Below are 71,895 nucleotides of genomic sequence, written 5' to 3' on the forward strand. Positions count from 1 at the left end.
GGGGACAGGACCCATGGGCAGTCAGAGCTCCTGCTGCTGCCGCATGGGGACAGGACCCATGGGCAGTCAGAGCTCCTGCTGCTGCCCCGAGTTGAGGGTTAGGGCTAATTTTATAAGGCATGGGTACGTGACTTATTTTTACTGGAAAAAAAGAAAAGATGATGTAAAAAGTCATTAAATGATTTCAGTGCAGATGGGGTCTGGTTATTGTGCGGTCATATAACTTTAGATACGAATCTGGCCATATAGATCGGCATGCAGATGAGGATGCCCCGGGCTTCTCTCCCTGGGGCAGTCCTAATTCATACCATAAAAAAAGTCCACTGGGTCATATAGTTTGGCATGTAGGCCAGGTCACCTTGGGCTTCTCTAGCTGGGGCAGCCTTAATCCACATCAATTCTCTCCTTAGCTTTTAAGCCTTACTGAGTCAGAAGACATTGTGAGTGACATCCTATTATATATACCAGGCATGAAATGGTCAAAGAAAACCACTGTGTGTGTGCAGTGGTAGTCGTTGTGTGTGTGTGTGTGGGGGGGGTTCCAATGGGGGAGAATTCATTTTTAGCTCACGTCTCAGTCAGGAAGTTATTCACTCCAGCAAAGGCACTAAATATATTGGATCAGAAAACAAAGATGGGTAGCTGAATGCTAGAGAAATGCATAGAACTGGCTGGATCTGTAGCTCCTTGCAATTTAAGAGAAAGAAGCTGCTCCAGAATAATAATCAGGGTAGGCAGACAGAATTATACAGAGCTTTATATCCAATTATTCACTTGAGAAATATTTGAGTGCTTACCGTATGCCAGCTATTGTGCTAGACACTGGAGATATAATCCTCAACAAAACAGATCAAAATCACCACCCTCAAAGAGCTTGCATCCCAACATGGGGAAACCACAAATAAATGTCTGAAATAGGTAAATGATGTGGTTGTTAGAAGGTGATAAGTACTGTAGAAAAAAATAGACTGAAGGTTTGGCCTCTAAGATGGTCCCCAGTGATCCTACCTCCTGGAAACACACCTTGTGTTTCCTTCCATATTGAATAGGACTGGCCTATGGGACCAACAGGATACTGCAGAAGTGAAGGTGTGTGACTTCCAAGGCTAGATTATAAAAGACATGGCAGCTTCTGCCTGGCCCTGTCTTGGGGCACTTGTTCTGAGGGTGGCCAGTTGCCATGTCATGGAGAGGGAGAGGTCCATGTGGGGGAAAACTGGGGCTTCCTGACAACAATCATGTGAAGAAACCATCTTAGAAACAAATCCTTCAGCCCCAGTCAAGCCTTCAGATGACCGCAGTCTGGAGTGATGTGTGACTGCAACCTCATAGGAGACCCCAGGCCAGAACCACCCAGCACTCCCTAATTCCTGACCCACAGAAACTGCAAGAGATAAAATGTATATTGTTGTTTTAAGCTACTAAGTTTGGGGGCAATTTGTCACACAGCAAGAGTTAACTAATACAAAAGAGAACCAGGAGTGACAGCAAGGTGGGATAGGGGCTACAATTTTAAATAGGATGCTCAGGGTAGGTCTCACTTAGAAGGTGACACTTGAGCAGATTTAAAAGTGGTCTGGGAGATTGGCAGGCAGATATCTGGGGGAAGAGTATCTCAGGCAGAAGAAACAGCCAGTATGAAGGCCTGAGGAGAGAGAATCATGTCAGCACCATGGCAGAATGAGTGGTTCCCTGTCTCTTCCCTCTAAGTTACAACCAGTTGGATGTCCATTGGCCAACAGAGTATTCCCTATACAGCACAACAGGATGCATAATAGATCCAGGCATCTATACAGCTGAAGGTGGGTGGACTGGACCCCCAGGAGGTAGTGGAACTAGAGGAGCAAACTCCTCCCCTCTCCCCAGGAGCAGTGATGCAGTGCATCAGGTCCCCATACTGGCACACACGCCTGCAAGAAAACAGGCACAGCTTGCTCCAGCAGTCTGGTGGGGATGGAGAGGGTGGATTGGATTGCTCCCTGTCCATCTACCAGAAGATCCAGTATGTGTGTCCCTTCCCTCTGCTGGGATACTGGCCAGGTCCTTGGAACAGTGGGGATAGTACACAAAACTCAGATTTCCCTGGCTTGGGTGGGGCACTCTGACATGAGTTTTAAAAACACACCGGCTAGCACTAGATACCAGAGGCTCACAGTGAGCAACAAAAACCTCAACTTGCTTAGCCCCTGATCCCTCTAGTGGTGGCAGGCGGAACCTGTGACCAGAGGCTTCAGGAACCACAGCAGTACTGGTGATCCAGTTGCCCAGTGGTGGCATCCCCAGCACCAGCTCCACCAGCAACAGGGGCTGTGCACAATTACCCAGATTACTGAGCCCCCAGCAGTGACAACCACATCTGTGAATCTAAAACCCCTGGGTGTGGTACAACCAGTACCCCCAAACAACCCAGAAACAGCAGCACAGGTGGTGCATGGGGCAACAGCATGGAGCCTGTGGAGAGCCAGTGGAGGAAAACAAGACCCAGGTGACTCGGGAAGCAGTAGAAGTGCTGCAGCTTGGAGACCCCAGCGGTGACACTTGAGACTAAAGTGAAGGCAACAGCAACCCCAGAGGCACAAGCAGCCCAAGGAGGGCATTGATGATGCCCCTGGCAGAAGCAGTGAGGAAAGGAAAGTGTAGGCTCTCAAATACAATCAGAAGCAGCACAGAAACAGAGTAACAAAAGCTGTACCCAAGTGAGAAAGGTGGTAACTACCACAAATGCACCAGCAGAGGACCGATTCATCAAACACCATGAAGAACTACAGTAACACGGCACAAAAGGAGGAGAAGGACAGCTCTCCAGAAAGCAAACTTGAGGTCACAGAAGATTACAATTTGACTGACAGAGAATTCAAAATAGCTACTATAAAGAAACTCAGCGAGTTACAAGGAAACTCAGAAAGACAGTTCAGTGAGCTCAGGAATAAAATTAATGAACAGAAGAACTACTTCACCAAGGAAATTGAAACTCTAAAAAAAAAAAAACCAAACAGAAATTCTGGACATGAAGAACACAAAAGTGAGATGAAAAATAATGTACAAAGCATTAAAAATAGAGCAGACTATACGGAGGAGAGAACTGGTGAGTTCGAGGCTAGAAACCTAGAAATGAGTCAGGTGGAGGAGGAGATGGAACTAAGGTTTTAAAAAAATGAAGAAATCCTTGGAGACATACCTGACTCAATTAGGAAAAGTAACATGAGGATCATAGGTATCCCAGAAGGAGAAGAGAGGGAGAAAGTAGCAGAGAGCTTATTCAAAGAAATAATAGCTGAGGGCACCAGCTGGTTAAAGTTCTGCACACTCCACTTTGGTGGCCCAGGTTCATGGGTTTGGATCCCAGGTGCAGACCTACACCACTCATCAAGCCATGCTGTGGCAGTGACCCACATACAAAGTAGAGGAAGACTGGCACAGATGTTAGATCAGCGTGAATCTTCCTCAAGCAAAAAAAAAGAGGAAGATTAGCATGGATGTTAGCTCAGGACTAATCTTCCTCAGCAAAGAAAAAGAAAAAAGAAGAAAAGAAAAAAGAAAAGAAAAGAAATAATAGCTGAGAACTTCCCAAACCTGGGGAAAGAACTGGACATGCAAGTACATGAAGCTAACAGAACTCCTAATTACCTTAACGCAAAAAGGCCTGAGGAGAAAGAGTACTTGGAAGATTTTAGGAACAGTAAGGATGTGCGGCTGGAGTGAAGGAGGTGGACAGAAGTTGGAGATAAGGTTGGAGAGGTAATGGGGAGATGGGAACGGCCCATCATGAGCAATGAGAAATGACTTGGATTTACCTCTATAGAAGTCATGTTGACCTTGATAAAAGTAGTTTCAGTGAACTAATGGAGATGAACGACTGCTTGGAGCGGGTTTATGAGATAATGGGAGAAAGAAATTGGACGCAGCAACTCTTTCAAGGAGTTTTGCTGTGAAGGGGAAAAGAGAAATAGGATGTAGCTGCAGAAGAAAGTGGGGTCAAGAAAAGATTTATTTTTTAGATGGAAGAAATAACAGCATGTGGGCATGCTGGTAAGAATGATTTGGTGACAATAGATGATAGGGAGACAAAGATAGGGAGAATTGCTGGAGCGATATGCTTGAGTAGGTGAAAGGGGATGGGATTGAAGGCACCAGTGGAGGAGGCAGACTTAGAGAGGAGAGAGGGTTCATTTGCATTAAAGTCAGAAAGGCAGAGTATATGTAACAAATGCCGGTAGGAGGGTAGATGTAATGGTGGGAGGCTGTGGAGGTTTTCATCTGATTATTTCTCCTTGCTCATTGGAGGAAGTCAAAGATTTTCTTGGCAATACACTGATAAAAACTGCATGAAATGAACCAGTACATAATAAAGTCAGAGAATAAAGCCCCCAGTAGAAGAAATACACGTGTTAGTACAGCCTGTTGCTTAGAAAAAATGGCATGGCACACGGAAGAGAATCTACAGAACTGGAATAAGAGAATTATGAATTCAACAAGAACACAGGTAATTCTCTCAGCCAGACCTAAGGATCTTTACCAGCTCCTTACAAGTCTACTTTACATTCTTTATAGCTTGTGTATGCATTTGTTTGTGTTATCCATAAGGTAAAATGTATAAAGTTCTAATTCCAAAATGTGAGCTTACTAATTCCTAATTTTTCTGTCTTCATAAAGTCCCAAAGTAAAAAGCCTGTTTTTTAGGTATTGTTATAGACAGACATCTGGATTGACTGGACCTTATTTGACTTTCACAGGTGTCCAAAATGGTCAGAACAGGCAAAGACAGAGAACCCCCTGAGTTTTACCAGGAAGGTATATGATACTCCACATCACCATACAATGTTATACTCACAACCATCCCTCTGCCTACCCCAAACAGCATCCTTGAATTGACCTGGTACTCTTGTCTGTCCCTTTCCTCCAGGTAAAATGTTTCAATTTGTGGTATTAAAAGGTATGCCTCTTACTGGCTGCAATTATTAAAATGAGGACCAATCATTAGCTCCAACCAGTCCTGGTCCCTCTCCCTTAAGGCTTACGCAGCCCAAATTCAAACAGAACCCATGGCCCACTGTCCTAAATGCTCTGACTTGCTTTGATACGCTTGAGCTCTAAACAGGCAGGCTGACTTAACTCTTCCATCCTGGACCTTCCTATACCCTTTTTGTTCCAGAAACTGAAGGGAGGATAATTCTTTTTTATTGAGACCTATCTAGGATAAGTTAAATAACCTGCTGCTTTTTCCCTGAAATATAATGAGTTATTTTCAAGTCTCCTTAGGTGGCACTGGGGGTGATCGGTGGAAAAAGGTGGGGGGGAAGTGTTTGACTCATGTTTAAGAATTGTTCTACAATAAAGAGATTTAAAAAAAATTAGATTCCTTATGTATGTGATTTTCATTCAAGTACAAACCTTCTCTTTATGTAAGTGAAAAAAATCTTTATTGCGCTAACAACTGTGCATTATCAAAGCCCTCACAATAAATTGCAGAATTGAGAAAATAGGGCTATTTAAATATTTGAGTTATTTACTGAAGTTGAGTGAGGAGAAAAAAAGACTGTTCCAGCTTCCTCCTACTCCCTACCCCCTACTCACTTTTCTCTCTCTGTCTCTCTGTTTCTCAATCGCACTTTGACAGGGGAAATAGCTCTGCAGAATGATATGAGATGACCCTGGGAACACCGTCCTGCCATGTCTTTAACTGGATGCCAGATGGACCTTCAGAAGGAGTGTAGGGTTTGTCCTCTATCTTACTCTTCTCCCCCTTTTCATATCATTCCAACTGGAATCATTCAATCCATACGCATTAAGTTCCCACTATGCCCAAAGCACTATGATCTATAATTTGCGGGGAGGAGAGGCTTAAGGAATTGAAAGATGTAGCCTCCTTAGAAGGAAAAAATACATGAAATAAGTAAAGCATTAGCTTTAACAAGTCTATAAATAAAAAACACCATACCATGTTAAAGGAAAGAGAAAGACAGAGGAGAACCAAGATTTTTCCTTTGCCTCCTTTTTGCCAGGCACTGTGCTAGAGGATTTACGTGTGATCTTTCATTTACTCTTCACATCAAAACCATGACATAGATACAACCTCCTTTTATAGTTAGGGAAAATAAGGTTTGGAAAGGATGACATGGGCTGCACAGATGGTAAGGAAGGAGAGGCCACTTTCAATGAGAACAGATGAATATGCCAGAAGGATTGACAGGAAGGAGAAGGGAGAGCAACGCAGGTTGAGCCTAGAAATTCCTGAAGTGAGGCCATAAGCAGAGGAAGACTGGGCTGACAATGGCTCAGGGGAAAAAGTCAAAAGTCATCCTACCCACGGGGCAATGGCCCAGTATGGGATAGAGTCCGGCACTTGCTAGAAACAGAATAGCTAGAACCATGACTTGTGAGGGAGAAGAGTCTTAAGCTCCCCGCCATTCGACATCTATTAAAATTTAGACCAGCAGACCTTATTGAACTGGCCCTCTGGAGAACTGCTTTTATTAAATTGAGCTTTGATGTGGTCACCCAAACAAATTCCATCCCAGTGCCTAAGAATTGTTGACGTCCCACCCCGTTACACTACATAAGATCTTTATGACATTCTTTGATAAAATTTTTCTTTCTGGATTTAGTACCAGGAATAGGTTGTTATGGCTTGTCTTTACCTCATGATCCCTATGACTCTGGCAGTTACTTAGTCCTTTCTTTCTGACTGACCACCAGTAAGCTCGGATCAACTAGTGGCCTACCAGCAACCAAGAGTTGAGACTCTTAGGGATATATATTTGTACCTCCCTTATTCCCCATCATTTTGTTTTTTCTTTTATTCATCTAATTTTAATTTAATTTAATATTTTTAATTAATTTAGCATCTTATCTTGATCAACTGTATCTCTATAAGCACCTTAAATCCTTTTCTAGAACAGGGAAGAAAAGGAAGAAAGAAGAAAGAAACGAGGAGGTAAGGAGGAAGCTCAGAGAGACTACTAAAAGGCCGAGGATACTATGAAAGCCTAAGTCAGAAATGACAGTTCTTAACTATCACAGGGTGATGGATAATGCAGAGCAAAACAAAAGTCAAGAATAAAAACCAAATCAGGGCAGAGCATCAGAGCTAGTCAATTTCCGGTGCCATAAAGCAAGATGGGCTGTCAGGAGGAGCTCCAGAGAGCACAGTGTCCTGTATGACCCGCGAGCAAGGACTGTTTGACCCTACCCAGATTTCCAGGTGTAGCAAGAGAAAAGGGGGGAAAGTAGAGGAGATGAAATGTCACTTCTGCATTGCTCATTATTTATAATGATTTGGAAATGCCATATTGTTAATATTTGGATTAAACTTCTGCTTCCAATAGTGTCAGTGATTTTGTTAGACCTATGGAATTGAATTATTTATACTTATATAACCCAGAAGTACTCAAGTTCCCTGGGCTTTTAACACTCACATAACAGTAGCTTGAGCCCCTATATGGCTGCAGGAAGTCCAGCCTTTTATCAGGTTCGCCTTCTCAAGCACCTCCAGAAGTCATTGAGAAAAGCTTACTGCTTTCATAAATCCTCTCTATTTGTCACATGTCATCTCAGCCAGAGCCCTCACCCAAGAAGATCGAGGTACCAAGGTCCTGCTTTCGTCTCTTGTCATCTTGTAACTTGATTTTCCAGAAATAGCAGTTTACTCCATACACGGTGCCTTAAGTGTGGGCACAACCATAATCTTTAACTCCCCAATCATGGCTAATACTAAACTGAATGTGTAATAAACACCCTCGGGACAAGGGACATATAACAGAGAGAGTAACTGACAAATGCCATTATATCTCCATGCCCAGAATCTAGGCTCCACCTCCGCCAGACCCAAAGTTCCTTTTTCAGTCCAGAGCCACCTCATTTTTCTGCCTGTGTAGATGGGAACACCCACTGTCTTCCATCCTCTTACAGAGTACATTGTGGCTGCTATTTGGGATAAAAATGGCCTGTTTTGTACTAAATAGAACTATGTGGCACACCAACCACCTAGTCCACGTTCTCTCCAGTTTGTTGTCTGGTGTGCAGCAAAGAAACAATGTGAGTCACACCTACCATAACCTGGTCTCCTGCTCTCAGTGTGCAAATGCTTGAGTAAAAACCCTATCCATGCCTTTCATGTACACACAATTTTCAGAATAGCACATTTCAAATGCAAGTGTAAAAGAAAATGTCCTAATCCTGCAGGCAATAGATCATACTCTGGATAACAGATCCAAAGAGCATACTTAACGTGTCTGGAGCAGCCTTCCCTAAGGATAATGAGTGGACACTTACCTTACATCAACCTGACCAAATTGACCCCTAAGAGGACCATCTCAGAACAAGAGGAGGGTATTCTCAAAACACTCCAGCTTCCCCACCCAAGAGTGCAAAGGCTGCTACCAGCCCCCAGTGGGCAGTTTTCCAGCCTGAGCAGAGGTAAGATCCATTCTTTACTTGGGAACTTATTATCCCTTTATGACACCTTCATTGTGCCTCTTCCTGATTTTGATTCTAACATTCTTTAAGACAGCAAACCATCTTACGCAGAAGATTCTAATACATGAAAATGTCCAAACCTACCAGTAAACTAAATATTTAGTGTCATAAAAAATGCAGTGGTGCTTGTGATATGTTGTTATTTATGCTTTTGCAATGTAAACTTGATCATTTTAGTTTAAGGCTGTGTCTCCAAATATAGTCAGTTGAATATGAAAATAAGCAGTTATTTTCTAAACTTCATAACAGTTAGTGACTGAATAATGGATCAATCCTGAAAGAGTGAGTCACTCCAGTTATCCTAAATACTATAATAACTATCTGAGTTTAGCTGACATGAGTCAGTCTTCTAGAGCTTGGCCATTCTTGTGGTACTGATAAAATAGGCCCTACAAAGCTGAAGACCAGACTCTATATTCGTGCTGAGCTCCCAAAGTGCAGCCAAGGAATGAGGACATTTTTGAGTCTTCACTCAGCCTTTCCCTCTTTGATATCTCTTTAACAACCGCTGCACTCAGGTGCCAGTTAAGGACACTTTTCACTAAATAGCAATAAGGACCTTTTCATCAAATGCAGTTTGACTGAATAGTACTCTCACCCATAGAACACTTTAAGATTTATTTTCAGCTCTTGACCACTTGCTGCTGTTGTTGGCTGTCATTTATTGAGTTGCTACTAAGTGCCAACCTCTGTAGTAGCTATTTATGCATATTATCTCTAATCTTTAAGACAATCCTGTGAGTGGGCATTATTTTCCTATTTTACAAATGATAACATGAAAGTTCACAAAGTTTAAATGCTTTGTCTAAGGCCATATAGAATTAAGTGGCAAAACTGGGATCCAAATGTAAATCTGTCCAGCTTCAAAGCTTTCTTTTTTTCTTATTTCTTTTCTGGGATTTTCCTGCCGGTTTATGAGAGAACAAATATTAGTAGCCAGCTGTAGAAGTCAGAATGCAATAAAGAGAGATACCACGCAGGAATTTGAACAGGGGAAGTGTAACATAAAGAATTATTAACTATAATAGGGTATTGGAGTAATGAAGGATTGTCTAGTAAAAAGAAAAGAACTCTTACAACTTACTGATAAGAAATAACTCATTTTTTTTTTAAATGGGCAAAAGGATTTTTCACCAAAGAAGATATATGAATAGCAAATAAATGCATGAAAGGTGTTCAACTTCATTAATCATTAGGGAATTGTAAATTAAAACCACAATGAGATACCACTTCACACCCATTTTTGTTTATAATGAAAAAGACAGACAATACCAAGTGTTGACAAGGATATGGAGAAACTGGAACCCTCATACATTGCTAGTGGGAAAGTAAAATGGTTTGGCCACCTTGGAAAACAGTGTGGCAGTTTCCTAAAAAGTAAAACAAAAATTTCTGTATAACCCAGTGATTCCACTCTAGGTATTTACATAAGAGAAATGAAAACGTACGTCCACACAAAGACATGAATGTGAATGTTCAGAGCAGCATTATTCATAATGGCCAAAAACTTGAAACAACTCAAATGTCCATCAACTAGCGAATGAATAAATAAATGGATATATCCAAACAGCAGACTATTACTCAGCCATAAAAAGGAATGAAGTCCTGAAACATGTTCAACATGGGTCAACTCTGAAACCATTATGCTAAGTTGAAGAAGCAAGAGATAAAAGATAATATATTGTATGATTCCATTTATATAAAAAGTCCAGAATAGACAAATCCATAGGGACAGAAGTAGATTAGTGGTTTGCCTGGGCCTGGGGGTGAGAATGAGGACTGACTGAAAATCAGCATAAGGGATTTTTATGGGTGATGGAAACGTTGACAAAATTGGATGGTGATTATGGTTGTGCAGCTCTGTAAATGTACTAAAAATTACTGAATTGTACACTTAAAATGGGTAATATAATTTTTGAAAAGAAAGAAGTAAAGATAACTTTAAAGAATATAGGAAGAGCAGATAAAAGCAGCAGCCACTACTGCAAGGGTTCAGATAGAACATCCAAAGAGCACTCTCCACACCACGTATTCCACACGCGCCACACTCTCCTCCAGCCACCAGCCTTGCCTCTGAGTTCAAAGAAATTTGAAGCAACTGGGTGTGAATTCCAACTTTTCGTCTCTTTACCTGCAACCTCTTTCTCCTCCTTTCTCCACACCCAGAGGGTGAAGGTCCCTTTCCTGATCTCAAAGCTGGTCCTGTGCTCTTCATCCCACCTCACACTGTCCTTCTGGGCTCTGCTCCATACTTATTCCCCCTCTCCTTTAAAGTCAGCCTCTCCATCTCCACTGCCGTCTGCAACACATCAAAATGCTCATGCCTCTTCCATCTGAAGAAACAGAAAACACCGTCTCCAATTCTGCAACTCCTCTATTTCTTTTCTTCTTTCCTTCTTCTGAATTCAACGCCTCAAAAGAACAGTGGCAGCTGCACTTTTTCACTTCTCTTCCATTTATGTCAATTCACAGCAATAAGGCTTCTGCCTCTATCCCTTCAACTACTGCACTTTGAAACCTAAACAATTACCTCCTCCCAATTTCCCAATCAAATAGATTATTTTTTCAGATCTCATTTAATTGGATCTCTCTGACCACTCCCTTCTAGAAGCTCTCTTCTTCCTGGGCTTCTGAGACCCCAGTTTCTTCTGATACTTGCCACGCTACTGTGATCATCTCTCCTCAGTCTCCTGCTCACTCTTCTCTTTCTGCCCGTTGCTCCCTAGTATTCTGACCTTAGCCTTATTTTCTTCTCAGACGACATCCTCCGCTCCCTGGGCCACTTATTCACTCTCATGGCTTCATCAACCACCTCAGGGTATGGCAGCTCTGCCAACTCTTATCTCCAGCCCAGGCCTCACTACTGAGCCTGGGAGTCAGAGATCCAACTGCTTTCTGCATATCTCCATCTGGGTGGTCTCCCTGCACCTGCTTCTCCTCCAGGGCTCCCTGTCCCAGTAAATGTGGTCACTATCTATCTAGTTACTCAGCCAGAAACCTTGGAGCTGTCCTAGTCTTCTTTCTCTCCCTCGCTCCCCACAACCAAATTAGTAAACTGTATTGCTTTTACCATACTGTTCAAAAATCTCTCTTTATAACTGATCCTTCCTTTCCATCCTCAGTGCCCCTGCCTGGCTAAGGAGCAATACCACTTGTAGTGTATTTGGTTGTGTGGTTTTTTTGTAAACCCAGATGTGGAATTATCATCAGTGGCAGGAGGACTATGAAGTTGGAACCCCTTTGGTAATGCTGATGTGGACCCTGATTTGTGACCCTCTGTTGGGCCAGGATTTGCCATAGAACAGGAATCATAAACTCAGTCTAGAGGACCCAGGCAGGACACCCTCACCAGTAAAGCCAGGGATGTGTGTAGACGGGGGAGAAGTAGGGACTGAGGTGAACCAGAGAACACATGCCCTATCTGAAGGCAGCTGATGCTTCTCTGCTCCAGTCAATCGCAATGTAGAAATGCAGGCCTAGAGTCACCAAATATTCTAGTTTCCCAAAAAGCTAGAAATTCAGCTTTTTATCCAAAATCTTCCTTTTTCAATGTTGGAAACGAATTCAAAATATTTTTTAAAACATCGTGTAGTCAAATAAAGCATAGCTATAGGACTGATATAATTTGTTCGTGACTTTCCCATAAAGGCTTTCTGTCTGGAGAGAGACATAGCAAAAGTGGTATTTCAGGAAGATGTTTCTGGCAGCAGTGTGCCCAGTCCCGACTGGAAGGGAGAGGATAAAGGCAGGGAAAACTAGCTGCAAGCCCAGGTATGGAGAGGAATGGACCAGGGCTAGGGGGTGGCAAGGGAGAGAGCATGCCACAGACATCCCCCAGGCCATAAATCAACTGAACAAGACCCAACCAGATGCTATTGTCTCCATGGCATCATTTTCCGAAGGAACCCAGAGCAGTCTGAGTGCCTGCCTCCATTTCAAAGTCCACTCATCTACTGACATTTGCCTATACTCCTCAGCCCCATCCCATCCTCTTGAGATGCCTAAGGGACCTCAGCACTGTCCATATGGCACTGATGAAGTCCACCTGCTAGTCCCAGAATTGCTGTTGTCTCACTCTGTTACCTTATGCAAATGACAGGCACGTGGAGCCTGTTTCTCCATCTGGACACCCAAAGGAAAGCCTTCTGGACAACCTGACCTTCCTCTTGCAGATAGTGAAAGGAACAATGAGGAAACATTTGCAAAGGCTCCCACACCCAGCTGTTTGCAGAAGGAAGAAGAGTTGCTATATAAATTATTAAGGAGACCGACCTGAGCCAAATGGAGTCATGGAAACTTCATTATTATGCGTGGCATGTGGCTGTCTTTTGAATATTCTGCTTGCTTGGTTTCTAATTTCCTTTTCCTATGTGAGTCTTTTTCCTTCATAAATCATAGCATCTCAATGTTCTGTTCTTTCTTCCTTTGTGTTCTGAACTGGGAGTTCTCACAACCCCCCCATGGTTAATCTATTCCTCCAAATATTGCTGGCTCTGAGCAGCAGTGTGCATGGTTACTGCTCTTAAAGGCAGGTGACACTCATCTGCCTCCAGCCTCTGGAGGGCCTTCTGCCCTGAAGGATGGGTCCTGGAGGGTAGGCAGGGGAGAAGGCATTGAGGAGAGTGAAGTGGGCAGGGAATCTCCCAGCTGGCCAAGGAAACATTCCCAACCATTCTCTAGAAAAAAACAAACCAAGCACCATGAGCATTTTGTAAATCTGGCAGCTGGTTAATCACAGAAGCAGGACTTCCACTCACCCCAGGAATGGCACTTCGCCCAGAATCAGCAGCAAGTGCCCTCTAGTGGGAATTAGAGGCACCGTCTTTGAGGCAAATTCCCACGTCCTATCTGAATTGGGTACTGAGAGAAGTCGCAAATGATGAAAAAAACAATTGTGAGTTGTATCTTCACTAGTAAAAACCAGAGAGAAAGGCTTCCTTTGGTATTAAGAGGAATGTAGCATATGAGCTAACGTATGCTGCCCTAATTAAACCACATTTCTCTGGCATAAGCAGTACGCATGGGAGGGACCAGCAGTGATCTCTGGGTGAGGCGTGAGGGTGTGGTGGGCTCCTCCGACCCACTGCAGGAACCAGCAGCCAGCACACAGGGCGCCAGGCCTGAACTTGCTCCCCCGTTGCCCTCACTTTTGAAATGTATTGAAGCAGACACAAGTGTTTAAACTGGTGTCCCTATCTAGCGTTGTGTTCCCAGGGCCTAATAGTTAAATGCCTGACCTGGATTTAAATTGCTGAAAGATTGTTAATTGCAAAATAGAAAAATTTCAGGGGGATGGAAGTTGGTGCAACTTTTCTACTACTCTGCTTTCTTATACAGAAAACTAGCTCCCCAGAGCTTTTGTCAGATATCTGAAGAACAGTGTTATTGTTGGGCTTAATTTTTTTATGTTCTAAGGTCAACATGGTGTAATGGTAAAATCTTGGGTTTTGGAGCCCTTGTGACTGGATTCCAATAGGAGGTCCTCCACTTACTAGTTGTAGGACCTGTAGAAGTTTTTAAAACTTTCTGCACATCAGTTTCTTCATCTTTTTTTTTTTTCATTTAAAAAAGAACAAGTAATTAACTTTTATTGAATGCGGGCATTTTGTCCTATGAATGCTGTTCTTTTTTTTTTTTTAATTGAGTTATTGATAGGTTACAATCTTGTGAAATTTCAGTTGTACATTAATGTTTGTCAGCCATGTTGTAGGTGCACCATTTCACCCTTTGTGCCCACCCCCCACCCCACCTTTCCCCTGGTATCCACTAAACTGTTCTTAGTCCATAATTTTAAATTCCTCATATGAGTGGAGTCATACACAGATTGTCCTTCTCTCGCTGGCTTATTTCACTTAACATAATTCTCTCAAGGTCCATCCATGTTGTTGCAAATGGAATGATTTTGTTCTGTTTTGCAGCTGAGTAGTATTCCATTGTATATATGTACCACATCTTCTTTATCCATTCGTCTGTTGCTGGACACTTAGGTTGCTTTCACGTCTTGGCTATTGTAAACAGTGCTGCAATAAACATTGGGGTGCACAGGACTTTTGGGATTGCTGACTTCAAGCTCTTTTGATAAATACCCAGTAGTGGGATGGCTGGATCCTATGGTAGTTCTATTTTTAATTTTTTGAGGAATCTCCATACTGTTTTCCATAGTGGCTGCACCAGTTTGCATTCCCACCAGCAGTGTATGAGGGTTCCTTTTTCTCCGCAACCTGTCCAACATTTGTTGCTATTAGTTTTAGATATTTTTGTCATTCTAACGGGTGTAAGGTGATATCTTAGTGTAGTTTTGATTTGCATTTCCCTGATGATCAGCGATGATGAGCATCTTTTCATGTGCCTATTGGCCCTCAGTATATCTTCTTTGGAGAAATGTCTGTTCATATCTCCAGCCCATTTTTTGATTGGGTTGTTTGATGTTTTGTTGTTGAGTTGCGAGAGTGCTTTATATATTATGGATATTAAGCCTTTGTCAGATATATGACTTGCAAAAATTTTTTCCCAGTTAGTGGGTTGTTTTTTTGTTTCAATCCTGTTTTCATTTGCCTTGAAGAAGCTCTTTAATCTGATGAAGTCCCATTTGTTTATTCTTTCTATTGTTTCCCTTCTCTGAGAAGGTATGGTGTCCAAAAAGATCCTTTTAATACTGATGTCAAAGAGTGTACTGCCTACGTTTTCTTCCAGAAGGCTTATGGTTTCAGGTCTCACCTTTAGGTCTGTGATCCATTTTGAGTTTATTTTGGTGAATGGTGAAAAAGAATGGTCAATTTTCATTCTTTTCCATGTGGCTTTCCAGTTTTCCCAGCACCATTTGTTGAAAAGACTTTCTTTTCTCCATTGTATGCCCTCAGCTCCTTTGTCAAAGATAAGCTGTCCATAGATGTGTGGTTTTATTTCTGGGCTTTCAATTCTGTTCCATTGATCTGTGCACCTGCTTTTGTACCAGTACCATGCTGTTTTGATTACTGTAGCTTTGTAGTATGTTTTGAAGTCAGGGATTGTGATGCCTCCTGTTTTGTTCTTTTTTCTCAGGATTGCTTTAGCAATTCGGGGTCTTTTGTTGCCCCATATGAATTTTAGGATTCTTTGTTCTAATTATGTAAAGAATGTCATTGGGATTCTGATTGGGATGGTGTTGAATCTGTAGATTGCTTTAGGTAGAACGGACATTTTAACTATCTTTATTCTTCCAATCCATGTACATGGAATGTCTTTCCATCTCCTTATGTCGTCATCCAATTCTCTCAGAAAGGCCTTGTAATTTTCATTATATAGGTCCTTCACTTCCTTAGTTAAATTTACCCCAAGGTATTTTATTCTTTTTGTTGCGATTGTGAATGGTATTGTATTCTTGAGTTCTTTTTCTGTTGGTTCATTACTGGAGTATAGAAATGCTGCTGATTGATGCAAATTGATTTTATACCCTGCAACTTTGCTGTAGTTGTTGATTACTTCTAAGAGTTTTCCAATGGATTCTTTGGGGTTCTTCTATATATAAGATCATGTTGTCTGCCATCAGCGAGACTTTCACTTCTTTCCTCCTTATTTGGATTCCTTTTATTCCTTTTTCTTGCCTGATTGCTCTGGCCAGGACCTCCAGTACTATGTTAAATAAGAGTGGTGATAGAGGGCATCCTTGTCTCGTTCCTGTTTTCAGGGGGATGGCCTTCAGTTTTTGCCCATTGAGTATGATGTTGGCTATGGGTTTGTCGTATATGGCCTTTATTATGTTGAGGTAGTTTCCTTCTATGCCCAGTTTGTTCAGAGTTTTTATCATAAATGGCTGTTGGATCTTGTCAAATGCCTTCTCTGCATCTATTGAGATGATCATGTGGTTTTTATTCCTCAGTTTGTTGATGTGGTGTATCACGCTGATTGATTTGTGGATGTTGAACCATCCCTGTGTCCCTGGTATGAATCCCACCTGATCCTGATGTATGATTCTTTTGATGAATTGCTGAATTCTGGTTGCCAAAATTTTGTTTAGAATTTTTGCATCTACGTTCATCAGTGATATTGGCCTGTAGTTCTCTTTTTTCGTGGTGTCCTTGTCAGGTTTTGGTATCAGCGTGATGTTGGCCTCATAGAATGTGTTAGGAAGGCTTCCATCTTCCCCAATTTTTTGGAATAGCTTGAAAAGGATAGGTATTAAATCCTCTCTGAAAGTTTGGTAGAATTCCCCAGGAAAGCCATCTGGTCCTGGGGTTTTATTCTTTGGGATGTTTTTGATTGCTGTTTCAATCTCTTTCCTTGTGATTGGTCTGTTCAAATTGTCTGCCTCTTCTTGAGTGAGCTTTGGGAGATTGTAGGAGTCCAAGAATTTATCCATTTCCTCTAGGTTATCCATTCTGTTGGCATATAGTTTTTCGTAGTATTCTCTTATAATCTGTTGTATTTCTGCAGAGTCTGTTGTTATTTCTCCTCGCTCATTTCTGATTTTGTTTATTTGAGCTTTCTCCCTTTTTGTCTTTGTAAGTCTGGCTAGTGGTTTGTCAATTTTATTTATCTTCTCAAAAAACCAGCTCTTTGTCTCATTGATCCTTTCTACTGCCTTTTTCGTTTCAATATTATTTATTTCTGCTCTGATTTTTATTATTTCTCTCCTTCTGCTGACTTTGGGCTTCATTTGTTCTTTTTTCTCTAGTTCAGTTAGGTGTGCTTTAAGGTTGCTTATTTGGGATTTTTCTTGTTTGTTAAGATGTGCCTGTATTGCGATGAATTTTCTTCTTGATACAGCTTTTGCTGTATCCCATATGAGTTGGTATGGCATGCTATCATTTTCATTTGTTTCCAGGTATTTTTTTATTTCTTCTTTAATTTCTTCAATGATCCATTGCTTGTTCAGTAGTGTGTTGTTTAGTCTCCACATCTTTCTGCTTGTCTCAGCTTTTTTCTTGTAATTAATTTCTAGCCTTATAGCACTATTATCTGAGAAGATGCTTGTTATTATTTCAATTTTTTTAAATTTGTAGAGGCTTGCCTTGTTTCCCAGCATATGGTCTATCCTAGAGAATGTTCCATGTGCACTTGAGAAGAATGTGTATTCAGCTCCTTCAGGGTGGAGTGATCTATATATGTCTATTAAGTCCAATTGTTTTAGTTTTTCATTCAGCTCCACTATTTCCTTGTTGACTTTCTGTCTGGATGATCTGTCCATTGATGTGAGTGGGGTGTTGAGGTCCCCTACTATTATTGTGTTGTTTTTAACATCTTCCTTTAGGTCTGTTAATAGTTGCTTTATGAATCTTGGTGCTCCTGTGTTGGGTGCATAGATATTTATAAGCATTATTTCTTCTTGATGAAGTGTCCCTTTGATCATTATATATTGTCCCTCTGTGTCTCTCTTTACCTGTCTTATTTTGAAACCCACTTGGTCTGATATGAGAATTGCAACACCTGCCTTTTTTTCCTTGCTATTTGCTTGAAGTATTGTCCTCCACCCCTTCACCCTGAGTCTGTGTTTGTCCTTGGGGCTGAGGTGTGTTTCCTGGAGGCAACAAATTGTTGGATAGTGTTCTTTAATCCATTTTGCCACTCTGTGTCTTCTTATTGGAGAGTTCAATCCGTTCACATTGAGAGTGATTATTGATGCATGTGGACTTAGTGCTGTTAATCTGTCACTCATTATCTTGTTTTCCTGCGTTTCTTTTCCTGTTTGCTTTAGACTACCCATTTAATACTGCAATTTCTTATGCTGGGTTTCTTAGATTTTTCCTTATTTATGATTTGTGACTCCGTTCTGTACTTTATTTTAGTGTCTACCTTGAAGTTTGTATTTAGAATCTCATGTATAATATAGTCTATTCTCTGGTGGTCTCTTACTTACTTGACCAATAGTGATTTAGACCCTTTGCTCTTCCCCTCCTAAATAATTATTTTCATTTTTTATTCCAACTCGTCTTATTAATTGGTAGTTAGAGTGCTAAGATCGTCCTTGTATTGGTAGTTTCCTTACCTTTACCCTAATGCTATAATTGAATATTTGCTATCCTGTTCTGGTTCTATCCATCGGTCTCCCTAGTCTGTGGATTGTGTCCCCTTTCTCCCTTTTTTCTTTTTTCAGGTATGAGAGCCTTCTTGAGGATTTCTTGTAGTGGAGGGCTTTTAGTTACAAATTCCCTTAACTTTTGTTTGTCTGGAAAAGATTTAATTTCTCCCTCATATCTGAAGGAAATTCTTGCTGGATAGAGTATTCTTGGCTGAAGGTTTTTATCCTTTAAAGCTTTGAATATATCACTCCATTCTCTCCTAGCTTGTAGGGTTTCTGTAGAGAAATCCACTGACAGTCTGATAGGGGCTCCTTTATAGGTTATTCTCTTTTTTTTCCTTACTTCCCTGAGTATTCTCTCCTTATCATTCCTATTTGCCGACTTTACTATTATGTGCCTTGCGGTGGGTCTTTTTACATTGACAAATCTAGGAGATCTAAAACCCTCCTCTACACACATTTCTCCGTTGATCCCTAGATTTGGGAAGTTCTCTTCAATAATTTCGTTAAGCACACTTTCTGCTCCATTTTCCTTTTCCATATTCTCGGGAATTCCTATGATCCTTATGTTATTACTCCTCATTGAATCCATTATCTCTCGGAGATTTTCCTCATTTTTTAAAATTCTTAGTTCTCTTTCTTCCTCTGTCTGGTGCCATTCAGCCTGTCTGTCCTCGATTATGCTGATTTGCTCCTCTATGTTGTCTACACGGGCATTCAGGGAATCCATATTCTGTTTTATCTGGTCCATTGTGTTTTTCATCTCAAGTAATTCTGTTTGATTTTTCTTTATGATTTCAATCTCTTTTGTGAAGTAACTCCAGAACTCGGCTTGTTTCTCTATCTTTCTCTCTACCTCATTGAGTTTTTTGATTATAGCTGCTCTGAACTCATTATCACTTAATTTACCTAATTCCAAGTCCTCAGGACTTAATTCTATGTTTTTATTGTTTTCCTTCTGGTCTGGGGCTTTTATAAATTGCTGGATGGTAGAGGAGCAGTTTTTTTGCACGGTGGTAGAATTCAGTTGCAGTTACAGCCTGTCGCCACTAGATGGAGGTCGAGAGCCGCGAGTTATGAGCTCTCCGCCTTAGGGCAAGATGGCTGCGCCCACTGGCTTTGTTGGGGGGGAGGGGCTGTTACTCACATGCGCCGGTCTGGGTTCAGATCAGTTCTGTTCTCTGGTCTTCCAAGGCCCTTGATTTATGGGGTCCCCGCGGACGGAAACTTCCCCCCCGTCAGCGGGTCTCCACTGAATCAGCGGCAGGAGTCATGGATGATCCCTTTGTCGTGCGGCCCCTCCCCCACTCCTTCCCGACCCGCCCCGCAGGGATCGCAGACTCTAGGGGACAGAGCGATGTTCTCTCCTACCGTTCCAGTGCCTCCGAGGGTGTAAGCAAAGTTTATGATCTCCGCCTTCTTGGTATTGTAGGTCTCTAATGAGCTGGCATTATGTTTATTCTCTGAAATTCAGTTCTTCCAATCTTTTGTTGTATTTTGGAGGGGAGAGAATCCCGGGTCAGCTCACCCCGCCATTTTGCTCCACCCCCTCCCCAAAAAAACCCTCAGTTTCTTCATCTTTAAAATGAAAATATTAGTACCTATTTCAGAATCTGTATATTTTATTTAGCATAATGCAACAATTTAAATCATGCATGGACACACAATGACATGGAAAATTTATGATGTATTATGTAAAAAAAGAAGGTTATGGAACAGTGTTATACAAGGTCATCATTTTGTAAGATGAAATAACACCATTGTGTGGATATCCTAAGTTTTCTGCTGTGTTTGGGTCCACTGCTACCACATACACATGGCACCATGATGGAAACAGTGGGACTAACCTAGGCCAGGGTTCCCCATCCACTGCTGCAGTCTCTGCCTGGCTGGTTTTTTTCAAGGCCACTCCCTCTGTGATTTACTTCTAATCACTCCCCTAGGAGGAATCTCTGCACCTTTACCATCACCACCTACTCACCTCTTTCTCCACAGAAGCGTCCTCTGGAGGCTGGCATTCCATGCCTGAGAGTAAAGACACTGGTGAGCTGATAAGGAGCTGCTTTACACTTTTAGATTTTATACACATTTGGGCTAAAGAAATTAATCTAATCTAAGATTCAGGAGAATCCACACTGTCATAAATTACTATTTAATCAGTAATTATCTCTTCCACAAAATGACAGGGAAAATGCATGAAATGGGCACCCCATTGCCTATTGTACTCTGGTGATGATAGTATGAGCTGGTTTAATCCTTTGGAAAACTATCCAACAAGAGCCTTTAAAATGGCATACCCTTTAACTCAGTAATTCTGGGAATCTATCCTAAGAAAATAATTTAGAACACATAAAAATCTCTATGCACAAAGATGTTTATTGTAGCATTATTTATGCTAGTGAAAAACTAGAAAAAGAATAGAAACAATATTTGTTCAAGGGATAAGTAAATTATGATACACCCAAAAGTTGGAATAATTACTTAAGACTGTGATATATGGTTTCCAAAGATGGCAGCCAACATTATGAGTGATTTTTTTCTTTCTACTTAAATATTCACCTCATTATATAAGAAGTGAGAATAATTTTGAATTTGGAAAATAATAATCTTTATTATTTCAAAAAGATAGAGTTCAGATTAGATAATCTCTAAGGTTGCTTGTCAGAAGTTGGGTTCTTTGGAAGCAGATGTTGAGTTGGAGTTTGGGTAGGAGATGTTTATTAGGGATCAACACCTCTGAAAGGAAGGGAGTGGAAGGAAGATTAAGCAGAGGAAGAAGTTAAACTGCACTAAAGAACTGAGGAGATCCTAGCCACTCTACTAGGAAGCTTTAGAGCCAGCATTGCCCACAAGGGTCCCACACTGGGTCAAAATGGCCTGACCTTTCTAGTCTCACCTCTCCGTCAACAAATGCAGGCTGCACACAGAAGGGCATGACCTCAGGTGAAGCAGCCTTCTGTAGCTGAGGCAAAATCAGAACACCTTGACAGCTGGAACCTCCCTGGTGATTACACTCCTTGCAGCTGGGCAGGAAGTCTTTCCCGGAAGGGAGATCTAGGTGGTGCATTTCCATATCTATTCCTTCCCTCCTAGGTTCAAGGTCTTATGCTCCAATTTTATATGCTTATTTATTGAACAAATTAACAATACAATCTTATATAGCACTTTTATAATGCTTTCACATACAGCATGCTTCCCTAATTCATAGTAGTGAACCAAGAAGGAGACTCTGAGGGATATTTTTTAAAAGCACTGCAATGAAAAAGCTTTATCATGACATTTGCTTTCACCACACTTCAGTAAGACCATTTCATCCGCGGTTAAAATTGTTAAATAGGTAACATTAGCACGTCCTCTTCTCAACACATCGCTCCGCCCCTGCTGGCAACTCTTCTCCTTTTCCTTGCTAGACAGCTATTGCTTTAATATTGGCAAAAGTCCCTTCACTCATTGTAATATCCTACTCCAAACTCTCCTTCAGGCAGCTCCCCCTCTCTTTCCTACAACTAAAATGTCAACTGGAAAAGTTGGGAAATGACCAATCCATTATACACACATGTTCTAACGACTAATGACAACAGACTGTTCTTCCAAACACACTCACATTTCAAAAGCAATCCCCAGATATAGCACCAAAAGCACAGGCAACAAAAGAAAAAAATAAATTGGACTTCATCAAAATTTAAAACTTTTATGTAGCAAAGGACACTATCAATGGAGTGAAAAGATAACCCACAGAATGAGAGAAAATATTTGCAAATCATATATCTGATCAGGGACTGATACCCAGAATATATAAAGAACTGCTACAACTCAACAATGAAAAAGAATTCAATTCAAATAAGAGCATTTTGACTTCAACAGAAATTTCTCCAAAGAAGATATACAAATGACCAATAAGAGCATGAAAAGTTGCTTAACATCACTAGTCTTTGGGGAAACGCAAACCAAAAGCACAGTGAGATACCACTTAAACACTCATTAAGATGGCTATTATAAAAAAAACAAAAACAAAACAGAAAATAAGTGTTGGCAAGAATGTGGAGGAGCCTTGTGCATTCTAGTGGGAATGTAAAATAGTACAGCTGCTGTGAAAAATATTATGGCAGTTCCTCAAAAAGTTAAACATAGAATTACCATATGATCCAGCAATTCCACTTCTGGGTATCTACCCAAAAGAGCTGAAAGCAAGGACTCAAATAGATAGTTGTACTCTCGTTCATAGTAGCATTGTCACAATAGCCCCAAACTGGAAATAACCAAAATGTCTATTGATGGATGAAGTGGTATATACATACAATGGAATATTATTCAGCCTTAAAAAGGAAGAAAATTCTGACATGTGCTACAAATGCATTAACCTTGAAGACATTATGCTCAGTGAAATAAGCCAGACACAAAAGGCCACATATTGTATGATTCCATTTATATTAAATATCTAGAATTGGCAAATCTATAGAGACAGAAAGTAGATTAGTGGTTGCCAGGGGCAGGGAGAGGGAGGAATGGAGAATGACTGCTAACGAGTATGAGTTTTCCTTTTGAGGTAATGAATGTATTCTGGAATTACATAGTGGCGATGGATGCACACCTTTGTGAATGTACTAAAAATCACTGAATTGTATACTTTAAAATGGTTAACTTTATGATGTGTAAATTATGGCTCAATTTTTTAAGAATTTAAGTCGTTCCAACTTCAGGAAGACTTCCTTAAGCCTCCTGATTCAGTTAACCTCCTCTGCACAACTTTAGATCACACCTTTTTTGTGCACTTACACAATTTTTGTAATATATCAGCCTCCTCTGATAATTATGAGCGCTCCTAAACAGGTCTATGTGTTGTCTCTGCCTGTATCCTCAAATGGGTACAGTGCTTGAAACTCAGCACATATTCAATAGATATAGGTTGAACTGAAGAGATTGTCTACTTTCCAAGACTTTATAATACATAGTGATATTGAGCAATCCACTTTTTGATATAATAAATATTATGTACATACTGTATTAAGATTTTGGTAATATAAAAACAAAGATGTATAGTCTTTACCTTTGAGGAACTTACAAATTTTTGGTAGAAATAAGTATACTTAAATAACTACAATACAAGGCAGAAAATAACTGCCACACTTAACAATTCAGGGAAGTCAACTATTATTACCTTGGGGGTGATGGGGACGATTTTGTGAGGTAGAGGCACGGAAATGAGCTTTAGGGTTATAACAGGATATTAAAAAGAAAGCTTCAGCTGAGGGACATTCCAGAGCTATGTGTGGGACCAGAACGTAAACACTTTCAAAGTAGGTGGAAGAATGGAAAGTGGGGGAGGCAGGCAACTCTTAAGTTGTCACCTCCATTGAAGGTATAAAAGGATGCTGAATTGGAGATAGGAAGCTTTTTGAAAAGGATTTCTTTGAAGACAACTATTGGATGCAAAGAATCCTACTGTCCTTACCAAGGGTGAAGGAGGAGGAGGGACATCTTCTCCTCACCTCAAACCAAAGGACAGGACTGTGAGGGAACCACCTGCAGAGCTGAATGTGTGTCTTCTACAGTTTGAGACACACAGGACTGCTGACTGGCTCACACACAAGAAGTCTAACTCTAGAGGGCTGAAGTGTGGGGAAGTAGCTGCACTCCCAGAGTTGGCCTGGGCAAACAGTGGTGTTTCTTATGGCCCACATATGGTCCATGAGGGAAGGGGAGCCGGGGTGGTGTTGCTTAGCCGGTGTTCAAAATGACCCCCCGTCAGGGTGTAAGCTGGAGATGAACGGCTGCTGGATACCTAGGGTCGCAGAAGTGTGGAGAAAGGAAAGTCTCTAAGGAAACCATGAAAATCTCTCAAGAGAGCAATAGGCTTTGAAAATCTGCAAGGTCCAGAGAGCACTAGTTCCCCCACCTCCAAAGTGCCAGTTAATTGAGAAGTTTGTGAATTCCCCTTCCTAATCCTCCTCTGCTAATCTCCCTCCCCGAGCTCCAGACCCTGAAAGGGTCAGAAACAGGTTTCTAAGATGGAAGAAGAGAAGGAGCATGACAGGAGGAAAGAGAGAAGAAGCCAAGACGGGGTTAACCTTCTCTTGCCCACCTTCAAATTTCAGACTTCTAACCTGAGGCCAGCACAAGCTGGAGAAGAAGAGAAACTTCAACTTTAAATCAAGGTTGAAGTAAAAACAAACAAACAAACAGATAAATAAAATTAAGGTTGAACTTATAATTCTTACCTAGGACTGCCATTTTAATTCCTGATTGCTGCTTTCTTTTGTGACTTAAAAAGTGACTGAGTACTTTTATTACCTTTAAGGGACAACCTTTGTCTTTTCTAGAGGTAAGGGAGAAATAGCCCGTTGGTGCAGATTTAAAGAGATAGTGGGAGTCAAAAATGAATTTGCTACAAGATTCCATTCTACTAATTGTGCTTGTTCAATGTAAATATTACAGGTAGAAATAGGATAAGGGGCCTCCAGCAAAGGAACAGAGAAGCCAGATCCAAGCTCTATTTGGAAAAGGAAACATAGATAAACATATCTATCCCAGGGATGGGGAGAGTGGGAGGGAGGCTGGAAGTGTAGACAGGGGGCTGACTGGAAGGGCCTCCAGTGCCAAACTAAAGAGTAATTTAAATACTGGAGTAAAATATCAGTATATTTCGGTATTTATTTCACATAATATATTTCAAGTACTTGAGATCAGTAAAATGAAGTATTAATACATTTCAAATACAAAAATTCATAAGCGTTAAGTAAAACGTAAATATACCAAAATATATATTAAACATATCATTCTAATATAAAAATAAAATGTTGCTTAAAGTAAGCACTACACAAAATAAAGTTCGATTGGGGTTAAAAATGCAATAAAATTATGATCTTTTTGTAAGTGGTCTTAGCCTATCAATGACATCATCATTGAGCTACGAAAAACTTTCCAGTTGCTGAAAACTTCTGATTCTATGTTGGTTAAGAGAATGATAAGGAGATAATTATAAGCTGCTCTTAAATATTTTTCTCTAGCCCGTTATCTTCGAACAATACTATCTCTTGGTTGAAAATTCTGAGGAGATTTTTGGGGGGCAATGTTTTGTTTCTTTGCAGGAACAATTTTTTTTTTATTGATAACAAGATGTATTTTTTTTTTTTTTTTGCTTCAAGTATTTCTCATTTGTCTTCATCTTCCTATATCATCTTAGATAAATGGAGATTCTAACACAGACACCACATTAATACCAATAGAGTTCTGTTCATATTCCATTTGTTGGAAAGTCTTTGTAACAGATAAGGAATATTCTTGCCTTAGAAGCTTTGCTTTGATTGGGGCCAGCCTGGTGGCACAGCAGTTAAGTGATTAAGTTTGCACATTCTTCTTCGGTGGCCTGGGGTTCGCCAGTTGGGATCCCGGGCGCAGACATACAAATTGCTTAACTAAGCCATGCCATGGCAGGCATCCCACATATAAAATAGAGGAGGATGGGCATGGATGTTAGCTCAGGGCCAATCTTGCTCAGCAAAAAGAGGAGGATTGGCAGCAGATGTTAGCTCAGGGCTAATCTTCTCAAAAAAGAAAAGGAAAGAAGTTCTGCTTTGGTGCTTACTATTTTCTTCTTTTGCTTGAGGATTATGGTAGAAGACAGCTTTCTAAACAAGCCCATCTATATCTCATTCAAAATTTTAAAGAAGCATGTCTCTGTCATGTCTCTGTCATGTCTCAAGACACAAACGATTCAGATTTTTAAAACTCCAAAATAACAGTAGCATCACAACAACAGAAATACCTGTATTCCAGGACTTTAAAACAGTACCGAATACCAGAGTAGTAGATCATTGAACACTGATACTGTAAATCATTCTTCCGTGGGCAATGTAGAGCCAATAAAGATGGTTAAGCAAGGAAAACATGAAGATGTATAAACACAGACATGCCTTGATAGAAGATTTTTTTTCTTTTGAGGAAGATTAACCCTGCGATAACTACTGCCAATACTCCTCTTTTTTCTGAGGAAGGCTGGCCCTGAGCTAACATCCGTACCTGTCTTCCTCTACTTTATATGTGGGACGCCTACCACAGCATGGTGTGCCACGTGGTGCCATGTCCACACCCAGGATCCAAACTGACGAACCCTGGGCCACCGAGAAGCAGAACCTGAGAACTTAACCCCTGTGCCACCAGGAAGGCCCCTTGATAGAGTTTTAAGAGTTGTAGAGAGTGTTAAGCCCACCTCCCTATGCCAAAAGTTCAGCAACTTCAGCATGAGTCACTGACAATGCAAACAGGAAGTTGATAAATGAGGGGAGGAAAGATGGGAGAAAGGCATGGAAGATATCTGTTGTTTTCCTCTCATCATTCATTCACTCTTTTTTAGTTAAAAAGTTCTCTGAATCTCCTTTGAAGAACTGCCTGCACCCCTCATAGCTCTTGTAGCTTGGGTGAGTCTGACTTTCCCTTCAACTCTAAGGATGGCTGGAAGTGACTGGTTCAGGAATTAAGTATGTGTCCCAAATCTGGCAAATGATTCTGAGGTCCAGGATTTCTGTTTATATGGGGGGAGGGGCGGGAGCTGCGGGGGAAGCTCTTTATTTCCAATTATACTGAGTGGGGAAATAATTTGTTGGAGGTGAAACTACTAATATTACCTGCCTCTCTGTCTATCTTTACCTCCTTCTCTGCCATCTTAATGGAAGGTGACCCTTAATGAAAGAAATGACCCTTCTCCTAAGGCTGATCTTAATTAGACTGGTGACACTTCTCCTGTCCAAGGCTGATTCTTCCTTCTTCCTTCTTTATCACACCTTCTTCACCTCCTTAGGGATTTTGCACTATCAGTTATTCCTTCTTGTCTCCTTAATCATTTCCTCTCCACTGGCAATTCTCTCTCATTTTACAAAAAATTCTCCCATATTAAAATAATCCCCTCCTTGACTCTCTCAGTAGTTCTCAAAGTGTGATCTGAAGAGCTCCTGTATCAGAATCACCTGGGGTATTTGTTTAAAATGCAGAGTCCTGGGCTCCACCCAGATCTAGCAAGATATATTCGTGCTTTGGAACTTGTATTCTAACAAATACCCCAGGTAATTCTGATGCACCATAAAGTTGGAGAAAAATTGTTCTCTGCTGGGCTTTCAATGGGACCCGGCAAGTCTCTGGTTACTTAGTCATCACCCTGTTTCTTGTGTATACTGAGGATATTTCACTTTCCCATGTTCCTCAAATCTTTAAAAGCACCAACCCTCTTCCCCTCTCCCCATAGACTGATTTTGTAGAAAAAAGAAACCATTAAAGAAAGAAAACCCCTCTAATTCCCACATTACAATTGTAATTCCACTCATGCCTATTCTTTCTTCTTTCCCTCCTGTCAACATGGAAAATAAGTACTTTCTCCTCCTGAGGTTAATTATGACATCTAAGTTCATTTCTCATCTTTTCCTACCCCTCCTAAGTAGTCTACTCAAGCTATTATCGTGTCTCATATTTTCAACCACTCCCTATCCACAGCCTTCTTTCTATCAACATTTAAACGTATATAGAAACTTCTCCTATCTTCAGAAGACAATTCTCTCTTAACTTCAAGAACCAAACACCTCCACTTACTGTACTTGTTCCCCGCTTCTCAGCTAAACTTCAAGCTGCCTACACTAACTTCCCACTCACTGCCCACTTCTATTTAATTTCCACCCTGCTATTTCACTGAAACTGCTCTCATTAAAGTGACCAAAGATTACTTTGTTGTCAAATCCAACAGACACTCGGTCTGTACAGTACTTGCCCTCTCAGTTCCATTTGAACTGTTGTCCATTCTCTTCTTCTTAGAATCTTCTCCTGGCTTCCTTGATAACTAAGTCTTTTCTTTCTGTCTCTCTGCCACTCCTTCTCAGGCTTTTCTTTCTCTGCTCTTCCCTTAAATGGTGGGGTTTCTCAGAGTCCTGTCCTGTCCCCCCTCTTTTTCTCTTCCCACTCTACTCATTCACCCTGGGAATCTTATCCACTCCTATTGTTTCAATTAATAACTATGTGCAGAGGAGTCTCACATATATATTGCTAGTCCAAACTTATTCTGAGCTCCAGACCCATGTAAACAATTGTCTAGAGGACATTTCTATTTAGATGCCTTACATGTAGCTCATAATATACATATTCAAAACTAACTTGCTAATTTCTGCTCAACCTCGTTCCAGTAAATGGAATCCTCTGCAAGTTGCCCAAGCCAGGAATTCAGGAGTCATCTCTGACTCCTTCTTTCTCTCACTCTATTGTTAACTCCACCCACTAAAGGTTCACACCTGGCGTGTTGCAACAGCCTCCTAACTGACCTTTCTCCAGTTTTACTCCCTTCCAATCAAGGCTGATACCTTGGAGGAAAAGCTCAGTTATATCAGCCAATCGGTTCTAAATATTTGCTATAGTTAAGTTTAAAATTAGGCTCCAAGTTTCCTGTCAATGAAGGCAAAAATGAAGGAAAAGTAATCCTCATATTTTTTAATGCTTGTTCTAATGCTAACACTTTGCTCTAAAACCAATTTCTGAGGAGGATATTTAAATAGGGAGCAATAAAGTGACAGGCATAAGAGACAATGTCTTCAACAACATTCCTATGATATAGCCTATTTCATTCAGCAAGTATTTATGGAATACTTACTATGAGCCAGGCACTGTGCTCACTACTGGAGATAAAACAGTGAATGTAGTTGTCTCTAATGAATAAAACTGAGTTTTAGCATAATATTCAGTGCAACCCTCTGAAGACAAATTGGTGGGAGGAGGACTTATTTCCCAAGCCAGCCCCGCTTGATGGTAAAACCAGGGCCACAATAACAGTTGTTCAGTTCCCCACTACCTCCCCCACTCTCCAGTGCTGCATGATTTCAGGATTTCCAGCCTCTCTTTAAAACTGCAACTTACTACCACTAGCAAAACCACTATACATCACACGCCAAATATTTATAGGCCTTCTCAAGGGCTGTGTCACATGTGCTGGCAAATAGTGTTTTCAACTACCACATGGAATCTGTCATTTTCCAACCTCGCCTGCTCCAGCTCCCTGAAGAGCTCTGCTGCTGAGACATAACCCCCCCACTCTCCCTCAACCAAGACAAGACCCTGCTATTGCTCATATAGGTCATACAGGTCAAAGGGGCTGCTCACCATGTCTGACAAGTCTGCTGAGGATGCCAGAGCACAGGGGGTAGACTAGGGTGACCTGTCAACTACTGCAAAAGGTACTGGCCCCCCCATGCCAACCTTATATTGCCTTGAAGTGGCTCTGATATGCTAAAACCACCAGGGCTGTGGAAGCTGCTCAAATACCAGGGCCCTTCTGCACTAAAGCTGTACCATTTTTTCACTGAACTGTGGAGAAGGGCTCTCCCCAACCATTGGGGTTATACTTCAATACACAAGTTCCAAAGCAGCGTTCTCTGGCGCTCCTACAAAGACTATGGAAAAACAGCTTTCAGTTTTTACTCACATCAAGGACACACAATAAGGCTCTGAAAAGTGAGTCCACGGGGTTCGCCAGGGGGAAAACTGTGAAAATATGCAGTGTTCCAAAACGACCCTTCCCCCACAGTAGGACATTCAGAACCTCTGGTGAACAAGTTTAGACTCAGGCCAGGAGCCATATTCCGTAAGCATGTTGTCTTCACAGCCGGACCAGTTTGATCCAAGGATAGAATTTAGAATGATGAAAGAACTGGTTAGATGACATATATTCAGTCCCTCCTCACAAATTTCTGATCCCTCAACTGGACTAATTTGATCTCTCAACTGGACTTTTGCCTTGAGATGGACACAGATGGTTCGTGTCCTGTTGTGAAGATCCAGAACACAGTCTTGGGGTAGCTGTATATTCAAGAGAAATCAGACTAGCAGGTGGAAGGTTGGCATTCTTTGTAAATTAAGGTGCTTAGTCACTGGGACACCTACAGGCAAGGCCTGGATTTTTCCACAAGAAATATTCTGGATGTAAGAGAACACATCAGTGAGCTTAACGTTCTACATGTTTGCAACGATTTAAGCCTCTGTAAACACAGAAGTGGGACAGTAAACGAAGACTAAATATAAAACACCTACTGTCGCCCGTGGCGAATGGTAATCACTCAGTTAAGTTGGTGTCCGGACTTTCAGCAACTTTCACTTCCAGGCGCTTCCACGACTTCAAGGAAGTCTTCTATATCTCCCCTCCACTACCCAATTCCACCCCTGTCCTCACGTCTCCCACCCTATCGGCCGGGCTAGCTTGTTGACTCACTCCCACTACACTGCCCACCCAAGCCCCGGTGACTTTGACGAGCTGGGCCTGAGAGCTGAGGCTCACTGCCGGGGGCGGGGAAATGCCGCCCGGTGAGGACGCCCCCGCCGCGCGCAGCCTTCTGGGAATTGTAGTTCTCGCAACTCAGAGCCTCCGGACAGGCGTCACCTCGGGACTCGTTTTCCCGTGCCCCTTTGCGCGAGTCCAGTTGGGACAGGTCCGTGGGTGGGTAAGGAGGTTGGTGGCGGCTTGCCTGTAGAAAAGCGGAATCGATTGTCTGTGTTAGTGGAATCACTGCCGCCGAGGAATTTAAGGCTGATTCCTGTCCTTTCAAGAGTGCTAGAGGCCAAACTTGGAATACACGTTTAAGGTTCCCGGGAGACCGAAAGATAAGGAGCTGAGCTGCCCCGGCCCAGTCTGCAACAGGAGCGGCCAACCCCTACCTGGGTGAAAACTTACAAGGAGTCTTCGCTGCTCCCACCTCCGCTTCTTCCCCCACGCTCCCACTTGGGGTCCCCCTCAGGGCTAGAGTCGCAGCGCTCCCAGCTTGTTGGGGCGCTCGGTGTGCGCGCCCGCCGATTCCTGGGAACTTGGAGCTGTCGCTGAGCCCCGGTGCCAGCGGAGAGCTTGTGTTCGCCTCCTGCAGCCTCACCCCAAGGGGCTTCCACCATGATCACCGGTGTCTTCAGCGTGCGCACGTGGGCCCCGGTGGGCGTCTTGACTTCGCTGGCGTACTGTCTCCACCAGCGGCGGGTGGCCCTGGCCGAGCTGCAACGGGGGAACGGCCAGCATCCCGTCGACCGAAGCCTCCTGGAGTTGAAAATGGTGCAGGTTGTGTTTCGGCACGGGGCGCGGAGTCCTCTCAAGCCTCTCCCTCGGAAGGAGCAGGTGAGGTCGGCCTGGGCCGGGGCTGATGGTGCGAGGACCGTGTGGCCAACCAGTGGGGGCCAGGAGCTTCGCCCCAACACACGCCTTTGGAATTTTTACCCTTACGAAGCGGAGTTCGGGCTGGGTCCAGACTAAGTGAAAACAGCAGTAGCCTGTTCCTCCCTCGGCTCTTGAGTAGAGGTGCTGGCCTGGCACCTCCCGACCCCCCTCGGACCCTCAGGGTGCAGGGCAGCCGGGAACTTCCAGTTGCACTCTGATGGCTGCGGGATAGCGCAGCCAGTAGTACTGCCCTACTTACCCTGCATAGAAATCGCCTAGGAATCTTGTTAAAATAGGTGTGGGGTAGGGCCTGAGATTCAGCACTTCCGACAGATATTTGAGTGAACTTGAGTATAAGCGTGTAGTGAGTTTCTGTGTGACCGTTTTGAAGGTTGTCAGAGTTGCAGGGACCTTTGTGACAGGAACCACCCTAACTGGGATCACAGTGGATAACAGAGGTCAAGGCCTTTGGAGACAGGTTTTACAGCGGCTTTCTCAGGGTTTGCTGGAGACCGTCTGAGATCCCTTGAGGGCTTTTTGGTAAATGTGCTGTATCTTGGGGCTCTCCTTTTTCTATTTTGGGTTTCTAAACCTACTGTGGAATGGATTTGAAGTAGGAAAAGATTAAAAATTGGCTAGTCTGGTGCCTATAATATCTTAAAAATCTACCTGATTTCGTCAGAATAACTATGATTAAAGCACAAATAATTAGTTTTTAAATTGATTACCCTTCTTGGACTTGATTCTTGGGGAGATCTAGTGAAGATCTATTGCCTTTCATGGCAGGCAGGACTGTGATTGAAGAACTGGCTTCCTAGTGAAGATGAATAGGCAGGCCGAAGGCCCCAGGCTCCCAGGTGTCACACTTACTTGTGGAGTACTTTTGCGTTGTTGATCCTGCAAGATGGTGTTCGGGCAGGTCCAACAGGGTGTCCAAATCTGATGTTAGACATACTCTTTATGATCATACTTGCTTTCCAGAATCCCTCAGGGTTGTGTTTACACATTGTACAACTGCAAACCCAGTTTTTAAAGCTGGCCACACGTGAAAGCAAACCTTTAAAGCACTTCCCACATAAGTAGATAAAATCTGACAGATTTCTAGTTAGCCTTTCTTTATGGCTTTACCACTTTCTGTTTGGTTCTGGAATTTCTTTTCTTTCTCTCTCTCTCTCCTCCTCCTCCTCCCTTCTTCCCTTTCTTTCTTTTTGATACTTTGATCTTTTTTCAATCCCTTACTTTGCCTTTTTGTGTTAGGTCTCTAAATTTTTCTTATGGTTTTATAGATAGTCTGTCTCTTGTGCACTCTCCCTTCTTCTCCACTTATTCTTGTTACAGAAAGGCTGGGAAATAACATATAGAAATAGAAGACTTGTGTTAAACACAAAGTTAACTAGTGGTAGCAGAGAATGAAAGTTTGAATGTCTAGGCCTGGATCTCGTATGTACAGTATATGTACTCCCTGAAGGACCTAGAAAAAGATTTAGTTTCTTAGGATTTTCTCCTAAGCCAGTGGGTGTGTGATGGGTATCTTCTGCTTTTATGTTGGAAGAGGCAGTTGTAGCTCAGGTAGAAGGCCAGCTTCATTCATCCTTTGTCGGTGTAGCCACAAAATAAATGAAGCATCCGAGTGCATGGCTTCACTTTGCAGTTAGGGAAGGCACATTACCTCTCCTGCCTGTTCACATTCTCCAGACCTTAGGCAGATGCATTAAACATCTTTGGTTATCTTGTATAAAGTCTTGTGCATAGAAGCCAGGGGTAGAACCAACTTTCTTTCGATTTAGGCTATGAGTGAGTGTCATTGACCTGTAGCTTGCTTCTGGATATTCTCTCTCAGGGTTTCTTTTCAAGATCCAATTGGATAGAGGTTGTTATTGGGATTTTCCAATCTTCCTGGTTCTGCTATTAATTATAGTCAGAAGGGACTATCTGGCAACAATTCTAAAGTTAAAATTGTCTTTGGTAGATGTTTCCAGACTTCTGACTGTTTATAGATGAACATATGTGACAAGTCACTTCATTCAGTTATCTCACAAATTCTTGGGAGATAGCATGTCTAGAACTAGATGTTTTATTGAGTTGTTTTCTTATGGCTTGAATGGCTGTTGACTTAACCTGTCTTCCTAAAAGTATTGTATGTGTGCTCTGGAAATGAAACTCTGGAACTTAATTGGCCATTTTTTCTGATCATTAGATTAGCTCCAAGTATACTTTCAAAAGGTGAATTTGGCCCTGCTTTCAGATTTCCCTCAGCTCTGCTCCAGACAGTGGCAAGTGTGTCCCTAACCCAGGCACATTCCTCAGTTTTTATAAAATAAAGTCCAACACATCCCAGCTCCACTGTTGATTAAGGCATTTGGGTCAGTATTTATTTGATAATGTAGACAAGCTGGGAAGCATAATGTCAGTCTCATTGTTGCTTAATACCTATCCGAAGCTCAGCTAAGAGAAGCACTGCATGAAGGATGTGCCAGTCAGTCCATTTTTTCCTCTGGAGCAGTAGTTCTTAACCTTGGCAGGATGTCGAACTCACCTGGGGAGCTTTAAAAAACAGTGATGCCTGCTTCTCCCTCCCAGAGATTCTGATTTGGCCCAGAGCATCCAGACGTAGTAAAAGCTTCTCTGGTGAAGCTTTAGAATTATCTGGACTGCATAATATTAAAAGAGTTGAGGCCCCGCCCAGGAGATCCAGATGTGATTAGCTCAGGATGGGGCTCAGGCATTGCTAACTTTTAAAAACTATCCCAGTGATGCCAGTGTGCTGCCAAGGGGTAACACCGTTGCTTTATTCTAAAATCTACACCTGGAAGGTTTTTGTTTACGTGTATGTAGATTTTTTTTTTTTACCTGGAATATAGCATATTGATCCCAGTATGGTATTGTCTTTGCAGGAATGCGCTTTGGTGAGATACTATCATTCTGTGTTGAGGAAACTGTGAGAAATAATCCCAACAATCCCACAGCACTCATTGCTGTGACTGCTGAAAAGATGTTCATTAGGTTACTCTATCCTCTTTATGAGGACCCTTGGGAGGAATTTGTCTATTAGCACTAGAAATGATGTGCTTCTCCAGAACAGTTGGCTAGCTTTTCTCTTTAAGCTTGTCTAGCTGATCAAGTTTCTCATTTTACATAAAAGCCGGAAAGCTTAGTGCTGAATCTTTGGCCCACCTACGATGGATCTTCATCGTGTGCATGCTGTATCCATTTTTTTGTCCCTGTACTCGTTTGCTTTTGTCTTTCTTGCATATTTTGAGTTGGTTGTCTTACTATATTTGAGGTATTGCTATCATCTACGTTAAGTTAGTTCTTGAAAATGGGGTATAAATAAATAAGTAAAATTAGTAAGTTAATCTTTGCCACTAACTTGGAAGCCCAAGAGCAGGAACGAGAATGAGAGTGTGTATGTGGGGTGGACACCACGTATGGAACTGATGTATCATCCATTCTTGGAAATCTGGAAAGGCGTTCTCTAGACTTGACATGACTTTCAGGAGTCATATCCTGGGAAACACCAAAGATCCTCTGTGGGTGAATGTGCCTAACGGGGAGATTTCTTAGTGAGGCTGAACAGGCCCTGTGGGGGTGCCAGGACCCATGATATACATTGGACTTACCGGGATGGGTAATTCGGTCTCAGCTGTAAGGGAGTTTACAGTGTGGTGAAGGAGAGAGACAAACCAGATTCCAGTGATGAGAATATGCTGGGAGTGCTAGAGACACAAAGGATGTATCTCAGACTTAAAATATCCAAAACTGAAGTCAGCTTGTCAACTGTTCTTCTGTTCTGGTCTTAGTTTTAGTCAAGGAGTACCTTCATTGCCCTTGTCACCTAAGGCACCCAGGCTCAAAATCAAACTGATCTTTTTTCTTTTTCTTCCTTGTTTAACCTACCAACATAGCCCCCAAATAAAGCTTTTCTCTGCTCACTTGCCACGTGTGACTCAAATGTCTTGCATCTATCCCTTCTCTTCCTACTGCTTTAGATGAGGCCTTAGGCTCTCTCATCTCCTCTCTTGCAATTATCTTGAAACTGGCTTTTCTGCATCTAGTCTCCCATTCCGGTTGTGAGCTATACTGCTGGCTTTCAGACTATTGTGTGGAGCCTGTGGGCTAGGGGGCTGCTGAGTGGCTGGGGCTCTGGATTCCCATTCCTACTTCAACTAGAGAAACTCCAGTTTTTGCTTTTATATATAGAAATCAAAAGTTAAACTCTACTTGGTATTTGCTAATTAAAAAGTTTGAAAACTGCTCCCAGGTTGAGGCAAACCACTACTTTTCTATATATATTCTTCCCCATCTCTGCTTTGCTCAAGCTTTCTACCTATTTTTGGAATTCTGAATACCACCTTCTCTTCTTACCTACATCTTACTCTCAAGTCCAGGTCTTTGCTTGTCTGAATCCTATTCATTTCAAATGCCATTCCTTCCATGAAACTCCCTGAATCCTCAGCCAGAAAAGAAGCTCTGTCCTGCCTTTGAACTACTACGGCCTTCATCTGGGTTCTGGTAGCACATAATTTCTATTTTACTACTGCTGTCATTTACATTCATAGCTTGCTGTCTCTAACCTGAAAACCTGGAAATGGCAGGGTCATGTTATCTCCATCTTGGTATCCTCCACAAGATCTGGCAGTTGTTGGAGCTATTAATTGCACCTACTGTGTGCCAGGCTCTTTGCTGGGCAATCAAAATGCAGACCAAAATGGTCACTAGTAGACGACCCAGTCTCTGTTCTCAGGAAGCTAAGTCTACTTAGCAGGACAGACTAGTAAAGGAGCTCTTCTAACACATTTTGGTAAAGGCCACCAGAAAGAGCCACCAAGGCTGCTGTGAGAGTACAGGGCCATGGTCACGGCTTCTGGGGACATTTAAGCTGAGTCTTGTAGAATGGGCAGAAGTCTTACCAGATGAAATGGGAAAGAAAATTACAGGTAGAAGAAACATGAGGTTGAAAGATGAGGAGTTGTGAGGATGATGCTATCGGAAACAAAGTTGTGTGGCTAGAGAGGAAGTATATAGGGCAGGGAAGAAATGGTGAAGAGAGGGAGGGAAGCAGGGTCCGTCATGCAGCTGTGAGCCCTTGCAGAATTTTATGCAGGGAAGTTATAGGATCAGAACTTTGAAAAATGGAGCAATGATGAAAAGATTGTAGGAGAAGGTCTCTGCTCTGAATAACCAATCTTCTGTTATCAGTTGCTGCAGCACCAGTCGGGGAGAGGCTCAGGTATTGGAGACTGGGTACAGGTGGGACTGAGACGATGTCTTTTGAGAAAATGGAGTGCTTCCTCTGTGAAAAGAGAAGCTGGGACTCCCAGTGGCACTCTCCTGGGATATTTCTTGGAGGGGTCGAGGTAAATACAATGACATGTGATATAGTAGGTTTTCAGATGTTAGTTTTAAAACAAAATGAAGTAGGGGGAAATTGAGTTCAATGTTGTTCTTTTGATTGTAGGTGATATATAGGAATTCACATAGGAAGACAACCACTGAAAGCTGGAGTGGTCACTGATGGGCAAGTAAGACTTGAGCTATCATTGACTCTTGGAGAGAAGTTGCATGGGCAACTAGGGACAGGAGTCCCTCCAAGCAAGGGAAGCAAGCCGAAAGAAGATGTAGAGGAAGCAGTGGGCATGGTCTGGTCTGAGGAGGGGAGGAGAGAGTTATAGTGGCAGTACAGCTGGGACAGACATTCGGCCAAGGTGTAGAAATCCTGAAAGTGCAGATGCTTATCTCTTGAAACGTTAGGGAAAAGCTATTAATATGAAGAAAGTGGCTTAGCAAGATTAATCGGGTGGTTATGTATGTATGGATTGTGGGGGTGGAAGGGAGGGAGTCTGTCATAGGCTTTTGCCTGAGGTAATAAGGTTTTATACCCTGACAGTAAGATAAAAGAGGTGACTTTTGAGGAGTGACTTTTTTCTAGCCAGTGATCAACAGGGTTTAGTGTGGGGATGGTGGAGCAGTGAGGAGAGTCAGAGGTTTGAGTTTTGGTGCCTAGGAGAATTGTGGTAGCACTAAGAGAGACAAAATAAGTTGGGAAGAGGAGCTGTATGTGGGATTAGAAGAAAAGAGTTTTGTTTTTAAAACTGAAGTCATCACATCTGACTCAATGAACGTATAAGAATTTTATGGCAATTGGAGCTGTGAGACTGATGGCTACTTGTGATGTTTTGAAAACCATTACAGTTTTCAAAACTGTTGGAGCAGGAGCCAGATTTCAAGGAGTCAAGGAAGGTGGTGAAAAAGTGAAGCTTTCTTAGAGGGTAGCTTTTTTTTTGTTTGAGAAATTGGATGAAAGGAAAGGAAATATGTAGTAATTGCAAGGGACATTAAGTAGAGTCCTTAAAGAGGGGCCATAGAACCCTGCAGGTTGATTCCTTAAAAATTCTTGCAAGTATATGGTCACTGAGATTATATTATATTATATTATATTATATTATATATTATATTATATTAATTCATTCATTCATTCACTCACCAAGTATTTGCATGCCAGGCATTCTGGCCTCTTCTCCCTTTTACTTCAGTCTGGTCTTAGTGCCAGAGCGGCCTCTTAACAGTGAGTACTAGTGTAGCGATAATGGGACTGGAGCTAAGGACACCTGGAATAATAAATCACAATCTTTTCTTCCCTTAATTGGAGCTGGAGTTAAAGTTTCTTTCCTTCCTTTCCATGTGTTCTGAGTGCTCCTGGATATTAATGCTGTAAGTTTCAAGAACCTTTTAAACAATGTGTTGTTTTTGTGGTCACAACAGGTAGAGTGGAACCCCCAGCTATTAGAAGTCCCACCCCAAACTCAGTTTGATTACACTGTCACCAGTCTAGCTGGGGGCCCGAAACCACAGTCTCCTTTTGACTCTGAATACCATAAGACGGTACTGAAGGTGAGCAATGCTTTCCTGCTCCGGGAAGCCCACTGCAAAGCATTGATGGATTTCTCTGGGATGAGGTTAGCAGGCTGTGAGGCGTTTTCATTCTTCTTTCTTTCTCCCGCTCCTCAGGGGGGCATGTTTGCTGGACAGCTGACTAACGTGGGCATGCGGCAGATGTTTGCCCTGGGAGAGAGGCTGAGGAAGAACTATGTGGAGGACATCCCCTTTCTTTCGCCAACCTTCAACCCACAGGAGGTCTTGTGAGTCACTTGAAAAAGGGATGTTTCACCCAATTTAAGGTCTTAAGCATGAGAAAACCTGTTTTGACCCCCCAACTGGTTCCCACTCTCACCCAAGGTAGTTTGGGGCAGTTAACCTTATATAATAGGCTCCCGTGAAGAGGTGATCATTGGAGGTCACATTTGTTGGCTTTGGGGTCCCTTGGGGCAGCCATCCCACAGAGAGGGAAAGGGTTCTTCCCAGCCTCATAGCTCCCCTTTTGTAGCCTTAAAAGCCTCCCAGCTGCTCTGTGGAATAAGATAGAGTATATTATTAAATTTTTCTTTTATGAGTGTCTCTATCTTTTTGTTTTTTTCCAGTGTTCGTTCTACTAATATATATCGGAATCTGGAGTCTACTCGGTGTTTGCTGGCTGGACTTTTCCAGTGTCAGAAAGAAGGTTCAAGTTTGACTCTAAAAGTCAGCCCCTGTCTCTGAGGAACTTTTCCTTCTTACTTCCAAAGCCCCCATCTCTCTCTTTCTCGGTGCCTGTTCCCTTGTCTCTCTTCATGTGGCTTCCATGGTGTACCCCCTCTACTGGGCCCCTCCCTGTCTGGCCTTCTGCTGCCCTTGCCAGCCTGACCTCCACGTCTGCAGCAATGCCTCAGCTGCTCTGGTGTGCCTCTGGCTCCTGACTTCTCCTCGTAAGCTTTTACACAAACTGCATGAGGCAGCCCTAGCCAGGTCTTGAACAATATTCTGGGCTTTTTGCTTAGGTAAGACACTGCTGAAAAGGAAGGAGGGCAGGAAGAACACTTACCTGAGACCCAGGCCTGATGCTAGTATTCTGGTCTTGGTGATAACCTATGGCATGACCCAGATTTCTGTTCAGCCTTTCCTAGTTGAGAAAGTCTGTTGGGTTTAGGTTTTGACGTATTCAGCCAGTGAATGCTGGCAACTGGTGGTTCCCAACATTTTCACCACTAAGGACGCCATTTATTATTTTCCCTCATGGATCCCGTGTATTGAGGGCCTTTGACTATCAAATGAAGCTGCATTTTGTCATTTGTAACTGATTTAAATTTACATTTAATTGCCAGTCTGAGTTTCAGATCATCATGACCTCACCAATATTAAAATACCAAAATGGTGACGTAAGGCAAAACTTCTTGTTATTTTGTGTAGCTTCTTTAGCAGTATCTCAAATAGATATAAAATTTCCATTGGGCTTTAAAAAAATATGTAAAATAATAGAAACCTCCAGGCCAGAGGAGGCTGGCCTTGCTCCCAGCTGGGTTGGGTACTACTGCTCATTCTGGCTGAAGTTGGCTGCTGAACACAAACAGTATGTGTCTCAGTAACATAGATCAAAGAAAGTGGGCGGCCCTTTTACTTCTCGGGAGCCCCTCAGCTTAGGAATAATCCACAATGCATGGCCTTCTGAAAGCTCTTCAGTTGCTCAGCTTCTAAAAGGCAAATGTCCTCTTCTCAGAAACACCAAAAGTAGGACTAAAGTAGGAAAGATCTACAGGCAGGTCTCAGACTGAGTCCCCCCCCAGGTTTCCAGCAAGGAAGGAAGTGGTATCATCACCAGCCTCTGGGGTGGCTGTCTGGGTGGCAGCTCCCTACACCAGACCCAGATGTCCCGGGACTCCAATTTGACTTCTCTCACAGCTACATCCATACCTTGCTCCATATCAAGGGACTTGAATAGACCAATTAAGTCTACAAGGTGCTACTTTTAATGGAAGTGGTGCAACTTTGGGATATTGTTTTAGGAGTAAAATCCTAGAGAAGTCCCAGAGGGTTATATATAAGCTACAGAGAGTCAGGCTGTGAAGGGAAGCTCGAGGTTGTTGGTCTGTACCTTTTGGTCAGACATTCATTCAACATATATTTGATTGCTGACTCAAATGTGCCTTATTTATCATGAACTGAAGTTCAATATTCAGACACCAATGTCAAACACCAGATAGGAATTATTATGTGTTATATTAAAGGTTTAAATCATAGTTTTTGTTATTCTAACATTTAAAGGACTTACTATGCACCAAACATTGTTCTAAGAGTTTGGCATATATTAAGTTGTTTAATTCTTGTAATAACCCTGTGAGGTAGGTAACATTATCCCCAGTTTTAAGATGAGAGAACTAAGGCACAGAGAAGCTAAGTGACTTTCTCAGGGACACAAAGCTGGTAAGTGGTTGAGCTGGGATTCAAACACTAGCAGTCTGGTTTCAGAATCCATACCCTTCACTGTATGCTCTACTGCTTCTCAGAGGACGTGTATATCTGGAGAGGGCCCCAGATCATCTGTTTGACCAACAAAGTGTGTCTGAATTCTGATATTCTAGGAAAGTTACCATAGGCTACTTTTAAAGTCCTGGAGTTTTGACTATCAATAATTTATTTGGGAATAATAGCTCTTTGGGGCTTAGACTGACTTAATCATTCCCCAAATTGACCTCGGTGAGTCCCAAAGAGCTGCCGATGAGAGCTGTTTCTTTTGCCATCAGAGAAGATCAGGATTGGGCGGTGTATAACGGGAAGCTGCCACCAGTCCTTGGCATCTCTGGCACAGAGCAAAGCATGGGAAGGTGTTAGAAGCCCTTGCTGGGCATTGATGGGAGGGGACAAAGGTACTTGTGAGCTCTGAGCAGTAGTAAGCTGCTGCAGGGTTAAAAGAAACACTGTAGTCTAATCTTTGGTTCCTGGCAGTTCAGCTGGAAGCCTGGCTTTCATTTTGGGCAAGGCTGTGGGGTCTGAGAGGATTTGTGGTCCTGTGGTCACCCTTCTTAGGTTCTCACGTGGTAAGTCATCATCTTGGCCCATAGGATTGGACTTTGGGAAGCAAGAAAGTCACCTAGTTCTGATAAAGTCAGGGACAGCCCATTTTTTATTAGAATGCTGAAATGCTGGTGGTGCCTTGAGGCGGGGATGTTTTGGAATGGGTCAGGGAAGTGCCAGTCTGATCCAGGTCTGTACTTCCTGTAGTCTATATGTGGCCCAATAGGAGGGGTTGTGCTGGACAGAACAAGGCTGCTACTTGGTTTCTCCATTTCTCAGACCACAGGAGAGCTCCTCTTAGCAAGGCCAGGGCATGTTCAAGGCGTTCACTGTCCTTAAGGAGTAACTTCGATGATCTGCCTCCTGGAATAGCTCTATCTGTATAGACAAGGGTAAAAATAAGGGGGTAGAGATGATGGGAAGAACAAGCTGAAGCCTCTTCCTGCCTGTGCTTCCCATCTTTCTTCCAGGGCCCATCATCATCCACACTGATGAAGCAAGCTCTGAAGTCTTGTACCCCAACTACCAAAACTGCTGGAGCCTGCAGGAGAGGACCAGGTAACTGCCCTGGGTTCTTGCTCATCAGTGGGGGACAGATAGCCTTTTACCACGTTTGCTGGCAGGACTCTGCCTGAACTCAGGGCCTGCCCAGGCTTACCATGCTGGTGGATAAGGGATGGGAGGGATTGCGTTACACTCAGGTCTGACGTCAGCTGTCCAGGAAGTGAAGAAGCTCTTGCTCGCAGTGGCAGGCTCATAGTGAAGGCACAGGAAGCCTGGGAAGAGCCACACGCTGGGCTGGAGAGATGGTATATACAGCCATGAGTGGGCTTTGCCATTTACAAAGCATTATCCTCTCAACATCCTGGGCTTTCAGATGGGGCAGATGAAGAAACTGACAGGTTAAATAAAAGATGGTTGAACCAGTCATTGAACTGCAAGTCCAGATGGGCAAGCAGAAGAAGACACAGATTTCCCTTCTCTTACCAATATGCTGCCCTGTAGGATAGATTGATTTGGATTGATGGCACTTTTCAGTTTTCAGGTATTTCTGGGCGGCACTAAGACCATATAGTATGTGTTCCACAGAAGAAAGAGAATGCTGTTTTCAAGCAGACCTGGGCCATACTTGCATTGTTTTTTTATTTTTTATTTATTTTTTTATTGTGGTAACATTGATTTATAACATGATATAAATTTTGGGTGTACATCATTGTATTTCGAGTTCTGTCTAGATTAAAACATGTTCACCACCTAAAGACTAATTACAGTCTATCACCATACACTTGTGCCTAATCACCCCTTTTACCCTCCTCCCTCCCTGCTTCCCCTCTGGTAAGTGCCAATCCAATCTCTGTCTCTGTTTATTTGTTGTTGTTTTTATCTTCTATTTATGAATGAGATCATACAGTATTTGAGTTTCTCCCTCTGACTTATTTGGCTTAGCATAATTCCCTCAAGGTCTATTCATGTTGTCGCATATGGCCAGATTTCATCCTTTTTTATGGCTGAGTAGTATTCTGTTGTGTATATAAACCACATCTTCTCTATCCATTCGTCCCTTGATGGGCACCTAGGTTGCTTCCAAGTCTTGGCTATTGTAAATAATGCTACAGAGAATGTAGGAGTGCATGTATCTTTACGCATTTGTGTTTTCATGTTCTTTTTTTTTTTAAAGACTAAGGTAAGTATCATCTTTTTAAAGATTGGCACCTGAGCTAACAACTGTTGCCAATCTTTTTTTTTTCCTGCTTTTTCTCCCCAAATCCCCCCAGTACATAGTAGTATATTTTAGTTGTGGGTCCTTCTAGTTGTGGCATGTGGGGCGCCACCTCAGCATGGCCTGATGAGTGGTGCCATGTCCGTGCCCAGCGATCTGAACCAGCGAAACCCTATGCTGCCAAAGTGGAGTGTGCGAACTTAACCATTTGGCCACAGGTCCAGCCCATCATGTTCTTTAAATAAGTATCCAGCAGTGGAGGGGCTGGCCCCGTGGCCGAGTGGTTAAGTTCGCGCGCTCTGCTGCAGGCGGCCCAGTGTTTCGTTGGTTCGAATCCTGGGCGCGGACATGGCACTGCTCATCAAACCACGCTGAGGCAGCGTCCCACATACCACAACTAGAAGAACCCACAACGAGAAGTATACAACTATGTACTGGGGGGCTTTGGGGAGAAAAAGGAAAAAATAAAATCTTTAAAAAAAAAAAAAAAAAAAAAAAAAAAAAGTATCCAGCAGTGGAATAGCTGGATCATATGGTAGTTCTATTCTTAATTTTTTGAGGAATCTCCATACTGTTTTCCATAGTGGCTGCACCAGTTTGCACTCCCACCAACAATGTATGAGAGTTCCCTTTTTCCCACGTCCTTTCCAAAACTTATTATTTCCTGTCTGGTTAATTATAGCCATTCTGACGGGCATGAGGTCATATCTCACTGTAGTTTTGATTTGCATTTCCCTGATAATTAGTGATGTGGAAGATCTTTTCATGTGCCTGTTGGCCATCTGTGTATCTTTTGTGGAGAAATGTCTGTTCAAATCTTTTGCCCATTTTTTAATTGGGTTCTTAGTTTTTGTTGTTGTTGAGATGTTTGAGTTCTTTATATATTTTGGATATTAACCCCTTATCAGATGTAGTTTGCAAATATCTTCTCCCTATTGTTAGGTTGTCTTTTCATTTTGTTGATGGTTTCCTTTGCTATGCAGAAGCTTTTTAGTTTGATGTAGTCCCATTTGTTTATTTTTTCTATCGTTTCCCTTGCCCAGTCAGACATGGTACTTGAAAATATGCTGTTAAGACTGACTCTGAACAGCATACTGCCTATGTTTTCTTCTAGAAGTTTCATGGTTTCAGGTCTTACATTCAAGTCTTTAATCCATTTTGAGTTAATTTTTGTGTATGGTGTAAGCTAATGGTCTATTTTCATTCTTTGGCATGTGGCTGTCCAGTTTTCCCAACACCGTTTATTGAAGAGATTTTCTCTTCTCCATTGTATATTCTTGGCTGTCTTGTTGAAGATTAGCTGTCCATAGATATGTGGGTTTATTTCTGGGCTCTTGATTCTGTTCCATTTATCTACGTGTCCGTTTTTGTTCCAGTACCATGCTCTTTTGATTACTGTAGCTTTGTAGTATATTTTGAAATCAGGGAGTGTGCTACCTCCAGCTTTATTCTTTTTTCTCAGGATTCCTTTGGTTATTCAGGGTCTTTTGTTGTTCCATGTAAATTTTAGGATTCTCTGTTCTCTTTCTGTGAAAAATGTTGTTGGAACTTTGATAGGGATCGTATTGAATCTGTAGATTGCTTTAGGGAATTATGGATATTTTAACTGTTAGTTCTTCCAATGCAAGAGCATAGAATATCTTTCCATTTCTTTTTGTCTTCTATTTCTTTCAACAGTGTTTTTTCATTTTCAGTGTACAGGTCTTTCACCTCTTTGGTTAAATTTATTCCTAGGTACTTTATTCCTTTTGTTGCAGTTTTACATGGGATTGTATTCTTAATTTCTCTTTCTCCTACTTTGTTGATAGTGTATAGAAATGCAGCTGATTTTTGTATGTTGATTTTGTATCCTGCAACTTTACCATATTCATTTATTATTGCTAAAAGTTTTTTGGTGGATTCTTTAGTGTTTTCTATATATGAAATCATGTCATCTGCTATTAATGACAGGTTCACTTCTTCCTTTCCAATGTGGATCCCTTTTATTTCTTTTTCTTGCCTGATTGCCCTGGATAGGACTTCCAATACTATGTTAAATAAGAGTGGTGAAAGTGGGCATCCTTGTCTGGTTCCTGTTCTTAGAAGGATAGGTTTCAGTTTTTCTCCATTGAGAATGATATTAGCTGTGGGTTTGTCATATGTGGGCCTTTATTATGTTGAGGTACTTTCCTTCTATACTCATTTTATTCAGGGTTTTTATCATAAATGGATGCTGTATCTTGTCAAATGCTTTCTCTGCATCTGTTGAGACGATCATGTGATTTTTATTCTTCATTTTGTTAATGTGGTGTATCACGTTCATTGATTTGTGGATATTGAACCATCCCTGCATCCATGGAATAAATCCCACTTGATCATATGTGTATGATCTTTTTAATGTATTCAATTTGCTGGTATTTTGTTGAGGATTTTTGATCGATGTTCACCAGTGATATTGGCCTGTAATTTTCTTTTTTTGTGTTGTCCATGTCTAGTTTTGGTATCAGGGTAATGTTGGCTTTGTAGAATGAGTAAGGAAGCTTCCCCTCTTCTTCACTTTTTTGGAAGAGTTTGAGAACAATAGGTATTAAGTATTCTTTGATTGTTCGGTAGAATTCAGCAGGGAAGCCATCTGGTCCTGGACTTTTATTTTTTGGGAGGTTTTTGTTTACTCTTTCAATCTCCTTACTGGTGATTGGTCTATTCAAATTTTTTATTTCTTCTTGATTGAGTTTTGGAAAGTTGTATGATTCTAAGAATTTATCCATTTCTTCTAGATTACCAATTTGTTGGCATACAGCTTTCTGTAGTCTCTTATAATCATTTGTATTTCTGAGGTGTCCATCGTAATTTCTCCTCTTTCTAAAGATTGGCACCTGAGCTAACACTGTTGCCATTCTTCTTTTTTTTTTCTTTTCCCCAGAGTCCCTCAGTACATAGTTATATATTCTAGTTGTATGTCCTTCTGGCTCTGCTGTGTGGCACTCTGCCTTAGCATGGCTTAATGAGCGGTGCTAGGTGTGTGACCAGGATCCAACTGGGGAAACCCTGGGCCACCAAAGCAGAGCATGTGAACTCAACCACTTGGCCATGGATTGGACCCCAATTTCTCCTCTTTTATTTCTGATTTATTTATTGAGCCTTCTCTTTTTCTTGGTGAATCTAGCTAAAGACTTGTCCATTTTGTTTATCTTTTCAAAGAATCAGCTCTTAGTTTCATTGATTTTATTCTATTTTTTTTTTAGTCACTATTTCATTTATTTCTGCTCTGATTTTTATTATTTCCTTCCTTCTACTGATTTTGGACTTTGTTTGTTCTTCTTTTTCCATTTCCTTTAGGTGCACTGTTAAATTATTTAGTCAAGATATTCTTGTTTGTTGAGGCCTATATTGCTGTAAACTTCCCTCTTAGAACCACTTTTGCTGTATCCCATAAATTTTAGCATGTCGTATTTTCATTTTCATTTGTCTCCAGGTATTTTTTGATTTCTCCGTTGATCTCTTTGTTGACCCAGTCGTTGTTCAGTAGCATTTTGTTTAATTGCCACTTATTTGTGGCTTTTCCAGTTTTCTTCCTGTAGTTGATTTCTAGTCATACGTTTATGGTCATAAAAGATGCTTGGTATTATTCTAATCTTCTTAAATTTATTGAGACTTTTTTTGTGGTCTAACATGGGATCTATCCTGGAGAATGTTCCATGTGCATTTGAAAAGAATGTGTGTTCTACAGTTTTTGAATGGAATGTTCTGTATATCTCTTAAGTCCAGCTGATCTAATGTGTCATGTAAGGCCAATGTTTCCTCTTCTGTTTGGATGATCTATCCATTGGTGTAAGTAGAGTGTTAAGGTCTCCTACTATTATTGTGTTGCTGTCTATTTCTCCTTTTGTCTGTTAATAATTGCTTTATATATTTAAGTGGTCCTGTGTTGGGTGCATATTTACAAGTGGTATATCCTCTTGTTGGATTGTTCACTTTATCATTATGTAGTGCCCTTCTTTGTCTCTTGTTACAGTTTTTGTTTTAAAGTCTATTTTGTCTCCTATAAGTATTGCTACCCCAGCTTTCTTTTCATTGTCATTTGCATAGAGTATCTTTTTCCATCCCTTCACTTTCAGTTTGTGAGTGTAGGTCTGAAGTGTGTCTTGTATGCAGCATATATATCGGTCTTTGTTTTTTTTATCCAGTCGGCCACCCTGTGCCTTTTAATTGGAGCATTTAGTCCGTTGATGTTTAAAGTAGCTGTTGAGGGGCCGGCCCGTGGCCAAGTGGTTAAGTTCGCGCACTCAGCTTCAGTGACCCAGGATTTTGCTGGTTCGAATCCTGGTTGTGGACATGGCACTGCTCATCAGGCCATGCTGGGGCAGCGTCCCACGTGCCACAACTGGAAGGACTCACAACTAAAAATACACAGCTATGTACTGGGGGGCTTTGGGGAGAAAAAGAAAAAAATAAAATCTTTAAAGTAGCTATTGACAAGAATGTACTTATTACCATTTTGTTACTTTTTTCTGGGTGTTTTACTAGTTCTTCTCTGTTCCTTTCTTCTTCTCCTGCTTTCTCCCCTTGTGGTTTGGTGGCTTTCTTTAGTATTATGTTTGGGTTCCTTTCTGTTAATTTTTTGTGTATTTATTATAGGTTCCTGGTTTGTGATTACCATGAGGTACACATATATTAACCTATGTATACAGCAATCTATATTAAGTTGATGGTCTCTTTAGTTTGACTTCTTGCTAAAAGTTCTACTCTTTTACTCCCCTCCTCCCACATTTTATGTTTTTGATATCATATCTCACCTCTTTTTGTGTGTGTGTGTATCTGTTACCCTTTTATCATGGAAATAGATAATTTTAGTATTTTTGTCTTTTGACCTTCATATTAGCTTCATAGATGGTTGATCTGCTACCTATATTGTATATTTGCCTTTACCAGTGATTTTATTGCTTTTTTTTTCTTTGGATAATTTTCTTATTCCTATTTGTGGTCTTCTCTTTTCCACTTAAGTAAGTCCCTTTAGCATTTCTTGTAAAGCTAGCTTCTTGGTGATAAACTCCTTTAGTTTTTGCTTGTCTGGGAAACTCTTTATCTTTCCTTGCATTCTTAATGATAACCTTGCTGGGTAGAGTATTCTTGGCTGTAAGTTTTTTCCTTTCAGCACTTTAAATATATTGTGCCACTCCCTTCTAGCTGTAGGGTTTCTGCTGAGAAGTCAGTTGATAGCCTTATGGGGTTTACTTTGTGTGTAGCTTGTTGCCTTTCTCATGTGGCTTTTAGGATTCTCTCTTTATCTTTAATTCTTGACATTTTAATTATAATGTGTCTTGGTTTGAGCCTCTTTGGGTTTATCTTGTTTGGCACTCTCTGTGCTTCCTGTACCTGGATGTCTGTTTCCTTCCTTAGATTAGGAAATTTTTCAGCTATTATTTCTTCAAATAGACTCTCTGCCCCTTTGCCTCTCTCTTCTCCTTCTGGGACACCTATAACATGAATGTTAGTGTGCTTGATGTTGTCCCAGAGGACCCTTAGACTGTCCTCATTCTTTTTAATTCCTTTATCTGTTCAGCTTGGGTGATTTCCTCTAGTCTTTCCTCCAGCTCGCTGATCCATTCTTCTGTATCATCTACTCTGCTATTGAGTCCCTCTAGTGATTTTTTCATTTCCATTATTGTATTCTTCATTTCTGATTGGTTCTTTTTTATATTTTCCAATTCTTTGTTAAGTTCTTACTGAGTTCATCCATTCTCCTTCCAAGATCAGTGAGCATCTTTATGACTATTTGTTTGAATTCTTGGTCAGGTAGATTGTTTATTTCTGTTTCATTTAGTTCTTTTTCTGGGGTTTTGTCCCATTCCTTACTTGGAACGTATTCCTTTGTCTCCTCATTTTGCCTCTTTCTCTGTGCTTATATCTGTGTATTGTGTAGGTCAGCTACAGCTCCCAATCTTGGAGAGGTGGCCTTATGTAAGAGATGCCTTATGAGGCCAGCAGTGTGCTTCCCTCTTGTCACCAGTTCCAAATGTTCCAGGATTGTCCCCTGTGTGCACTGTGTGTGCTTCTGTTATGGCAGGGTTGTTCTTGCTGCAGGTGCCCAGGGAGGCTAGGCTGTTCCCCTGGCTGGCTTGTCGTAATGCTTAGCTGCATGTGGCTGCTATTGTCATGTCAGTCACTTTATCAGGCATGGGGAGCCCCAGAAAAGTTGGCTGCAAGGTCTAATAGCACATTCCTGTTGCAGTTTTTCTGTTAAGTGAGTAGGCCCCCAGCATAGCTGGTTGCTAGGCTTGGGGACTTACAATTGCTGTAGGACTCCAGTCTGCAAGGCTGTTGCCAGTCCTCTCAGGGTTTCAGCTGAGTGGGGCCAGTCCCCAGGCATGGGAGCACCCAATTGTTTCAGGCCTTGGAATATGCAGCCAATCCCCTATGCAGCTATTTGAGAAGCACAAATCTGCTGCAGCTGTCAGACCCTACTGTCAGCAGGGCAATGCACTTCGTCAACACAGTCCTGCCCTGTGCACGCACCCCAACCCACTGAAGTGGATCCAGTCACCCCACTGCAGAGGCCCCACACACTCCACCGATATGGGCCTGCCCCACATACATACCTTGCCTCACAGAGGCAGACCCATTCACCTGGTTGCTGAGGTTCCAGGCACCCTACCTATGCAGGCCCACAAGTTGCCCCAGAGCTTGCTGTTGGGTGGGGCCAGTCCCTAGGGCAGGCTGCCTGCCCTGGCTGACCTGGATTAAATCAGTGCTCCAGTGGGTAGGGCAGATCCCTGGGCTAACAGGCCAGGGGAAGAACTCCCATGGTGTCTGCCAGTGTCTGTGTCAGCAAGCCTATAGTAGGTCACAATAATGGCTGCCACCAATGTCTCAGTCCTTGGAGAGGTCTCACCTCTCACTGAGATGTGCCCAGAACTTATCAAGTGAGTCTCTTTTCACCAAAGGACTGTGCAGCTTTCTTTCTGGTGATTTCAGGTTGCTTTCCGAAATGGGTGAATTTGTGCATGGGCCCTTTAAGAGCAGGCTTTTTTTTCCCCTTATTGTCCCAGAACTTTTCTTGGCGTATTCCTCGTTGTTAATAGGTAGCAAAGCCAGGTATTATGACACTTGTCTCGATTGTGCTGATTCCAAAAGCTGCTTATTATGGATCTTCCCTGCTGAGGTCCCCTGCTTCTTCAGGGAAGGTTTCATACTGTAAGGTTGCTCCTGGTCAGCCGTGAAGCATCACATCTCAAAGGTGGCTTTTTTGTCTCTCCAGAAAGGAATTTCTGCTTCTTCCACCTCAGTCAGCACTGTCCCTTGGTGTCAGGGTTCTTTTTTATCCAGTTTCACTTCTCTCTTAAGGGTAATTGTTCCAAGAGTTGTTGTAAATTTGTTGTGTCTGTGGGAGGAGGTGAGTTCAGAGTCCACCTACGCCACCATCCTCATCGTTTTTGTTATAATAGAAGAAAAGGCTAAAGTGGGATTTGGAAAATCCAGGCTTTTATCCTAGCCCTGGTACTTGCTAACTTACTTTTACAAATCGTTGGACCTCCTAGAGCCTTAGTTTACTCATTTGTAGAAGGAGAATAATACCAGCTAACCTCAATGAGTTGTTGTTGGGGATTAAATAAGATCCCAAATGGGGATTGAATGAGATACACTTGGTAAACTGTTCATGACTATACAATCTAAGAGATTACTTTTTATTTTTTGCCAGAGACCGGAAGCAGACTGCCTCTTTGCAGCCAGGAATCTCAGAGGATTTGAAAAGGGTGAAGGAGGGGATGGGTATTGCCAGTACTGATGGAGTGGACTTCCTCAACCTCCTTGACAACATGGCTGCTGAGCAGGTGTGATGACTGTCCTCCTCCATCCAGCCCTGGAGGTGGGGGAGCCTGGGACAGGCACCTGGATGGGCTGGCTCCTGAATTAGAACTAGGTGGAGGGAAGTGGGTGGAGGCCTCCTAGTTTGGAGGCAGCTGTGATAGGACTTGTAGATGGAATGGACATAAGAACTGAGGAACAGGGAATAGTTGAGGAGGACTCCTCACTCGGTTCTGAGCACAGACATTTAACTCTAGATCAGAGTTTCTTGAAGCAAGTTCCCCAGATTATCCGTGATATGAGTGTGTGTGTTATGGGCACGTAGAAGTGGGGTAGGTGATGGACAGGGAAGGATTGCTATCTACAAGACCACACAACGGGAAATGCTTCTCTAGATTCAGAAATCAGACACTCGGAGGCAGTATAGCCGGGATCCTCCCTTCTCCTGTGAAGGTAACATTGTGCCCTGAAGGCAGAAATTCACCTTGTATTTATGTGTAAAACAGGTTTAAGGTTATAAGACAAGAGTTTATATATAGTATTTATATGCCATACTTTTTAGAAATCATTTTGGGGAAAATGAAGGCCAAGTATAAATTTATGAATTTCTTGTATTTTATTCATTTTTTTTTACGGTTTAAAAAGGTACAAATGTTTTTCATTTTGGAGTAGATGGGGATCCATCAGAAAGGGAGGAAAAACAGTTTCTTTTTTTTTCTGGGCTGTCAGATCTCTAGGAATAGCTTCAGAAGGGCCGTGGGGACATAGCTTTTTGAACGGTTAAGGCTCTCCCCAGGAGAAGGCAGGCCCCTGAAGGCTCCGTGGAAGCTGATTAGCTGCCAGGCTCAGTGAATGAGAAGCCTGTCCTTCTAAATGTACCATGGCCCTTTCAGGTGCATGGCCTCCCGAGCTGCCCCACACTGAAGAGATTTTCACAGATGATTGAACAGAGAGCTGTGGACACAGCCTTGTACATCCTGCAGAGGGAAGACAGGTGAGGGGCCTCCTCAGCTGCCGGCATAAAGTCATGCTTGGTCAGGCTCCCAGTGTGTGGGGAAAGGGGTTCATCAGGCCTGCCCCCACCTGCCAGCTGGCATCTCTGTGTGTGCAGAGTCTGACATCACCCCATTCTGCTGGCCGACTGAATGGGCTCGACCCCAGGTCCTCATGCTTCTGGAGCTGGAACTGGTGACCTAGTGTTTCCGTTCACTGTTACACAGAACCAGGAGCCACCACTCGACTGAGTTTCTCTTAATTGCTGACCTTTTCCTTTTGCTTTAAGTTTCAAAGGATTTGGGTGGGAGAGCTGAAGGAAGAATAATTATTGGTGACTTTATTCATCATGTTACAATTTTCAAATCAGTTTCACATTCTTGCTGTGAGGTAGGTGTCCTTATCCCTAACAGGGTCCAAGGCCTGGCTTCATAGATGAAGAAACTAGGCCTGAGAGATGTGAGCTCCCTTGCCTAGGCTCAGCTAGTCAGTAGTAGAGCCAGGACCTGGACTCAGAGCTTCTGACTGTCAAGCCTATGTTTTCTCCATTTTACTGGCACTTAAGCTCTGTTTAGAAGGCCTGCTTCCTGACTACCAGAATGGAGAGTTTCTCTCTTACCACATTTCAAAAAACACCTTTTTCTGATTGGTTAAGAATATTCTTACACCTATTCTGCACTCAGAATCGGTGACTTGGTAGAGGAGGACATGGGCAGTAGAGGAACAATCCTGGGAAAGATGAGTGGGAGGAAAAAGCAGCTAACATTTCAAGAATTTGCAGTCTGTTGCGTAAAGAGCCTCTGACTGCTTTTCTCCCCCTCAGACTCAGTGTGTCCACTTGTGCACTTGCCTGGAGCATCAGGAAGGCTCCAGCCATGCCCCTCAGCTTGCTGCCACTCCCTGTGATTTGCCACCTTTCCTCATCTGTTCCAGAAGTGGCTCCACCAGACCTAAATTGTCACTCACTGCCCTCACCTCCATTAACATGAACACACACACATTTAGTAAATATTCTAGGTTTTGTGGCCCATGCATTATCTGTTGCAACTACTCATCTCTGCCTGTGTAGCATGAAAGCAGCCATAGACAATGTGCAAACAAATGGGCACAGCTGTATTGCAATAAAACTTTATTTACAAAAACAAGCAAGTGGGTTGGATTTGGCCCATGGCCATAGTTTGCTTTCTCCTGGTGTAAAACATTTTAAATAAGAACTGATCCATCCTCCTTTCCATTCCAATTAGCCCTGGTTTTATAAAACTGATATTTCTTTGAGGACAAATGGTTGCAACCTCATAATGCCATCTAACTTGGCTTGGCCAGCACACATTCTTCTAGAAAGTGTATTGTATACAGTATTGGTTGCCTATTCCTCATCCATTGCTTCAATGTTCCTTGATTTATAAAGGTGGCCATTTACTCAGTCCATGAATGAGGATTGGTCTAAGCCAATGATGGCAACTCCATTCCCTTTTGTCAGTGATTGAGTTCTGGGAGAGGTTTTTTTTTCTCTTTGATAAAAAGTGAGAGGCACCAGAACCAACCCTTTTTGCCACTTACTGGCCCCATCTTTCTGTGTCGTTTACTACTCTGAGATGACATGCTTCGAGTTGCAGTAGCCACCTTGTGATCATGAGGTGACCAGCCTGAGAATGAAAGGGGTGGAGCCACAGCACCAAGCCTGCAAGCAGTACCACTGAACTTCTTGTTAAATCAAATAAATAAGAAATGTCCTTATGGTCTAAACTCCAAAGAAGGAGGGCTGGCACATAGGAAGCATAGTTTAGGGTGTTGTTCCTTGGGGTCGCTTTTCTAAGGGCCTTCTGGAATTCTTGGAAACCATTCCACCCTGTCCTTCCCAGCTTTGTTCTTTGATTCCTGAAAGCCTACTTCTTCATGACTTATCCTGGTTACCACTCCCTCAGCCCCTCCGATCTCAGCTGTGTTCATAGCAGGTTTATATCCTGGTGTGTTTGTTGGAAGTCTGGGCACAGAGAACCCTCAAACTTGAGGCAGCACCATTTATCTCGTTCCTGCCTGTTGCTCTCCTTCATGCATTATTTCTCTTTTTCTTAGCTCTGTCTCATTGAGCTCCTGAGGTCCTAGGGGGCAGAACCAGCCTGCATCCTTTGTGTGCCAGTTGCCTGCTGGGGGCTTAAATGTTGTTTACTTGCCACAGGGAAAGTCTTCAGATGGCAGTAGGCCCATTCCTCCATATCCTGGAGAACAATCTGCTGAAAGTCGTGGACCCTGCCACTCCATCCAGCAAGACCAGGTACCTGGCCCAGCAACTTGGCTTTGTGTCGCTGAGGGCAGTAGGGAGCCTCTGGCTACAAGGAGGGAACCCAGGTTTTAGGGGGTCAAGAACCAGGCTGTCACTGACTGAAGGTAGATAGTCAAGAGGCCATGAGTCCCAAAGATATTCACAACATGTTTACCTTTCTTCCTGCCACACCTGTCCTACCATGTTTTGAAATTTTTATTTTAGCAAAAAAGAACCCTAAATTCATTTTTTCGCTTTTTTACTAATTGAGCATGTGTCACACAGAGTAGCTTATTATGATATCACACTGATTTGATATTATAATAGCCCAAAACAAAGATAATTACTTAATAGATTGTTTAGTTTGACCACCTTCATTGCATGTATAGAGGGTATGATATCCACTAGGCATTTAGAAATGTTGGAAGTAGCTCACGAGCCTCCATTGCCGCTTTTGTAGAGCCTGGACCCCAGGTGAGGGACCACACATTCGGAATGTTGTGTGTCCTAGGCACTTGCTAAACAATGTGTGGTCTGCAGATGAGCAGCCTCACCATCACCTTGGGGCTTGTTACATTCTCCGGCTCCTGCCTGACCTACTGACTCAGAATCTGCATTTTAACAAGATCCCCAGGGGATCTGTACACACTCTAATATTGGAGAAGCACCGTTGTAGGCCACCTTCTTGAGAGAGAGACATTGTACATAGCTAGAAACTGACAGTGACTGTGGGAAAGATAGGGGACAGTGAGTTGAAAGAGGAACATTTAGGAACTTTGGGCCAAGATTTATGATAGCAAATCATGCGAATGCCCTTCTCCGTCCCTCGCAGTACCTGCAATGACAGTATGTTTCTTGCTGGCCTTTGTCACCTTGCCCCTTTTGGCCTTGTATCTGTGTATACAAATAGAATCCTTGATCTTTCCCAAGAGATAGATACAGGAGTCAGGCAGATACAGATTCAAATGGTACCTTTATCACTGATTACAGCCATTTGGAGAATGTGTTGAGGGCCACACAGGCTTATTGATATTCCTTTGAAATGAACTTAATTGTCCCAAACCGCAAGCTTCTGCAACAAGGAGGAGAGCTTGCTCTACTAAACTGATCACATGGCTGAGAGTAGGGAGAACATTTGCCAAAGGCAGGCAGGTCCCAAAGGGAGAAGAGAGGTAGGGCCTCAGCCACACATGCTCAGTTTCTTCTTCAAAGCTCACCAGGAGAGGAGAGAGTAGGTGGGTGGGCAAGTGAGTGGGGAGGAGGGGGCCAGGAGAGCTACTCCAATGGGGATCCTTCCTCGTGAAAACATGGGGAGTGGGAATAAGGGTTCTCCCCACGGTCTACTTCAAAGGAATTTTATACCAGGCTCAACTGATCTCTAGATGTCACCTGGTTTCCGAGGCAGGTATTGTTCCTTACTCAAAGGAGGCAGGCAGTATCCTGGCCTCCAGAGTCCTGAAGTGAAGAATTGTGGAGAACTGTTTTCTCCTTGCAGAAAGCTGTACCTCTATGCAGTTCATGATGTGACCCTCATGCCTCTCTTAATGGTCCTGGGGATTTTTGACCACAAGTGGCCCCCGTTTGCTGTAGATCTGACCATAGAACTCTACCAGCACCACGAATCCAAGGAGTGGTTTGTGCAGCTCTATTACCATGGGAAGGTAAGACCTGTGAGGGGGGATTGGCGGGTGGCTAGGCACCCTTACCCCAACCCCACCCACCTGGTTTAGCACCAGTTCTCCCACCTTAGGCCCAGCGGAGTCTCCATTGGTACAGTCAACTCTCTCAATCTCATAGGCAAACTCACAGCTGTGACCCAGGGGTAAGGCAGAACTTGGCATATAGTGGCAGACTGAGACAGGGGCTCTATCCGTGTACTGTTACAGACTTCTAGGAATAGGACCACCCTCCTCTTCTCCTGAGTGTCTCTGCCAGGATATAACATGCTGACTGTGAGGCTTGTTTTGAAAATTAATGATGGTGTCTCCAGGAGGTGACATGTGCTGTCAGCACTCTTGTTGCCTTGGCTGCTTCCCCAGTTTGCTGTCCAGGGCAGACGCCAGAGCACTCCCCAAGGATTAGGCTATTAGCCCTCCCCACTCAGGGGTGTAACTTGACTGTGTCTTCCCAGTCAAGTCAACAAACAGTTCTTGAGTGACTTTTACAAGCAGGGCATAGTGCTCTTATTCTGCAAGCTGATGGGGAGTGGGGCCATCCTGGCTGTTGTATATGTGAATGCATATACCATTGGGTCAGAGCCTCTCAGACCTCTTCTTGGCACAGCTGAAAACAGCAGGACGGGGTCCTCAGTGGCCCTGCTGAGTTATGTCTTTTCCGCAGGAGCAAGTGCCGAGAGGTTGTCCTGACCAGCTCTGTCCGCTGGACAAATTCTTGAACACCATGTCAGTTTATGCCTTAAGCCCAGAAAAATACCACACACTCTGCTCTCAAGCACGAGAGTTGGAACTTCAAGATGGAGAGTGACTGATTTATACAAACAGGATGTGTTGATTTTTAAATAAAATGCCTTTACACAATGCCTCCAGCTGTTGTGTTTGGGGAAGGCAGGACCAAGGCTAAATGTGCTTTAACATAAAGTAAGGATATTTCCTTCCTGTAGGTATATTATAGTCTCTTCTTGAAAGGAAAAGAGGTGTAATGTTAAGACCAAAGGGGTATTTCCTTTGTGGAAATATCTGTTGCTTGATTTCCGTAGCCAGAAGCATCTGCCTATGACACAGGCTGGGGACATCGTGAGCCTGAAGAATTTGTTGGTTTTGGACTTCACTTCTTTTTTGCTATCTTTATTTCAGAAACATATTGAGCACCTCCTAAGTAGTGGTCATTATAAAGGTGAAAAGGTTCTGCCCTCCATTGTTTTGGTCCAGTAGAAGAGGCTGATAAGTAAATCAGTGATGACAATGCAGTATGTTTCATGCTGTGGTAAGGTATATCAGGGGCTATGTGGGTACAGAGAAGAAACTCCTAGCCCCACCTGGCAGGAGCTTTGGGGAGCAGTTAAGAGAGGCTTCTAGGGAGGTTCTCTCCTGATTTGAGTCGATAAAGGTGAGTAGGAGTTAACCACGTAAGCAAGGAGGAAAGGGTGTTGTGTGCAGGTAAAAGGTAGGCTTGAAGATCAGGGAACATTGCTGGGTGGTGAGATGGAGCCCTGCTGTGGAGACCCAGCAGGGAGATGCAGGAAGGACACTCAACTTCTGGTGGCTGGAGCTCCAGGAGCGAGGATGAGGGCTCCGCGTGGTAGGTTGGAACCACTCACTACAAGAGCTCCCCCGTTAACTGGGCCCCCAAGCATACCTGATGATCCTCTTATTTCCTTATCAGTTTCTCATTCTTCCCCAGAATCTGTTTCAAACTTTCTCTGATCTCAAACCACCAATCCCTTTACCTCTCAGAGAAAACAGCAATCGTAAAAAACTCTTCCCTTCCTCCCATCTTTATGTCGACAACTCCCAGATCTCCTTCTAGCTCAGGTGTCTCTTCTGAACTTCAGACACTCATGTCTACTTGGGTAGTCAATAGGCACAAAATTTTCCATGTCAAAACCAAACCCCTCTCTCCTCCCAGATCTGCTCCTCCCACAGCCTTCACTATCTGAAAAAAAGACACTTCCACCATCCATTCAGTTCCTAAACCAGAAATTTGTCCTTGTCTCCTTCCTCTCACATTTTCTTGTGTCTAATCAGTTAGGTTCTATCAGTCTCACCTGTTTATTTCTTGAATCTATTCACATCTTTCCATCCTTGATCTTCAGTATCCCCTCCCCATGCTCACTCTGCTGATTACTATATTTCTTATTTCACTAAGGAAGTAGAAGCAATGAGAAGAGAATTTCCATATCCCCTCTACCACCAAATCTGCTAACCCGGTTGCAGTGGTGCCCTAAGGCCTTTCTTCCTGTTCCTAAGAATGAACCATCCCTACTCCTATCCAAGGCCACCCTCCAGCTTGGCATTGACTCCCACCATTATCTTTTTTCTGCATTGTTAATTTTCTCTTCCTACCCGTTATTGCCATTAGCATACAAATATGCTGTAAAATCTGTGTTACATTTTTTCCTACATCTTTGAACTACTATGCTATTTTTCTTCTCCCCATTACAGCAAAACTTCTGAAGAAAGTTGTTAATACTTGCCATCTCTGATTCTTCCCTTCCTTTTCTCTTTCGAACCAACTATGATTAGGTATTCACCCATACCACTCCATGGAAACAGCTCTTGTCAAAATCATCAAGGACCTCTGAGTGCTAAATCCAATGCCTAATTTCCCGTCTTCTTATTCAGTGTCTCATCAGCAGCATTGGAAATATTCTCTTCATTTGGCTTCCATGACAGATACCTTCATGGTTTTCTTCCAGGTTCTCAACTTCTCCATTTTTGCTGAATCTGCCTTTTTCTAATCTCTAAGTGTTGGAGTGTCTTAGGGCTTAGTCCTTGGACCTTTTCTCCTACACTAACCCCCTAGGTGTCCTCGAGCAACTCTATAGTTTAAAATATTGTTTACACAATGTTTCCTAAATGTATACCTTCAATCTAGACCTTTCCCCTGAATTCTAGTCTCATTTCCAACTGTCTACTCAACATCTCTACTTGGGTATTTAAGATATTTAACATGTATTAAACTTCCCATTGTTCTTGATAAACTCTCAATTCTCATGCGTCTTCAAACCTACTCTTCCCACAGGCTTCCCCACCTAAGTAAGTGGCACTATTATTCACCCAGTTGCTTGGCCCAGGAACTTTGGAATTACCCTTGACTCCTCTCTTTTTCTCATGTCCTACATCTAATCCATCAGTAAATCCTGTTGTGTCTCTCTTCAGCCTATATCCAGAATTGACCACTTCTCAAGACTTCCATTGCTACTGTCTTAGTCCCAGCATCGTCTCTCACCTGGATTATTGCAAAGTCTGTTTTTACCCTTCCCCTCTTCTTTAATTTATTGTCAGCACAGTCGTTGCTTTTAAAACACAAGTCAGGTCATGTCACTCTTCTGCTCAAAATTCTCCCTTGGCTTCCCATCTCAAAGAAAGAGCCAGGCATCATAATGGTCCTCTCATAATGGTATACCTTTTTCTTGTCACTGTGCTCTAGCCGCACTAGCCTTCCTACTGTTCTTGTGTACCAAGAGGCCCTGAGCAGTGTCCTCACCTTGGGCTCTTTGTACAAGCTGTTCCCTCTCCCCAGAATGCTCTCCTAGGCATTTGCATGGTTACTTCCCTTTCTTCATTCATTGATCTCAGATCAATGTCATCTCAGAGAGGTCCTCCCATATTATCCTACATAAAATATGTCAGACCCTTCCCCTCCCTCTGCCTTCCCTTACTTACATTCTGTCACCTTGTGCTATGGGCTGAATTGTGTCCCCTCAAAATTCAAGTGTTGAAGTCCTAAGGCCTAGTACCTTAGATGTGGTTATATTTCTGGATAGGGCCTTTAAAGAGGTAATTAAGGTAAAAAGAGGTCATATGGGTGGGCCCTAACCCAAAATGACTGGTATCCTTATAAGAAGAGGAGATTAGGACACTGACACAGAGGGAAGACTGTGTGAAGCCACAGGGAGAAGATGGCCATCTATAAGCTGAGGAGAGGCCTCAGAAGAAACCAGCCCTGCCAACACCGTGGTCTTGGACTTCCAGCCTCCAGGACTTTGAGGAAATACATTTCTGTTGTGTACGCCACCTGATCTGTAGTATTTTGTTATGGTGGCCCTAGCAAACAAATCCCCCTTGTCCTGTCTTTTTTCCCCCTTGTATTTATCAGTGCTTGATGTTACACATCTGTGTGTTTATTTATCTCCCTGACTAGAATGTAAGCTCCATGAAGACAGACTTCGCCTTGTTCACTGATGTGTCCTCAGCATGGAGAATAGTGCCTAGCACATGCTAGTGCTCAAACATTTATTGAAGGAATGAACACATCCCCTCTGCCACTACTCTCCTGGGCCCTTAATCATCTTCTTAGGTGCTTTAGTGGCTTCCTAATGGGTCACACCCTCTCTTGCCTTCTGTTACCCTTTGAGACCTGGCCCCTGCTTACTTCTGCAGCCTCATCCCTCACAGCCTCTCCCACATCCTGCCTGGCGGGACTGAACTGTTTAAGAAAAGGAAGTCCCGCTCCTCTGGCTTCTGACCCTTGGCACACATTTTTCCATCCCCTGACCCCCGGCACACCCTCCCTCTGCCCGTCTAATCCCAGCTCATCTTGAGGCATCCCTTGTTTCTGTTTGTCCCCTCGATAGGGGGCTGTCTTGTGTCCCTAGAGCCAAGTACAAGGCTTGTCACAAGGTGGACTTTAGCAAAGATGTGTGGAATGGATTCTGAACTCCCTTCTTGTTTCTGCCTGGTACAGGCTTCTTCTGTGCACTCTTCCCACTCACCACCAGGGGGAAGCATGGAGTAAAGGAAAACAAGGCGTCTGCTGGGTTCAAGTTCTAACATAGAATTTGTTTATTTGTGACACTGGGACAGGTGTTTCTGAGCCTGTTTTTCCTCTAATGGAAAATGGATAGAATTGTACCTAATAGTTAGGGTTGTTGTGAGAATTAATTGAGTAAATGTAAGGGCACTTAACTGTTCTTTTTGCACTTTCTTCCCACTAGATTCTTAGCTGTGACAGGTTCCCTCAACTAGAGGGGCCCTTTGGGAAGGCTCTTCTCAGTCGCCCTCTCTGCAGGCAGTACCTGCTCCCAGCCTGCCCTCACCGAGGGGAGTGTGGACAGGGGAACCCTGGCTCCCTTGCTTACCAGTTGTGTCTCTGAGCAAGTCACTTAACTTCTCTGAGCTTGGTTTCCCAACTATAAAACAGGGATGTAAACATTTGCTTACCTGACAATTTGTCCTGAGGATGATGTGAAAAGCACTTCATAAACTCCTAACCTGCCCCTGGCCTTGACTCCTTTCTCTTAATGCTTTTAAAATGAGTGCTGTTAAGGTTAAAATAATTTCCGGGGGTGGGGGAGCATCTCACCCTCGCATGGTACAGTGAAGGGCCTCCTAGGGTGGAGTAGCATGATAACTCCGCGTCCCCCCATAGCTGGGCTTGCTTCGGTAGGTTGACTTCATCAGGAACTCACCCGACAGACTCTCCTGAGGGCCTCATGGCTTGTCTTACTCAGAACTCTTGGCTCTGGCAGGCACTGGGATGAAGCAACTGTCATTAGACAAGGGTAGTCACTGCTATGTGCTGACGGCCCTTTAATAGTTTCTTGTAGATAGTTTAAAAGAACAGCAAGGGGATCAAAACTCTGAAGTGCCTACCTGGAGAAAGGGAGGAAGAGAGAGTTCCCATCCACCCCCCAACCCCAGTCCTCAGAGCACTGAGACCTGGCATGCTGACCTGTTTGTGTTTATGGTAAGAAACTCAGATTGTTGTAAGTGGTACCTGGCACCCCTTTTCCTCTGGGATCCTCTAGGGCACTGCCCATCTACCTGCAAAAGAGGCTGGGAGGGATTAAGAGCAACTGCTTTGTTTGCCATATGCCAGGGAAGTGTCGTTCTTCAGCACTGAGGCTAAAACTGTGGTTCCCTGTGTTCCCTGGGGCTGCCAGGGAAAGTATGAGTCCCTTCTGCTGCTGGGAATTCTTTGCGGGGAGGGCTAGCTACTCTGTTCAGACCCTGCCCTCTAGTGGCCAAGGGGACCGGCCATGCAGTCCTGATTTTCCCAGTCTACCCTGCCAGCCTCTAGGAACCTGGTCCCTCTCTAACGGTGGGTGGAGAGAGAGCTGTAAAACGCTTTCCCCAATTATAAGCCAGTCTTCCCTTGACTCCTTTCTTTCTACCTGGCTTTTGAAATGTATGCTTCCCTGAAGGTGGGGGTGGGAGGTTCGCATGGCCCACAATCTCCATTTCTGAAGCAAAGATCCAAACTAATGTCTGAGAACTTGAGAAAGCACTGGTCTTAGAGTCATGAGCTGTGAGTTCAAGTCCTACTTCTGTATGTACTGTCTGTGTGACTTTGGGCAAGTCCGTGAACTTCCTGTCAACAAACATGTATATCCTCATTTGTAAAATGGCACTCTAATATAGTGCCTCCCTCACAGAATTATCCCAGAGATCACCACGTGGATTAGGTATGTAAAGCACTTCATAATGTGAAAAGTGCTATACAAATGTAAGGCATTGCTCGTGTTCTTGCCAGAAAAGCCTGTTTGTGGCTCCTTCTGAGGGTTCCTCAGGCAGCTGGGGCAGTGGGCGCCCAGTCCTGGGTGGTATGCCATTGGTAATAAGATCCTGGTGCCTGTTTTCAGGGTGCTTAAGCCACTTGTGGGATGGTGAAAGAGGCACCTACCTTGGAGTAAAGAGCTGGGGTTTTGAATTCCAGCTTTACCACTTTCCTGGGCCCTGTGGCCTCAGGCCACTCTCTCAACATTGCAGAGACTCTCTTTATCTGTATATTGAGGATGATGTTACTCTCTGCAGGGGGAGGTGGTGAGTAGTAGAGAATGTTAAGCAAAATAACTACATGAAAGGATCTGGAACATGGTAGCTGCTCAAGTACAGATTTTGAATCTGCATCTTCAGGTATTTAGGGCTGGCTTTAAGAAAGGAGAATTCAGCAGCTCACTATATGCCAGAAGTTTGAGTCACTCCTTGTGGTACAGGGATTTTTAGAGAAGGGAAGTATGTGCTTTGAAATCAAAGGTACGGCCTTGGTAAACCAGTAAAGGAAGTGTGCTGTCAGGTTGGGGCCAGTGGTGGTGGGGCTGTTTATATTGGTAGGAAGGCAGGGCATTTTTCTCTGAGGCAGGCTTCCCACAGAGGAAAATCTGGATTTGAGAGAGGTTAAAAGTCTCAAAGGTAAAGGAAAGATGTAAGGAAAAGGCCCACACTGAATCACTGCAAAGGACAGTATTCATCAGAGAATTAATTTGGAAGGAAATAGAGTGTGAAATAGCAGCAAGGCTTTCAACTCTGGGCACTGTGGCCTTAGAAACCCAGTCAGCGCTTCAGAGGCTTGCCAAGGCCTAGCCTGGGAGCTACCTCCAGAAAAGCAGCCAGGGGATGCCCAGAGACCACAAATTGCTGAGCTCGGGAGGAACTGATTGAGTGTATAATTAAGGGGAGGGTTGTATAACACTTGGGTAAGTAGAACTTGATGGGGTCAAACCAGCAGGGCTTCTGGGAGATGAGAGAGCAGTCCCTGGAGCTATTAGTAACTGATGCCAGATGCATTAAGTTAGACACATCTTACCTGGGCCTTGTGGAGAGAAGGATGGAAGAGACCAGGAAGGGGAAAGGTTGAAGGAGTGATTGCTCCCTAGATCAAAGTGTCCCCAAATGCTCAATACCTTAGTGGTTCAGTTCCAGGAGTGAGGTAACATTATGGAACAATGGGGGAAATACCCAAAAACTAAAGATCAGAGAGGCTGTGACTTGGCCAAGATCACATAGCACAATGAAGTTGTAACAGGTTTTGAATACTGATTGTGCGTGCAGAGTGTGTCTTGTGTACCACACTGAATGGTGACAAATGGAAGGGAACTACTCAGAGTGTAAAGGGGGCATCTTTTGATCACGTGTAGAGATCAGGAAAGGTAATCATTCATAAGATATTTGTGTACAAGTTGGGTATGTGTAGGCTGGATACTGAAACAATTAGGTATATTCCTAACTAGTTGAATTCCTATATCCCAAATCCCTAGTGTTCCCTAGTACGCAAGCCCCACGTGACAGGCCCCCTGCCCACCTCTCCAGCCTTATCCCCTACCTCTTGCTCTCCTCTCAGATCTTGAGATGTTGGCTCCTTCTTGTCATTCAGACCTCAGCTTAAATGTGACTCTCATATGGGACTATTTCCTTATGTGTTTATGTGTATGTTTAATTCAGCATTTATTTTTGCAGAGACACAATAGAAGCCCAGTGGTTAAACACACAGGCTCTGGAGCCAGACTGCCTCGGTCGGTGCTCCATCCTTTAGGAATTGTATGACCTTGAGCAAGTGACTTAACTCACCTGTGCCTCGGTACACTTACTCTGTAAAACAGGAATAATGATAGTAGTTACTCATAAAATGCTGTGAAGAGTAAACATGTACAGTGTTTAGAACAATGCCTGCCGTAGAGGACATGCTCAATAAATGGTGGCTATTATTATAATTATCATTATCCTCTGTCTCCCCCGCTGTAATCAGCAGGAACCTTGTCTGGTTTGTTCACTGCTGTGTTTCCCCAGCACATAGATCATGACCAGACACATAGTTGGGCCTCAACACATATTTAATGAATGCATTTGCTGAATTAATAAAGTAACTAATACAGCAGTCAGTCATTCTTCAGGAAGGTGTTTTGTGCTGTATGGTAGGCCTCTGCTCTTTTGGGAGTGTTTTTCAATGGTTTGCATGAAAATACAACTGAATAAACAGAGAGAGTACAGTCTGGTCACATTTACTAAACACATAAAACTGGGAGAAATAGTTTATTGAATGACTGAATGAATGAGTGAATAAATGAGAAGTGTGTTAGATATGTCCATGCTGATATCTCTTTTTGGATCCTGGGCCAAATATTATGAGATGAAACTTACTGGGGATAAATACTGAGTTCTTGATCTCAAAAGCAATTGCCCATAACAGGACAGGGGTTGTAGTGAGCATTTGTTCAGTGTGAATCAATAGTATGATGTGTTCCTCAAAATTCTAAATGTGCTGTGGCTGCCCTGGTGCCTGGAATGGAGGTTATGGTCCTGTCCCACCCTGCACAACTCAGAGCACGCCCAGGGAACTGTGCTCAGATCTGAGTGCCAGTCTTGATGGCAGAGATAGACAAACATGTCAACTGGAGAAGGATCATCAAGGGGGGGATCAAAGGGGCTGAGGGCATATCAAGTATTTTTATTTTTGTGGGCCCTGAGGACCACACTCAGACCAGTATGTAAGTTACAGGGACATGTAGACTTTAGATCAATATAAGGAAAATCTTTGAAATAATCAGAGCTGGCCATGGATGAATTGGGCTACCTTGGAGGGTTCCTGTCATTGGAGGATTTTGAGCTTACGCTGGCATTTAGCCAGAGTATTGTAAAGGGTCATATGCCAGCCAGGTGGTTGGGGTAAATGGCTTTTAAAGTCTCTACCCACCCTGAGAATCTGTGGTTCTATGATTCCAAGGCATCCTTTGTTCCCTGTGAACAGTCTGAGTCAGAGGCAGGCCTCATTTTGCTTTTCATGTGGTCACGAATAGGATTTGGTCCTCTAATTTGATGGTTCTGAACTTTAAAGAAGGAAGGGGGAAGTGCTTGAGAATCTAGTGACCTCAGTATAACCCTGTTAAAAGGGCTACTACCACCACCTTGGGCCAGTTGGGCTTTGGGACTCCAGGAAATAGTAGCTCTTGAAAACATCTTCTTGCTGCTGTTACCACCATTCCATCTTGGAATTTCCACTCTGGTGCGTCTTCTTCTAAGGCTTTTCTGTGCCACCCTTCAGTGCCCAAGAGAGCAGCAAGAGGGCTCCCTGGGTCTCCCTTCTGAAAGAAGAAACACAGTTTTCAGCTCCGGCTAGAACCTTCCAGCCAGCACATTTTGTGAGCTTTTGAATTTACTCACTAGACCAGCCATTTCATATCTTCTCTTTGCACTGTGAGCCCTGGGGTGAATCTCAAAAATGCTCTGATAACTCAGCTTGTACTAGGCATATGCACATATGTTATCTGAGATCAATCACACAAAAATTCTGTGACATCTAAATGTAAAGCAGCTGGCTCAGAGAGATCAAAGTCATTGATCCAGGGAGAGGCAGAAGCAGGACTCAGACTCCCATCTTTGACTTTGGGGTCAGCTTGGGTTTCTCCCCATATTCCCACATCTGTTCCCTGGGATGTGGCTTTCCCTTTGTTTTGTCTCCACCACAAGTGATCCCTTCTTCCTTTCACTTTCTGGTATCTTCCTTTCTCCAAAACTTACCTCTACCTGTGCTCTGGTTCCTTTCCTGCTTTTTGTGGTCTTCCTCCCAAGGATGGCAGGAGTTATCTTGTATCCTCAATCCCTCCCACTCAATTGCTTTCTTCCTTTCTGTCTTAAAATAGCAATATTTTCATTATCTTAAACTTTCTTTATTTCTGCTTTCCTTCTAGCTGACATCCTATTTCTCTTGCCTAGTACTGCCAAACCTACTGAGTGTGTATAACTCAGCATCTCCTTGTCTCTTTCACATCCAAACCCTTTCCCCGGATATTTACCCTTGCAATCTGGCTTCTATTTCTTTTACTTCACTAAAACTTTACTCTGGGAGACCAAAGCATCAATCAATGAATTTCAAGAACCACTCTTAGTGTCCTCACCTTTCTTGATTCCTCGGTAGCATTTGGGCCTGTGAACTACCTCCTATTTCTTGAAAGACGCTCCCCTACCCTTTCAGGATTTATGCTACTCTAAACGTTCATAGCCATTCCAGTGACTGATTGTTTTTTATCTGAACAACTATTTCCTCTTTAGTTACATGAGAGAGATGGGCTAGATCATTTCTAAGTTTTCTTCCTATTCTATGAATTTCAGTGTCTTTTGCTGGAACTTCTTCCCTGCTTCTTACTGTGCCAATCCTTCATGACTTAGTTCTTGGTCCTCCACTTGGCTCTTTCTTCTCTCACTTCCATGGAGAGATAATCCATACTCACCTCCACATGGAGGAATTCACACCTCCATAGCTAGTCCAAACCTTTCATTCTTCTGCCCCTTATCTCTAACTGTCCACACATAGATGCCACATCATCACTTCATACTCATCACTTCCTCAACTCCCAGCTAGCACTTCTCCCCAACTTCCCCAAGTTTTACTCACGATACCAGAGGCTTGAGTGAGGTGGGTTAAGAGGGGAAGCTAGGGCCTTTTAAGCTATATTCTGAGAAAATAATGAAGAAGCAAAAATAGGCCCAGTATTTGGGGAAAAGGATTTAATAGAGGAGAGAGACAAAATGAAACCATTTAACTCCAAATCTTTCTCTTTCCTAATAAGTCTTTCCTAACAAAGGAACCAATCTTCAAGCTAAAAATGGCCAAAGAAACATTATTGGGAGGGATTGAAACCTTAGAGAGGTGAACACATGGCACCTGGTTGCCTTTAATGAATTCAGGTCTTCATATCCGGATGAATAATACCCTGAGGAAGATAAAGAAGTTACAGATATTACTTCAGACAGTAATGGGTGAGAAATTAAGATATTCTCAGATTTTGAGTCTCAGAGAGCCAAAATGCAAAGGCATGAACATGTGGTCCTGGTGTTTTACAACCTATGAAATGATAGACTCCAGGATCTGTAGACCAAGAGCTCCTTGGCCCCCAGTAGAATCTAGAGTGGACTCTTAAACAAAAAAAGTCTGTGAGCACTTCAGAAAGAAAGCAGTAATAATCATTAGGAATCAATAGTTAGTTGGTTAAACTATTTGTTTTCTGTTTGGGTTAATAGACCAGTAGGTCAAAGATTCCCAAGAAATTTGATAAAATCTTTTCGTTTAGTGTATGTTTCTCTGTCTAACATGGCGGCAGCTTCCTCTTCTTCTTTCATATCATACCTGTGCTTGAAATCACTTGTTCAGTGTCTGACTTCTTCAACAGACTGTGAGCTTGGTGAGGGCAGGTGGGACCATCCCTGACCAATTCACTGCTTTACCCATAGTGCCTAGCTTTGTAGGTACTGATTAAAAGAATAAATAAAAGAATTAGTTACTTAATGAGTAGATGAAAATGTGAGCTGGATGGTAATAGACTTATAAGTGATTTCAAAAGTACATTTAAAAAATTAATAAATTATTGAATTGATGTCAGTGTAAAGATTAGCTCTAACTCTAAAACTCTTAGAAGAAACCATAGGGGAAAGCTTTATGACATTGGATTTGGCAGTTATTTCCTGGATGTGACACCAAAAGCACAGGCAAGAAAAGAAAAAACGGATAAGTTGGACTTCATAAAAATTTAAAAACTTTTGTGCATAAAAGGACATTATCAACAGAGTGAAAAGGCAGCCCATGGAATGGGATAAAATGTTTATAAATCATATATCTGACAAAGTATTGATACCCAGAATATATAAAGAACTCCTACAACTTCATGCACACACAAAACAACCCAATTCAAAAATGGGCAAAGGACTTAGCATTTCTCTAAAGAAGATATACAAATGTATACAAATGGCTCATAAGCCCATGAAATGATGCTCAATATCATTAGTCAACAGGGAAATGCAAACCAAAACTGCAATGAGATAACCAAAACCACGAGATAACACTTCACCCTTGTTAAAATGGCTGTTATTTGAAAAATTCAGAAAATAACAAGTGTTGACAAGGATGTGGAGAAATTGGAACCCTTGTACATTCCTGGTGAGAATGTAAAATAGTACAGCCACTGTGGAAAACTGTATGGCAATTCCTCAAAAAATCAAGCTTAGAATTACCAAGTGATCCAGCAATTCCACTTCTATAGTTAAAGAAGTTAAACAGGCTAAAAGAAATTAAAGCAAAAAAAAAAAAAAAAAGCAGACAAGTTAAAGAAGGGACTCAAACAGATATTTGTACACCTATGTTCATAGCAGCATCATTCACAATAGCCAAAAGGTAGAAGTAACCCAAGTGTCCATTGACGGAGGAATGGATAAACAAAATGTGGAATATACATACGATGGAATATTATGCAGCCTTAAAAAGGAAAGAAATTTTGACACATGCTACAACATGGATGAACCTTGAGGACATTATGCTAAATGAAATAAGCCAGTCACCAAAGGACAAATATTATATGATTCCACTTACATGAGGTACCTAGAGTAGTCAAATTCATAGAGATAGGGTAGAATGGTAGTTGCCAGGGGTTGGGGGGTAAGAAATAGGGAGTTATTGTTTATTGGGTACAGAGTTTCAGTTTTGCAAGATGAAGAGTCTTGGAGATGGATGGTGGTGATGGTTGCACAATAATGATGCACTTAATGCCATAGAACTGTACACTTAAAAATTACTAAAATGGCAAGTTTTATGTTATATATATATTTTTTACCACAATAAAAAGAAATGGGTAAAAAAAAAAAAAGGTAGCTCTAATTGTGAGCTTTATTTAATTGTGAGCTCTAATTGAGGACTTTATTCTGGGCCCTCACTTGGATGAAAATCTTAACAGCTTGTTTTTGATACAAAAATTAGAGAGAACCAATACAGATAACATTAGAAGAAGTTTCTAAGGACTTTAAGATTCTGGAATAATAAATTGAAATTAATATTGAAATTAAAGAGGAAAATTCTGAATTCTGTAAAATTCTGAATTCAGGATAAAAAAATAAGGAAAAAATATACAGAATTAGGGGAAATGACTCATTTTACATGAAGAAGATCTTGGGGTTTTCATTTTCTAAAATTCCAAAGTAACCCCATAGCAGAGAAAAAGGTAAACTTTTGCCTATTAGCAGAACTGTGTTCAGATAAAAGGAGGGGACAGTCTCACTGTGGTGCTCTGTGCTGATCAGACCATACTGGGGCACCAAACACTGTCTTCAGTTCTTGGTACTGTACTTTCCGGGAGCGTATAAACTGTAATAGAGCAGGAGAAAACTGTGAGGGCTGTGAGGGAACTCGAAGCCAGATCTCATTGGTCTTGCTTGATGGACCAGGAGACTTAGCCTGGGAAAAAGAAAATTAAGAGGGACATAGTAACATGTGAAACAAGGACCGTGATTATTCTGTATTTACTCCTAAGGGCAGAATAGAGATAGACAAAAAGCTGAAAGAAGCCTGAGTCATTGTGTGGCAGAATATGCTAAATAGTAAAACCGATGAGAGCCGGTAAAACAGCCTTCCATTGCTGGACGGCCACCTGGCAGGAATACTGTAGAGCAGCAGGTTGGAACTTTCCAACACCATGATTCTCTCTTCTTTCAGTTTCTCAGTCACAAAATCTTGGCAGCATGTTTGACTCTTTCCTCTTCTTTTCCCCAATATCTAATGAAGTCTTGGGGGTTCTTCCTTCACAGTTGTCTTGGCTTCACCCTTCACTCTCCATCACCATTGGCAGCAGCCTCACCTCCTCAACCCTAGATGACTTGTGCATGCCGCCAGTCAGCTCTTCCAGTTTTTGGGCTGCTCCTTTTTTCAATTCATTCTGCACACCCCAGCCAGGCTCATTTTATAAGATACTATCTTGTCATGTAATTCCACTGATCAATACTAAAGAGTGGTTTCCCACTGCTTCCCATAACAAGATGAAATTTCTTTTCTTGGCTTTTGGGGCCATTCTTCTTTTCCTCTCTTTTCAATTTCACATTCTATTACTCAAACAACTATTTGGTTAAGCTGTTCCCTTCAACGTCAACTGGCCTGATTGTCTTCATCTGTTCATTCCCTTTTCCAGTCCCTTATTTGTGTTGTCCCTCTGTGTTTCCCCCACCCCCAGCTTTATCATAGGGACCACCTCATATACCACAACCACTACAAAACCTTTCCTGGCCACCAAACTCACACTAATCCTTCCTTTCTCTCATTCATTTACAAATATTTACTGATCCCTCTTAGAATGCAGACACTATGCTAGATGCTAGTGAACAGGGATGAGCAAGAAAATTCGGTTCCTGACTTCATGGAGTGGGTGAGATAGAATAAATAATTGGTATAAGGGACAGAAACAACATGTTGTGATACAAAATGATGGTGTATGTGTGTGTTGGGGATGGGTGGGTATTTTGATGGGTAATCAGAAAAAGCTTCTCTAAGAACGTAGAAAATAAGCTGAGACCTGAAGGATGTGAAGGAGTGAGCCACTGGGAAAGCTGGAGTCAAGAGTATGCTGGCGCAAGGAACTAGTGTGTGTGAGTCCCGAGGCAAGAAAAGCTCACATTTTGGAGATACTGGAACTAGAACGGTTTGGCTGAAGCATAGCGAGAGAGGGGAGAAGAGCAGGAGGGGGAACTGGAGACGTGCCTGGGGCCTGGGAGGTCATGTTGGAGATCTTAGATTTTATACGAATTATACTGGGAAGCCATTATAGAGTTTTAAGGAAGGAATTGATGTATATGATCTATACTGTTTAAGATCACTCTGGCCACTCTATGAAAATAGATGGAAGGAGAGCAAGAGTGGAAGTAGAAGTTAAGAAACTAAATGTAATAGACCAGGTGAAAGATGTAACTTGAACTAGAGTGATGGAGAAAAGTTGATAGATTTAAAATGTTTTGGAAATAGTCATAAAAGGATTTGCTGATGGCTTTACATTCTTTATGTAAGAATGACTCCCACATATCCAACGTGAGAACCAGGTGGATGGATGTGTGTCATTTACTGTGACGGGGAAGTGGGGAATGAAGAGTAGACTTGGGGGAAATTCAGAAGTTTAGGACTTGTTAAGTTTGAGGTGCCTATAAGACACTCAAAAGGCAATATCAAGGTGCCAGTTGACTATGTGAGTCTAGAACTCCTCCAAATAGGCTGAGAGGAAGATAGAAAATCTAGAGTTACCAGCCTCCAGATGTTTCGTGATTTGTGACTGGATGAATTAGAAGAGTAAGCAGAGGCAGAGGACCAAGCCTCGGGCATGTTCGTATGCTGATGGGAATGACCTAAAGGAAAGGGAGAGATTAATCCTACAGGAAGAGGGTCAGAGGTGTGATCACCAGACCCATAGCTTCATT

At 42.6% G+C, this 71,895-nt stretch overlaps 1 protein-coding gene across 2 annotated transcripts; it reads left to right on the plus strand.

Moving 5' to 3' along the window:
* Positions 1 to 30,853: 30,853 nt before the first annotated feature.
* ACP6 (acid phosphatase 6, lysophosphatidic) lies at positions 30,854 to 56,819 on the plus strand. 2 transcript variants are annotated; one of them, XM_008539321.2, is made up of 10 exons: positions 30,854 to 31,595; positions 38,397 to 38,525; positions 38,643 to 38,773; positions 39,113 to 39,192; positions 41,990 to 42,077; positions 50,918 to 51,050; positions 51,918 to 52,018; positions 54,197 to 54,292; positions 55,776 to 55,941; positions 56,621 to 56,819. In XM_008539321.2, exons 1-10 carry the CDS (start codon positions 31,377 to 31,379, stop codon positions 56,762 to 56,764), a joined length of 1,287 nt encoding a protein of 428 aa, XP_008537543.1. In that variant the 5' UTR covers positions 30,854 to 31,376; the 3' UTR covers positions 56,765 to 56,819. The 2 variants fall into 2 exon arrangements, with proteins under 2 accessions (XP_008537543.1, XP_008537544.1); XM_008539322.2 differs by lacking the exon at positions 38,397 to 38,525 and having other exon boundaries at positions 30,894 to 31,595.
* The last annotated feature ends 15,076 nt before the right edge of the window (positions 56,820 to 71,895 follow it).

Source organism: Equus przewalskii, unplaced genomic scaffold (assembly GCF_037783145.1).
Source record: "Equus przewalskii isolate Varuska unplaced genomic scaffold, EquPr2 ChrUn-12, whole genome shotgun sequence".
NCBI lineage: Eukaryota > Metazoa > Chordata > Mammalia > Perissodactyla > Equidae > Equus > Equus przewalskii.

Excerpts from the sequence above, each read along its gene's own strand:
- ACP6 (XM_008539321.2), top strand. The coding sequence starts at position 31,377 with ATGATCACCGGTGTCTTCAGCGTGCGCACGTGGGCCCCGGTGGGCGTC. Across the intron at positions 38,526-38,642 it reads ACCATAAGACGGTACTGAAG|GGGGGCATGTTTGCTGGACA; the intron begins GTGAGCAATGCT and ends CCCGCTCCTCAG. Across the intron at positions 42,078-50,917 it reads AGCCTGCAGGAGAGGACCAG|AGACCGGAAGCAGACTGCCT; the intron begins GTAACTGCCCTG and ends ATTTTTTGCCAG.